General features: G+C 34.0%; 1 protein-coding gene and 3 long non-coding RNA genes across 6 annotated transcripts; 2 read left to right on the forward strand and 2 right to left on the reverse strand.

Annotated features, from left to right (window-relative positions):
• Window positions 1-12,267: 12,267 nt before the first annotated feature.
• Window positions 12,268-13,912, forward strand: LOC111878232 (uncharacterized). Of its 2 annotated transcripts, XR_006186256.2 has the most exons (3): window positions 12,268-12,989; window positions 13,349-13,482; window positions 13,560-13,912. It is a non-coding gene; the product is annotated as an uncharacterized LOC111878232 (long non-coding RNA). The 2 variants fall into 2 exon arrangements; XR_006186255.1 differs by lacking the exon at window positions 13,349-13,482 and having other exon boundaries at window positions 12,301-12,989.
• A 7,603-nt stretch (window positions 13,913-21,515) lies between these two features.
• Window positions 21,516-23,572, reverse strand: LOC122195636 (uncharacterized). 2 transcript variants are annotated; one of them, XR_006186087.2, is made up of 4 exons: window positions 23,422-23,571; window positions 22,789-23,084; window positions 22,163-22,245; window positions 21,516-22,069 (listed from the first exon to the last, which is right to left on the reverse strand). It is a non-coding gene; the product is annotated as an uncharacterized LOC122195636 (long non-coding RNA). The 2 variants fall into 2 exon arrangements; XR_008225564.1 differs by having other exon boundaries at window positions 22,789-23,572.
• Window positions 23,573-32,521: 8,949 nt separating this feature from the next.
• Window positions 32,522-33,274, forward strand: LOC111878236 (uncharacterized). Its single transcript, XM_023874739.1, has one exon. The coding sequence runs from the start codon at window positions 32,522-32,524 to the stop codon at window positions 33,272-33,274; it is 753 nt and encodes a 250-aa protein (XP_023730507.1).
• Window positions 33,275-42,888: 9,614 nt separating this feature from the next.
• LOC128128041 (uncharacterized) lies at window positions 42,889-43,574 on the reverse strand. The gene is made up of 2 exons (XR_008225599.1): window positions 43,457-43,574; window positions 42,889-43,030 (listed from the first exon to the last, which is right to left on the reverse strand). It is a non-coding gene; the product is annotated as an uncharacterized LOC128128041 (long non-coding RNA).
• Between the last annotated feature and the right edge of the window lie 28,515 nt (window positions 43,575-72,089).

The following is a 72,089-nucleotide window of genomic DNA, read 5'->3' on the forward strand; positions in this document are numbered from 1 at the left end:
CTGCTTTTGTTTGAAACTTCGAAAGATTATCCTTGAGATTCATTATGAAACACCTGCATCCAAAAACATGGAAAAATTTGACATTAGGTTTTCGATTATTGATGATTTCATAAGGAGTAACATTAAACCGTATATGAATAAATGATCGATTTTGAGTAAAACACGCAGTTGAAACAGCTTCAGCCCAAAGATATTAAGGTAAATTCGAAAATGCCAACATTGTTCTTGCAGCTTCACATAATGATCGATTTCTTCTCTCAACTACACCATTTTGTTGTGGTGTATAAGGAGATGAAAAATTATGTGAAATTCTTTTTTCCACCAGAAATGTATCGAAGACATGATTTTTGAATTCAGTTCCATGATCACTTTTAATTTTTCGAAGTGTCTTCTTCAATGAAACTTCCATCTTTTTGATAAAATCAATCATCATTTGTGGAACTTCGGATTTTAACCTGAGAAAATAAACCCACGTGAATCTTGAAAAATCATCTACTATTACCAAAATGTACCTTTTGTTGTTAAGAGTAGCAACCGTTGAAGGACCACATAAATCTATATGCAGGAGTTCAAGAGGTTCAACAATCTTCGAATCTATTGTGATTGGATGACCTTGTTTGTGTTGTTTCCCTACTTTGCAAGCTGCACAGAAACTGTCATTATCATATTTAAGAATGGGTAAACCTCTTACCAGATCTTGTATGACAAGTTTGTTGATGTTTCGAAAATTGAGATGTGATAATCTCCTGTGCCATAACCAGCTAACATCAGCAGCAGCCTTTGAAAGTAGACACACAGCAGGTTTGCCTACAATAGGAATAATATCCAATGTAAACATATCACCTTTTCTTTTTGACTTAAGTAAAACTTCCTTAGTCTTGACATTCGAAATGACACTTCCTTCTTCATTAAAAAGAACTTGATTTCCAGTGCCCACAACAAGTTGTGAAACACTTATCAAGTTGTGTTGCAAACCTTCAACAAATGCAACTCTGTTGATAGTGAAATTTCCATTCGTTATCTTCCCATAACCCTTGACTTTGCATTTGTGATTATTACCAAACTTAACCACTCCTCAATTTTCTAGGCTTCGAAAATCATGCAAGTTTTCCTTCTTCCCAGTCATGTGACGTGAGCAACCGCTATCAATATACCACTTGTTATCATATTGCTCGTCACAAAGTACCTGCAATCATTGGAAAAATTTAGGTACCCAAGCTTTGTTGGGTCCATTCAAATTAGGTTTGAGATTCAAGTGTAAAGTATAACCATTAACCCAATCATATACTTTGGTTTTGAAACTGTCTATAAATCTAACATTTTCATTCGAAGGGTCAGATATATGAGTTTTTATTCTATTCAAATTTTCACTAATTTCACCCTTCACATCTTGAGTTTGTGATTTTTCCCTTTTTGCTCTTGTGACCGACTGCCAAACTTTAACTGATATATTTGACTCTTTCGATGATAAACTACCATTCGTTGAAGGATTAGCATATTTGTCATACGCCTCATGTATCTATTCTTTCGAAAACTTACTTGATTGGTATATCTTTCCTTTTCCTTCCAACCAATGATCAATATTTCTCTTTGTTGTTATTCCTTTTGCATATGAGATTTTGTCAGCTTGTTTCTTCAAAGGATTATAACATTTTGCTGTATTTGGAACATAATCAACTTTTGGTTTTGAAAGATATGATTCATGATAAGATGTCTTGTTTTGAAACTTTGAAGTTTGATTTCCAACCTTTTTCTGAAAAGATTTTCTTGGTATTGTAGATTTTATTTCATTTGAAACTTTTGAATTTTTATTTTAAAACAAAGCACTTTTCTCTTCAAAAATTTGAGATTTTGATTTTTCTTTAAAAACTTTTCTTCTTTTTGAAAAATTTGTTGATCTCATTTTTGATGGTTCAACAGTTTGCCAAAAAATTGTTTTCCTTGCTTGACGTTTCGAAATATTATTTTCCTTTGAAAAAATTTCAACTTGAACTTTAAATTCTTTTGAATTTAATTTTATCACTTTGTTAATTGTTTTAACATCAGTTTTAACATCTTCGTGCTTTGAAAACATATTTGCAGTTGGGACAACTTCCTTCTTTTCAACTTTTGACTTTTCAATCCATACTCTTTTTGGTTTATGATGTTGAAATTTATATGAACTCTTTGTAAGATTATTTTCAACTGTACTTTGATTTGAAAAGAATCCTTCATTTGATGTTTTCATATTGTCTTCCACAACCATCTTTTTGAATTCAGGTTTTATATTTTCAACATTACCTGTTGTTACGAAGACTTGATTTGGGAACACAATATCATCAATGCATTTGAAGATTGGATAAACAACAGTATTCGATTCAAGATAATGAGCACCTTTTTCACTAAGAATTTTCTCAAATTCTTGTGTATCCAAATAGACTTGATCAACAACCACTCGAGGAATTTCAATTTCTTCCAACCTTTGACTTTGCTTTGAATTTGTATTTTCTTCTTCATTGTCACTATCATCCATTTGACTCTCATGTATTTCCACATATTCCATATCACAAACTTTCGAAGTTGAGGGTTTATTAGTTTCAATTTTCATTAATAAATCGTCACATTTTTCTTTCCCTTTAAATGAATTTGCAACATTTATGACAGACAACTGTGAACAATCTACATCTTCTAAATCACTAATTTCACTAATATTATCAGAATTTTCTTCAATATTAGCATTATTAGTTTCACTATTAGATGTAGAATTCTCAGTCTTTTTCAAAATTCGAAGTTGTTCTGATTTAGTTAAGGTTTCATTTACAATTTTTACTAAATCATTAGCATCAAGATAATCTTCGACTTTTGCAATTCCATATCTAAACCTATCATCTGGAACTTTGTGGAAATCAGAAATTTCTTTTTCACAATCATATGAAATACTATCAACCTTAGCTCTATCATAAGCTAAAAATGGTAGTAATTTTCTATGTTGTTCCTTACTTATTTCACACGAATGATGTAACTCAGTTAATTTTCCATACAATCTTTTTGCTGAATTACAAAAAACATTTCTCTGAGCTAACAACAAGTTTATTTCTTTTCCTAATTTTTCTCTATCCTCCATGATATTTGAAACTTGCAATTCTAAGTAATGAATCCTAGTGACTTTTGAATCCAACATTTTTCTCGTCTCTAGTAATTGATCACTTAACTTTTTAGCTTCATTGCTAGCAGATACAATGATTGAATCAAAGTAAGTAACTGTTTCATCAAAAGATACTAACTCAGAATTATATGCAGAAACTGGAATGTTAAAAGATTCAAGAATGTTACGTACCTTGGTAGTCATGGGTGACTTGTCAGTAGACTTCGAAACGAAGCATTGCCCACACACTTCGTCAGTCTGTTCATCATCTGAATCCTCTACCATCTTTGCATACATCGCTCCATGAGTTAGATTTTTCATCTCTTCATCATCTGAACCCGAAGACCATATTTGATATGTGCCATCCGATTCAGTTTCACCATGAGCCACCAATGACAAATTCTTCGCTTTCTTCTTTACTTCCTCCAGTTTCTCAGTGTAGTAAGCTTCATCCTTTGTTTTACTTTTCTTTTCTTCCTTCTTCCTCAACAGGCAATCTACTGCCAAATGATTTGCTCCATGGAAATAATGACAATTGATCCCTATATCACCTTTCAATAGCATCTTCATTTGCTCCATCTCATTCTTCGAATTTGTCTTCATTTCTATTTTCTTTTCATCCAGTTTGTTTTTGTTCTCAAAACTACCCTTCGAATCTGATGACTTCTTTGGATTAAAAGGTTTCTTAAAAAATTTCTTTACTCTATTGTTTGAGTAAAAAGCAACAGCCTCATCATCAGAATTCATCAAAAAACCTTCTTCTTCATCAGACTTCAATTTTTCACTTTCTCTTTTTGAAACCTTCGAAACTAGAGCCAAAGGACCACCAAGACTTGCTACAGCTTCTTCAACTATTTCATTAACTTCATTTTCATGAGATTTTAATTGATTGTACAAGTCATTCAAAGTCGAAGTATCAAAACTTTGTTGATTTTTCACCATCATGCTCACACTTCTCCACTCCTTTCGAAGTCCCATTACAAATATCAAATTGTACTCCATTGGTGACCTTATTATACTATAACGATTACAACGATAGATTAACTCGTTGAACCTATCATAGTATGCTTCAATAGACTCATTTTCTTTCTGTCTGAAATCTTTGAGTTCTATCAGGCATTGTTTCACAGATGTGATCTTCGTCTTTTCACTCCCTTGAAATTTGTCTTTGAGATTGTTCCAGATTTCTTTAGCTATTTTGCATGTTCTGACATAATTGTACACAATAGGAGGCAAAGCACCTCTTAATTCCCTCATGCATTTCTTCTCCAGACGTTTTAAACGATCGGTTTGATTATCAACTTCTGAACTGCTTGAAGACATGCCGATTGGCTGAACTTGTGCAGGTTGATTGATTTCTCCTGAGATGCATTTCCATAATTCTTCATCCAATCCATTCAAGTAATCTTCCATATGATCTGCCCACTGATCATAATATTCTGGAATAAGCATTGGAATTTTTGTGGATGATCCAAGCAAATGAGAAAATGATGTCATCGAATTCAGATTGAATGACGCCATTGTTGTACGGACAAAAACTTCAAGATGATACTAAACTTTTGAGAATTTTGAAAATCAAATTGTATAATTCAATTTAGAATTACACACCGAACACTCGATTAACAAATATTTTTGCAGAATCAAATCCTAGATTGAGATCTAGATGAAATTTTCAAATTCAAAAAGGACGGAAACTTTTTGAATCAAACAGTAGATTCAAAAACCTTTTTGATCGAATGAAAATCAGATCACAGAAAGGATTCCTGCTCTGATACCAATTGATGAGATTTGAAATCGAGTTTAAAGATCAATTCATGTAAGAATTAAGAAAGAAGAAATACGATGAACACGAGAGTAAATATAATCTTTGATCAGCTCATATTATGCTTTTGATTTTACAGAGTACAAATGAATTCTCTGTAAAGAATATGTGAAAGTTAAGTACTCACTCAGTACAGTCTCCTATTTATAGGAGTACAAAAGCATAACAAAATACTAAGGACTAGACATTCAGACTATTCATTAAAATGCCTTAGTAAATATAACATTACATCCGAAGACTCTACTTACGAAGATTAGAGATCCTTTGTAACCATACAACTAACACTTCGACTTATTACAACATTTATACCCTAACACAAACAACGGATCCCTACATTCTTAACCTATCAATGTGTGACTTCATCCCTAGGACGTGTGCACACATCGGCTTTCCTTCTTTATGCTTACTTGCCAAAAGGGCTTGAGTGATCTTGAACTTTTCAAGCCTTTGAACTTGTGGGTTAGGGAGAATAATTGGAGGAGGAGGAGGAAGTGAAGCATGATCTCTTGTTCCTCGATCGAATCGTGGAATATCATCTTCATGTGGAATGCTTGTTCCACAGGATTTGAGAAAACCATAGTTGTCGAACTTTAACATCTAGAATACGGGAGAAAACGAATTCAAGTTAGTTGATTGAATGAATCCTTAGTAAATCACCCAAATGAGATACTAAGGCTAGGACCCAACACAATATCCTACAACTCGGGAGAGGGATGCTGTAACCCTAATTGCAAAATATTTGAAGGTAAGTGAATGACGATTCACTAATTTCCACCACGAAAAACGAAAAAGAAATTTAAGTTTTAAATCTATGAAAACTCCTAGATTCTTTGAGATTCATTGAACTTTCAATGGCATGTTTAAATCTCGATATGCCCCTCTTGTTTGTGACTGGGATGCCGAAGATCACAAAGCAGGTGTGAATAACCATGCAAAATTACATGGTGCCCTCACATGTTACAGTCACCTATTCGATGTGCCGGTAAACCACGCACGCTCCACCGAACTATGACAAACATTGAGTCACCCTTTTGCTACCTTTGCTTAGACCCATTTAGTGTGCCGGTAAACCACACACGCTTCACTAACGTCTTCGCAAGGGCACAAAGTGTAATTTCATGGAATTGCATCAATTCACTTTTGCCTAAGTAACTAAGATTGGGAATTTTATGAAAACATTTAGTTACTTTTATACTTCATTATACTTATAATGGAAGGTTTCGTCCTATCCTACCCGTTCGGCTAACGACCCTCCACTAGTCAAGAGTGCGGTGGGTAAGAGTGGATACTCATTTAATCGCCATTTTATAGGCAATTTCCTTAAACGCCCCTTATAGACCAGCTTCGTGAATGAGGCTTACTAATGGTAAGACTGACTTTTACTCATACATATATATAATGTTAGACTTTTAATGTTATATATAGTATAGGGTGTATTTTATACTTTCAAAATACTAGGTGGTTTAATTTAACGATTATACTTTTAATTCAATTAAATTGTAAACCTAAACTTTTATGGATTTATTAAACCTCTTTTAATTATACACCTTAATTAATTAATAAAACCATAAGGGTGTGATATGAACTTTTTCAAAACTATACTAGAGTTTTAGAATTTAACATTCCTAATTAAACTTTTAATCAACTTTTAAATTCCAAAACTTGAGGGCAAGTTTTGAAACATTTCAACACATTAGGGTTTCAACTTATTTAAATTTCAAAACTACAAAACTTTTGGGTTCAAATTTAAACTATAAAACCTAAAGGGAAAAATATAAAACTTTTCACAACAACAAGGATCAAATAACAAATAATTCAAATTAACATTTAATCACAAAATTATCCATATTTGATTTATTTAATGATTTCTTGCAAAACAATTTATCAATTTACTCAAAATAATTAATCAATTATCTTATAAGGAAACAATTATCTTATTAATTGATAAATATCTTCAATTAGATCAAAAATATTGTCAAATATATCATATAATCGGATTAATATTGATCTAACATGATAAGGTAACTATCCCAATGCAAAAACAACAAGAAATCCCGAGATAAGCTCTATCTGACGAGTTGACTCGTCGAGTCAAGCCTGGACTCGTCGAGTCACCTTGGACTCGGCGAGTTCAGCTATGGACTCGGCGAGTCCAGCCTCCAAAATACCAAAAATTGAATTTTTCAGATATACAATGCATCAATACAATTGAAACCAATCAAGGCTCTGATACCACTGATGGGTTTTGGTCATAAGACATCCTATGTGCTCATACAAACCCTAATGCTTGGATCTAGGTTTCTCTATTGTACATGCTTTGAATCCAAGACTATAAACCCTAATTCTAGCATATGGAAATCAATATTAACATATAATTAGGTTTATGATATTACCTTGATTGTTATGTAGTAATAACAATCCCAATTCCTCCTTGAATTGACTTTGGAAGGCTTAGAGTCACAAGTGTCACTCCTCTAATGGCTTACAAACACCATAAGCAAGTGGAGAAGGTATAAAGAGAGAGGAGAGAGGTAGGAATTCGTCCTTAGGACTTCTTGGGAAGGCTTAGACGAATTCATGAGCCTTAGGGGGTTTATATAGGTGTAAAGATTAGGGTTTTAGTCCTTATCCTTATCTAGTTGCTTGCCCACCAAGCAACCATAAGATAAGTCTTAGAAACCCTTATCCTAGTCGAATTCTAAGGCATTATCACCTTAAATTCGTTCACCCTATATTTAAGATAATCCTTATCTTATTTTGTAACTATCACATAATTACAATTCAGCCCCTCTAGTTTAATTAATTACACTTGATCACAAAATTAATTCTTAATTAATTATTGACCAATATTAATTAAACAAATATGATTTCTCCTTTAATATATTATTCTTATAACATATTGATAAATCATAATAACCTCTCTCTCTATTTATTTCTCCAATCAAGTTGCTTTGGTGAAGGCAACCCAAAAGGACCATGCACCATCGGGTCAAGTACATACCAAAATAGTTATGGATTTAGACACTAATCCAACAGTTTTCACATTGTTCTGATTTGTAGGGGCTAAAAGAAAGTGAGGAGGTGGAGCATGTGAGGATGAATCTGATCATGGGAAATATGCGATCTTCTCCTGTTACCAAGATTGGGACTTATCAGGTTGTGCTTAGTAGTGATGTTAGGATTAGTTTAATTGATTGTTGATATTTGTTAGAAATGACACAAAACATTATTTTATTTCATGAATTGTTTAGACAAAGTTTTCACTACTCTTTTAATCATTTAAATGGTTTAATTCTAGTTTATTAAAATGGTGTTTATATTTGAAACTTTACCTTGTAATGGTGTATATAAATATGTGACTTGTGTTCATAGCTTAGACAATAGTGTATTTCACATTGATTCGTCTAATGGTTTAAACAAGGCATGCTTGTGGCATTGTCGTTTTGGGCATATTAACAAGAAATGCATCTCCCAACTCCAAAAGTATGGAGTCTTGGAATCATTTGACCTAAGGGCAAGTGATGAATGCAAATCTTGTCTTTTGGGCAAGATGACAAAATTGTTGGATTTAGTGTCTAAACTCATAACTATAATTGGTATGTATTTGACCCGAGAGTAGCATGGTTCATTTGGGTTGCATGACACCGGAACAATTTGTAAGAATGAACTTTTGAGAAGAGGATATTCATGATTTATTAATATATTATAAGTTCTAATATATTTTATGATGGTTACCATAAAATATACTCTTAAAATAAATAATTTATTTTAATTAATAACTCTGATTTTGTTTTTTTCTAGATGATCAATTTCAATAACATCCTAAAAATTGTAAATAATAAATTCTTAAGCATCAAGACTTCGGGCTTCGGCCCATTCGATGTGGCTACAAAAGTTTGTCGAAAAACGTTTTATTTAACTTGGTTTTAGGCCATTTGTCGAGATTCCTATGCACTATTCATCAAATAAAAGTACAATATTTTGAGTAAATCACATCGTAACTTATTAATTGTGATTTGATGCGATCTACACTAAATTTGGGATCAAGTCACACTTGACATTTATGATAAATTGATGGGCCATATTTACATATTCATGGTCTAACATACATCACGGTAATGCATAAATTTTTTTTTAGGTAACTGCGTGCCTTTTCTCAACATCAATTTTTTTTTTTTTTTTTTTTTTTCGAAACGAAAATCTAACATACTCTTAAAATACACATGTCTCCTAATGATATTTAAATCCATCGGGCCTTGTTTTTAAGAATTTGTAGTTAATTAGGTTGAAAATGGTGCGCTTCATACACAAAATTTGGAAACATAGTTGGTTAGCCGCATTTAGGTTTTCTCCAATTTTAAAAAGGTTTAATACTATAACAAGTTATTTAGTTCTATTTTATTGTTTTTTATAACAACATTGCCATTATAAGTGTTTTTAGGTGTTTCTTATAGTAATATATAATTTAAAACTTTATTTTACTTTTAACAATTATATTGTAAGTTAGTTTAATGCTAATTATTTAAAGTTGGTTTTTATATATTTTTTAGTTAATTTGATATATTATATTGGTTATATACCTATATATCATCTATATAACATTACAAGTTGTGTGATACTTTGCATGTCCTGTCATCTTGTTTTTTTAGTATAACTAGTGTAGGTGCCCATGCTTTGCATGGGTTGGATGTGAATTACACAACAAAAACATACAATCCAATAGGATTAACATGCAAAAGCAAAAGAATTGGTCTCGGAGATTGCTGGAACAAATACATCAGTTGCGAACATATGTAGAAATCAATCACCTTCTCATACTCTAATTCAAGAAACTTGTTCCAGTCCATTTGTATTATTCAAATTATATTAATAAATTCAAACATCTTGATTAAGCCAAATAAATACCAGCATCCTTATCAAAATCAAGTTTTCTTAAAAACAATGTAACCTTTTGTGGACTATAATATTTATTTGACCAAACACTGTATCATTATTGACAACCCCTTGTGGTCTAACATGTCAATCCTCAAGTCCCATATCAAAACCAACTCCAACACAAACAAATTAAATCTCATGACATACAAGTTTGATTGTTAAAAATGTTTTTCTGAATTTTAGTTATTCAAATACTTACCACTCTTGTTGTCCAATACGATCCTCCAAAATCAAATGTGTGAGTAAGAAGCCTGTTCAATCGATTACAAAAACCCCAAAGTCCAAGAAATATAAGAAATTAAAAAGTGGAAGCAAACCTGTAAAAAATATGTAAATTTTGTGTAAAAGATGTAAAAATATAATTTCAGAAAAACAAATATGTGACTATAAAACTAAAGTTAAAAAAAAGTTGGGAAAAAATTGTAAAAAAGGTTTACACCAAACTTAGTAAAAAAAAACTTGGATCAAAAGAAATTTGTAAAAATAAGTTCTTTTTTTTTCTTCCTTACCAAAACAACGTAATTATATAAGCGGGTTTTAGATTTGCAAAAAAAAAAGGGAATAAGGTTGCATTAGTGGTGAAAATAAAAACATATATTTTCAATTTTTAGTTGAATAAAAAATGAGGAAATGATTTATTACGTCATGTGCAGAAGTTTTTACAATATCTGCTTTCTTGATGTTAATGTGCAAATCTTTGATGGCTGCAAAGAGAAGAAGTAGTTCAACATCCATGTAAGCATAATAATTTGTTAAGGGGCATTGGACATTTGACAGAGTAATTTACCAATTAGTCAATTACCATCCTATATTTGTATCAACAATTATTTCACAATTACAAATAAGACACAAACCTTATTCTACTTCTTGTACTCTTGCCTTTTCTCCACTCATTTGTATACCCATGTGATGATAGTGTATATGTTTTTAGCCATTCACTATAACAATTAACTAAATTTTGTATTGATAACGTGATTTGATATGCATGCAATGTTAAACAATTATTGATTGTTGCTTGTTCGTTGAACGTTCGTTCGTTTGGTTTTACCTCTTTGGTGCCTTCGCATGTGTAGCTTTTTGAATAATTTATTTCTGAATTGTGTGTTAGTATATGAATTGAAGCAACGAAGGAATCCAATTTGCTATTGACCTGTTTAGGAGCTGGTTAGATGGAGAAAGTGATGACATTGAATTTAGCAATGAATATAAATGAAGCCACCAAGAACATATATGAGAAAAAGTAGCTCAGAAGAGGTAGAAGATACAGGAAAAGAAATGGTTCCACCTGTTGCAAATTCAATTCACGGATCAACTTCAAGGCCAAAGCTTATTCAAGGGGATTTTGAAGAAAGAGATCCCACCATTCTTTTGCTTAATCGATCTGATGATATGTCACAATTGGCTTTAGACATTGGAGGTAAATTTTCTTCTTTTAGTTTAATTTAGTTGTAATTTTACAAGATTGCTCTTTTGTGTTTCTTGAATGCCTTTGTAGTTGTAAATATGATCTAATTTCAACGATTTGTATCAGGGTCTCTCATAAGGTTAGTTTATTTTACAAGACGTGAGGATAGATTATTCAATGACAAAAGAAAGAAGTCCATGAAGGAGAGATTTGGAGGAGCTTTCCTATCCTTGGAGGGAGGCTGCATTTTGTGAAATTTGAAACAACTAAAATTAATGAATGTTTAATGAATGTTTGACATTCATCCACTCAAAACAACTTCAACAGTTAACAAAAAAAAACCATAATTATTCTGACCCATGCGGAGCATGGGGACTACACTAGTTAACATTAAATAATTAAAATGTTTGTTGAGTTATTTATGATTATGAAAAACATAACATCAATAAAAGTTAAAAGAAGGAATACACATACATCTTTAAAAGGTAATTATTAAAAATGTTTTAATTTATTTTTCATGAATACATCTTTAAAAGGTAATTATTAAAAATGTTTTAATTTATTTTTCATGAACGTATCAAACTATAGTAAATGATACGATACATAGTAATAGTATGCATAGCACACATGGATAATTAGAAGAATATTTGCAAACAAAATTGTAGAAAAACATGCAAACACAATGTTGAAATAAAACAGTAATACATAACCAAATTTTAAGAAAATTTTGTTAAAAACAGAATATATATATTAGAAAATAAAACAAATTTTGTAAAAAAGTTGGGGCAATTAGTACAATAATCTTGGGACCACATTATGGACACAAACTTGAAAGTCAAATGGGTCTCCAAAAGAAAAAAAGTTTAGGGACCAAATGAGTACATGGTAAATAGTTGAAGGGTAATTTCGACCGAAACCCTTATACTAAAGGTGAGATGCAGCAGATAACTTCAATAGATTAAAAAACACATAAAAGGTGAAATAGCTTATTAGTTACCAATAAGTCGAGTGCTAATTCCCCCAAAGCAATCAGAACCGGATGATACATCTTTTGTAGGGGAAGCTTCCAACACAGAAGGGGGCAAACGACTGCAATGACGGACAATAAAGGTCTACATCTGCGTCATTGGCATCTAGGGTTCGATTTCTTTGATGTATTTTCAATGTCGTCTAAGCCTATGAACAAAATAGAAAAAAACATGGAGTTTTCTTTAAAGGAAAGAAGCGACCAGGTCGAATAAAAATCAACCAATGACAGCATCGTTGCCATGGACCTTCTGCTAGCTTCTTCGAGTCCCCAGAGAAAAAAGATAGTGATTCCTTTAGCCATATTAGCAAGCAGTCAAATTTAGGGTTTCCTATTCGTTGAAATCCGAACATCAAGCCGATGAACAACTAGGGTTTTTGTTGGGCACCACCAGCTAGCGAACATCGGTGTATTTGTGCTAGGAGAAAAGACGTGTAGACGAAACAATGGGGGTGACATTCATCTGGTGGTTGCCGACATTCACAGCGATTGGAGTGAAGGTGACATTCGTCTGGTGGTTGCCAACATTCACAGCCATTGGAGAGAGAAGGTGGAGGAGGAAGCAAGCGGTGGAGGTACCGATTAGGGGTTGGAAGGATCAGGAAGTAAAAATGTTAACTATACAAGGTAACCCGATGAAGATGAAGGTAACCCGATGAAGGGTACCTGGGGTCAGGTACTGTTCATAAGAATGTTGTGATTTAATTAGTATATACTATTATAATATAATTTATAATATTATTTAAGTAATCCCTATAGAATTTGCAAAGTTACATAAATGGGCCTTATTTTTTTTTTAAGGAAATGCGTAGACAAAATGATTCCTAAAATAAATAAATATTTAATAATGACCGATTTATTTTCCAAAAGTGGTACTTATATGAGATATTGTTAGGTTGATTTTTATGCATCATTTTAACGTAAATTTTTTAATCATTTTTGTGAAATTATTTATATTTAGCATGTATTTCATACGTTACATTACATTGTTTGCTTGCGATAATTTTAATTGTTTAAGTTTATTTTTTTTTGCAGATTTATGTAAGCATATAATGACATTTTTGAGTATAAGTCACATGCGAGGCCTTGCAAATGTGATTGAAGTCCTGAAACAACATCCATGATAAAACAATAAAAATAAAACGATTTGAAGATTTTTTGGAAATTTGGTAGCAATGCACGATATTTGTATAGTGATTGAATTTTGCTTGAGCTGAAATTTTACCAGTTTCTTCATAATTTGCAGATGTTGAATCTGAATGGTGGAGATTAGATTTTGACATCGGTCAATACACCTTTGAACCTCGTGAACAGCAGAAGAAAAACCTGTCCAGCAAACATTAACATGGCAGTCCGCTTTTTGATTTAATTCCAGCCCAACTGAAAGTGCTAAGGCAGCCCAATATCATTTATATTTTGAGAGCCTATTTGTCATATGTTATATTATTAAGCTGTGAAATGTGTCCATGTTGGGAGCCCATTTACATGATTTTCAGCCGAAGGAAAAATGAAACACAATTAAATCAAACCAACTTTCATATATGCCGACAGCTTTATTCATTAATAAAAATAAAATAAAGGGGTGGTTATTTATTATCATTTTTATGTTTGTGTGTGTGGTGTCTTTGTTGGGGGGAGGGGGAGGGAGAGGAGTATATTCAGCTCATGATTAGTCTAATGGTCTCTACGAAAGACAAAGTTACACAAGAGTTTTTCAATCAGAGAAGATGGTCCCTAAACTAAATACATATTACAAAAAATGATTCCTGTTTAAAAGTAACATTAATTAAATGACCAATTTACTTACTAGATTAATAAATATTCGGAATGCCGTAGAAATCTCAACTAGTTTATAACATGCGACTTTTTTTTTTTAACTATTCTAAAAATAGTATATTTTTAAATTTATTTATACCCTCCCTCCCAACATTAAAGTTATCACTCCATCGTTCCTTTTTGGTTTGTCTTAAAATAAGAGTCTACTTATAAAAATAAATACTCAATCCATCCCAAAATTTTAGTTCATTTTTTTTGGTTTGTCCAAAAATAATAGTTTACTTCTAAAAATAAATAACATTTTTACCAAAATACCCCTTCATTATTACTTAACCAACTAAACATTTAATGAAACATTAAATGCAAAGTAAGGATAAAACTGTCATTTTATTATAAAAGTTAGTGGTAATTAATACTTTTTCTAATCTTTGTGTTTTTTGTCTATGGATAATAATATTGGGACGGAGGGCGTAACATTTTTACCAAAATATCACCTCATTATTACTTAACGAGCTAAACACTTAATAAAACATTAAATGCAAAGTAAAGACAAAATTGCCTTTTTATTGTATAAAGTGAGTGGTAATTGATGTTTTCTTAATTCGTGTGTTTTTTGTCTGTGGACAATAATTTTGGGACGGAATGAATATTTAATTTAAGTTTTGCATTTATGAATTTAATTAATTAAGTTTATTGTATTGATAATCCAATTTTTGTTTTTTTATCATTAACATGATACTTTTTTATTTATTTATTAACATATTTAAATTTTATCATTATCATTAATATGATACTATTTTATATTTGATACAAATAAACTAATTACAATCCTTAGATCAAAAATATCAAGGACCAAAAAAGGATTTTAGATTTTTTACTTGGATGTATGCATATCGGATTATAGCAAAAAGTTCACGTCGTTTATTTGTTTTTATGTTTATTTTTTATAAGAAAAACTCGAATATATCAAAATTCATAACTTTTTATCGTATACAAATAGCTTGTGTTCAAATAGTTTTGATAATTTGGCTTTTTGATTAATGTTTTATATCTAAATATTCTAAATATTACTATTTTTAATGAATAGATAGATATTTTTAAGAACATATCATCAATGACATTTATCCGTAGCTTGTATGTGAATTAAATTAAATTAATTTTATTTGTTTTTATTTATTGTTGCGGTTAACTAATTTAAAATTAACAAGGCGACCATTCTTTTTTTATCAAGATTATTATTTCAAATATCACTTATTATTTTCAAGATCACTTGAAGTATTTTTTAATTTATGTTATTTATAAATGCTATTGTTTTAAATTAATTAAAAAGCTATTTTTTGGAAAATATTCATTATTTTCAAATTGTTTTTTATAAAAGAAATATATTGAGATTCGATTTATGTTTACATTTAGCATTATATTAATAATTATAAAGTAATAATATTAAACATGATAATGTGTTTCATCCTATCAAAATTAATATAATGAGCATATTATGTTAAAAATGAAGGGTAATAATCAAAACTAGAATATAAACAATTTAATATAGTAGTTTAAAATGAATTTGAAAAGTTATGAAATTTTCAAATAAGTAAAAGGGTTTTCGTTTAATAATATATTAGGTGAATATCCATGCATTGGGTATAATACAATCTCTCTACCTAATAAAATACTCTACTAAATGCCAATTGTCCAACTATTAGCACAACATAATGCCACGTGTCATTACTCCATTATTCTACATCTTCTTTTCCCGCCCATATAATCACATCAGAATTCTTTCATATTCAAAACCCTACATATCAGCATAATCAGCATAATTAAGAAAAAAAATTGCTGGAGTTTACATGCATAAAAATAGGAACAAAATATGCAGAAATTAAAAATGCAGAATTCGTTATTTTATCTGATTTATATCCTAAAATATATATCCTAAATATCTTAAACATCCAAAATTACCGGAATTTGAATCAATTCAAAATATTTTTCGGCATATATTCACTAAAATCTGATTTATATCCTAAAATATATATCTTAAATATCTTAAACATCCAAAATTACCGGAATTTGAATCAATTCAAAATATTTCTCGGCATATAATCACTAAATATCAATATCAATATCAATATCAATCAATATAAAACTAAATTTGATATTGATTCCTGATTTATAGGCTAAATTTTATACTTTTATACATCAAGTATCGTCAATATCATCATCTTAATATTAACCTTTTCCACAGAATTCTACAGAACTTCACTTTCATTCACAGAACTTTCTGTTACAGAATACCAAAATCATCAGGTTAGCGTATCATCATCAATTATCAGTGTTCATTCTTTTGATTTTTTAATTTGAATTCCTTCTTCTTTTACTTCTTCTTCAATCCGATTCTTACATGTATGAATAGAACTCATCAGTTGCCTATTTATACTTATTCGATTTGATATTTCAAAAATCTCTCTACCTAATAAAATACTCTACTAAATGCCACTTGTCCAACTATTAGCACAACATAATGTCATGTGTCATTACTCCATTATTCTACATCTTCTTTTCCCGCCCATATAATCACAACAGAATTCTTTCACATTCAAAACCCTACATATCAGCATAATTATCAGCATAATCAGCATAATTAAGAAAAAAAATCGCTGAAGTTTACATGCATAAAAATAGGAACAATATATGCAGAAATTAAAAATGTAGAATTCGTTATTTTATTTGATTTATATCCTAAATATATATCCTAAATATCATAAACATCCAAAATTACCAGAATTTGAATCAATTCAAAATATTTCTCGACATATAATCACTAAAATCTGATTTATATCCTAAATATCTTAAACATCCAAAATTACCGGAATTTGAATCAATTCAAAATATTTCTTGGTATATAATCACTAAATATCAATATCAATATCAATCAATATAAAACTAAATTTGATATTGATTCCTGATTTATAGGCTAAATTTTATACTTTTATACATCAAGTATCGTCAATATCATCATCTAACTCTTTCCACAGAATTATACAGAACTTCACTTTCATTCACAAAAGTTTCTGTCACAGAATATCAAAATCATCAGGTTAGCGTAACATCATCAATTATCAGTGTTCATTCTTTTGATTTTTTAATTTGAATTCCTTCTTCTTCTACTTCTTCTTCAATCCGATTCTTACATGTATGAATAGAACCCATCAGTTTCCTATTTATACTTATTCGATTTGATATTTCAAAAACAAAAGAAAAAAGGATGAACAAGTTCAACCATCGTCATTTAACAGTTTTCATTTTGTTTTTTTATTTTATTTCTTTCTTCTTCTCCTTCTTTTGTAATCTGATTTTTACATGTATGAATAAAACTCATCACTTGACTTTTTATATTCTTTCAATTTTTACATCATGAAATACACTACTATTATGAATTTCCTTATAAGAAAAACGTCCAGAAGTTATTACCAGTCCAGTGATGAAATACACTACTATCATGTATAATATTTTAAATCCGGCCAACTATCCCTGTTTGAAATATTCTTAATGTGAACCCCATATCCATTGTCCAATTTATCATTTATCATTACTTATATTCATGCATCCATTTATTTTCATGCATCTGTACCATGTCTACATCATACTTCATGTTCAATAGGATTATACAAAAAATATAAAGTGATCCTACTTGATCAAAATTCTACTCTATTGAAGGCCCTACAACCTATGTATATTGACTCAAATACAAATGAAAAAAAGGATGAACATTTTTAATCAACATCTGTTAAGTTTTCATTCTATTTTTTTTATTTTTTTTTATTTCTTCTTCTCCTTTTTATACAATCCGATTCTTATAATATTTATTTCTTCTTCTCCTTTTTATAGAATCTGATTCTTATAATATTTTTTCATTCTTTTACTCGAATAGCAATGTAATATTATCTATTGTCTTATTGTCTTATTATCATATTCTATCATCATATTATTCTTTTCTAACGGTTTTATAACAAAAACTTTATTTTTCTAACAGTTTTATTTTTTGCAGATAAATGGCAGCATCAAATCTCACCTTCATACCTGATTTGGATGTAACCAGAGATGACTTGACTTTCAAGCTTCATGTCATAAACCTATTGCATCAAATGTGTTTCTACAAAAAAAAAAATGAAATTTGATCAATTAAAATGATATTAATGGATGAAAAAGTACCTTCCAAAAATTAATTTTACATATTTCTTACACATATTTCGTTATTTTTAATTACTTTTAAAGTTTTTATTGTTGTATTAAATATTTTTAGGGGAACAAAATTCAAGCAACGGTCTCCAAAAGAAACATATATCGATTCAAAAATATAGTAAAGGAAGGCATGGCATTTTACATCAAAGGTCCAGAGTTTGCATGCAGCACTGAAGATAGATACTTTTAAGTTAACTCCTCAAGATCAGAAACTCACATTCATCCCACAAACTGTTGTTACAGAGTGTAACGATTTTTCTGGACATGAGTTTGGGTTTTCATTTGTTGATTATCAAAACATTTTATCGTTTGCCCATCCTCAAGATAAATCTATTGGTTAGTACATATCATTATATCTTTAAATATAATAAAATGATTTCCAAATCCTAAAACAAGTTTCATTTTCCTTTTTTTTATAGATGTTATGGGTTTAATTGTCGCAGTTACTGAGATACAACGAGATAATCCAGATAAATCAAAACATAAGCTCAACATCAACATCGAAGATGCAAAGTTGTTTTTTTTTTTTTTTTTTTTTATATTTTTAAATTTTTTTAAAATTTTAAATTATATTATGTTAATATATCATTTTTTGATAAATAATTTACTTTTTAGAGGCTTGCAACTTCATGTCTATTTGTGGGGCGATTATGCGTACAAGATGCAAGAGTACATACATAACAATCCACATAATCGTCGTATCGTTGTTAATCTTCAATTTGGCCAGATTAATGTTTTCAGAGGTATATTGATTATGTTATTAATGTTATTAATATTTATGTTGTCATGATCAAATTAATCTTTATATATTTTCTTTATAGATCGTCCAAGTGTAAACACATACTTTACCTCTTCAAAGTTGTTCATTAACTCTCACATAGATGAAATTATTCGTTTCAACAAAAGGTAATTTATGCATAATTGTGTTTATTGTACATTTATACTTTACGTGACTAATATATTTTTTTGTATACATAACAGTTTGGATGGAGATGATGGTCCATATTCATCTACAAATACATTTTCAGTTATTCCATCCAATCAACATTCTGAATATGATGATTTCATGATAAAAAATAAGTTGAATGCTATCTCTGAGGTTTGGGAACCTGTTGAGATATTTGATGTCTTATTGTTTCTTTCAATCTAAATTGTTGGTTTTAAATTTCTTGATTGTGTGCTTGTGCTTTTTTTTTATGTTTGTGTTATGTATGTATGTTTAAAGTACATACCTTTTATTTGTAGAAATGTAGTTTCGTAATAGTGGGCACTATAAAGGGAATTTTATAGAAAAAAAATGGTATTATAAAGCATGTACCAACTATTTTGGGAAAGCAGTTCCATCAGATGGAAGTGATGATCAACAAACCAAATCTTATGTATGTCATAATGGAGATTGCACAAAAGATACTACTTTCGTTGTTCCAAGGTTGTTAGTTTACAATTCAATTATAATTAACTATGTAATAATCCATGTTTATCATAAATTTAATATTGATTTTGAATTTATTTTTTATAGGTTCATGATTCCTATACGTGTGCAAGATAATACTGGAACTCTAACCCTAACCATGTTTGAGAGAGATGGAAAGTATCTGTTGAAGCAATCAGCAAAAGAGTTAGGTTAAAAAAAACTATTGAGGTTACTTTCCTTTTTTTAATCATACTCAAAATAATATTCTTATATACAATCACTTTAAACATTTTTTTTATTATTTTTAATTACAGTGTGGAGACAGTCTTGATTCCTATCCGGGTGAGATAAATGCATTGAAAGGTTTGAAATTGACCTTTAAAATTTTTGTTAAAAATTTCAATGTGACAAAAAAAACAACCAGTATGGTATTTCTAGTTGCTAGAATCAGTGAGGATGCGAGTATAATAGAACAACTTCAAAATAAGTTGAACGATTCACAGGTTATTAAATTACTAATTTTTTATTGTTTTTTATTTATATATTCTTTTACTTTTTAGTACATTATTTTATTGACAATTTTTTGTAACATACAGCCTTCTAACGAACAATCGTTAGATTTTGGTTCAGCCGATTTGCAATCTCAAGATATCAAAAATGCAAAGGTTAATTACATATTAACATTTTCACATATTCCCTAATAAACTATTCCATTTTTACAATTATTATATTATATGATTAAATTTTATTAGGATGCAATTTCTGGAACGGACGATAACATTACTCCTTCCGCTCTCGACAAAAACGAGACAACAAGCCCGATGAAGACTTTAACGACAACACCAATCTTAAAGAGAAATCTGAAAGAAGTTTTTGATTTGGAGTCTAATGATCACTTATCATCAACAAAAACTCCAAAAATAACTCCAGATGGTCCAGGAAAATAGTTGTTGAAGGTGAAGTTGGAGAAAAATGATTGATTTATCTTTTGGTGGGGAATTGAATTGGTATTCCATTTTGCATTTACATTAACAATTACTTCTTTTAATTTTCTCATTCTGTTTTTTTCACATTGTGGTTTTTCATTGTTCAAACATTTGTTTCCTTTGAATTCTTATTATTTTTAAAATGGTTGTTTCATGCTACATTCATAATATTATCCCTAAAATGGATAGTTATTGATAACATTAATCTTGGATTCGCACATGATGAGAATTAATATAAAATAAATAAACATACATGTATATGATCGTTTATAATTTGATTATGTGTTTTATCCATAGTGTAAAGATTCTCCCAGTTCGTATATTCATCACCAAGTTTAGTGATTAGAGGAAGTAATGAGTAGGCATTGATTAATGTCTCTTCAAATGGAGGTGTCAGTAAGATAAAGAAGGAAAATAAATACAATATTAATGATACATAGTAACATAAAAAGAAAAACATGTATAATAAATTGAATTTTAATTTAAAAAAATATATAAACAAAAAAATAATGTAAAAACTCTAAAAACTGATATGAAAACTAAGTTTTCAATATTTGTATGCATTGGTATCTCTTTAAAAGTGAAAACCAATGAACATTACTGTTTTTTATATAGAAAATGAATGACCATAAAAATATTCACTTTTTAATGAATTGTTCATGCATGGGATAAGTTTTTATATGTTTTTTCTAAATATTGGATAAGTTAGTAATCTTCAACTCACACACCATATAAAAATTAAAATTAAAATTTAGCAATGTATAGATGGAAGACACATTCAATTTCAGACAATTAAGCATTCGTTCACTACTAAGAATAGTATGCATTAGAGTGTCAATTTTTGTGCAAATTCGTAGAAATAAGCGAAATTGGGTAAATATTTCAAGGGGTAATGACATAATCGGGTTACAAACTTTTTTTTTTTTCACAATAAAACTCAAAAGTGAACTGAATTGATGATTACGTAAATTGTAAACCAACAATATGGATGGTGGTGGAAGAATAAGGAACTACTTATCATGGTTGTTGGTTCCAAGTATACCAGTTGTTTGAAACCTTGTCAAAACCTGAAAGATTAAACATATCTAAAAAAAATAGGTTAAACCAGATATATGCATCCAAATTATGAAAGAAATAAATTAAAAATACAATTGAATAAAAATATGAATCGTGATGTTTCAATTGGAGTCAATGTAGAAGTAGGAGAATCTATTTTCTCATTTGCAGTGTTTTGAGATTCATCCACAATAATACTTTGATTAATCAAAGATGGTGTTGGAGGTTGTTGGTTTTGCTCTGAAGTGTTCTAAGGTTATGAAATTTGGTTGCTTTTTGAAGCACCTATTCAGAACGCCCAAATAAAAGTTGACCTAAATTAGCAAATGGATTGCAAAGATTTTGTAAAAAATGAAACTAACTTAAGTAAAATATTACCTGAATCATCCCATGAAACACTCACCAAGAATGGAACCAATCTTCTATGACTAAAGGATTTTGGAGTTTGCAGCATCTTCATCCTGGAACATGATTTGAGTAGTTAATAAAAAAAACTCACATCAGATTTCTTGATACTGATAGTGGAAGTTGTCGTCTACCCTAATAAATAAAAATGTTATTGCCACTTGTCATTCTCTTATTTATTTGGCCACGTGTCATTTTGTCATAATTTTGAAATATATTTATTTTCCACTTGTCAATTACTTCATTATTCATTTCCACTATATCATTAATTTAGTTTCCATAAATTAAACATACTATAATAACTATTAATTTCAAATTTCAAATTTGAAATTTCAATTTCAAATAAATTTACACTTTAAACATTTGTATTTAACATTTTATAATAATAAATCGTTTAGTACACAGGTCTAACAATTAAACACATAATTTTAATTAATTTATTTTTTGCATGTTTTTTTTTCATAATTTTCACTTATTTCATATTTCAAATTTAAATAAACTTTTCATTTAATCGCTTTTGTTTAACATTATGTTTTAATTAGCCCGTATAATATACGTGTTTCACAACTAGTATTAGAACAAAGAATGGTGAAGATTACCTGATTAGAAGATGAGATAGCATCATTGTTTTCATTGCTGAAACTTTACACAGTCTCAACATCTGTTGTATTTAGAAGCACTTCTAGAGTTTTATTAAGATTGGGTTTATTATAGATGTCTGAATCCGGTGATGTCATCTGTAGACACTCCTCCATTTTTTCATTAAAACCGTCTTCATGACTTATCTGAATCGCATCAGAAAATCTTGGTTTGTTATTAGTGGGTGCAGTATCAACCTCCTGGTCTTTATTGGTAATCATGTTACTTAATTTCTGAACTTTAGGTAATGTCGCCTCTACAACATCCATATTTTTAAACACAAAGAATTTAAAATTTAATAATAATTATTAATTAATCAAAAATATATAACATATCCTCCTCTTTCAGGGTATGATGAAATACGAAATTCGAATTACACTAGCGGTATCTTAAGATTTTCAGAGAGATATTCGGGATCTTAAATTTTTTCACATACATAAAGAGGTCTTATGACCTCATGATTGAATAAGGAGAAATTTTTCCTATTGTCTTCAAGCAGATTTCATCTTCATAAAAAAAGCCCTAATTTTTTTTACCTATTCAATACGTGTATTAAGAAGCCAATCATCGGTTCAATATTAGCCCAAACTTACCGGCTTTCGTTCTGTAACCGCATCAACTTGATCCTCTTTCCACAATTTTCCGTTTGATTCTGCACAAGGGCCTCCATCGTTGTCGCAGGTATGTTCCATTCTCAGTTTTCACTTTTACATCGTGTTCCCAAAAAGACATATATGAAGTTGTTATAGTAAGTGCTTAAAAAATCAGGGTAAACATTCTTTTTGTGATTAAATTAATTAAGTAGACTTAAATGATAAATCCATTGATTTTATTGGTTTTGAAAGGGAAATAATTTCAATCTAAATTTTTAATAATGCATACATATTAACTGTGATATGCAAAGTAAATTGATTTTTAAAAACCTAATATTTAACGATTTGTATAAAGTATGTGTGCATTTCGATATTGATTATTTAATTACACTAGGTGTGAAACCCATGTATTACACAGGTTGATTTAAAAAAAAATAAACATTAAAGTGTAAATAGAAAATATTTTTTAATATACAACTTTAAAATAAGGAAGATACATATTTATTGCAATTTAATATCATATATATAATATTTAGTACTTTACATAAATAAGTATATGATTTTAATTTTAAAAATTGAAACAAACCAAAAATTAACAAGTGGATAATATTTATTTCAAAAATACCACAAAATGATAAGTATCAAAATTAATGAGAGATTGACATGTGGCAAAAAAACCTTTATTTATTAAGAATGATTTAGATGATTAATACTTATTACGATTTATTAATCTAACCCCTTATTTTGTTTTTTTTTAAATTATACATTTTTTTTGGCAAAATGACCATTTGGTCCTGAATGATCATTTTTTACCAGAATTAATGTTCAGTAAACGGGTACCTAATTCCAAACTGTTATTATGATTATCCTATAAATATCCTTTAACCTGTTCAACCCCCAAATTATTTTCTATTTCATTATTACTCAATTTTATACATATTACATGAGCTACTAATCGTCTCTAACTGTAAGTCTGTAATAGTTATTTTTAAATTATTAATTTTATTTTTAACTATATTCTATTATTGTCATTACATACCAAACAAGGACATGAACGGAACGGATGCTAGAGAGAGAAGAAAAATCAGAAAGTTATATTTGGATAACAAAAAATCCAAAAAAACAATATACCACATCATTGTCTCATCGTACACCTATTGCACATGTTATTCATTATACCCAATACGGTATTTTTCTTAATTTATTTTTCACTAATTATATGTTTTAATAATTTATTTTGAATATGTTATTTATTATTATTTTAAAAATACAGTTAACTTTAAATAAAAATATATTTAACTTTGCAGGTTCAAATAAATTGTTTTCTACTATTTTACATGTTCAAATAACACCACAGAATCTACAAACGCTAAAGAGAGGAGAAAACTTAGAAAATTATATTTGGATAATAAAAAATCCAAAATATTACATACATCATCAACCCCTCAAAATTCATATTTTACACATGCTTCTTACATGTCGAATAACGGTAAGTATATTCGTTTTGATTTAAATTTATTTTTAATATAAAAATTTTAAGACTCTTTAATTTATTCTTTTTTAATAATTAATATTATTTCTTTTATTACTAACTATTTTTTCTTATTATATAACAGACAATCGTCGTCAAAGATTAATATCTACAGATAGCTATACAAATGTTACCTTAGACAAGGAAAATATAAACCCAGTCAAATCATTTGTATACCAACATACAATTATTAATCATCCTTCAACAAATTCAAATGGTATGTATTTCTATATACACAAATATAAAAATATATGCTTCACATTTATATAACTCATATCAATTCCTAACTTTCTAATTTGTATTTTAATTTTGTCAGACAATTATATTTTCAATAATAAATTTCAAACACCACTATCTACTAACAAATATAATTTTTGTTTGGTACCGCCACGGTCTCGACTAATCATTCCATAATAATTCAGAATTTTTCCTCAACAAATATAAATGTTAGAAGTTAGAACACCATTTCTAACATTTCAAAAGGTACGTATTTCTAAATACACCTATTTAAAAATATATGCTTCAATTTTTATATAAATCATGCCTATTGCTAACCTTGTGATCTGTATTTTTTTTTCAGGCAGTTATATATTCAATAATAACTTTCAAAAACCACTCTTTATTAACAAAAATAATTTAGTGTTTGGTAATGTCACAACCTCCAACAATCGGTCGACAATAATCCAAAATTCTTCATCAATCAAGTTACCAAAAGTAAAACATCATTTAAAAAGGAAGACTCAATCTATATCCACTATACCTATGTTTGACTTGACATTAGATGAAGAAAAAATTGTTGATCATATTATTGAAGATATTTTCCACGGTATATCCAAAGGTGATCATAATTCAAAATTTTTAATTTTATTAATTTTTTTTCTAATTTTTTTCTATTTGATTTATTAATTTTTACATTTTTTACATACAACAAATTACTTTGATCATGGAGATCAGATTGTTATATGTCAGATTTGTCATCCAAAATTATGGAAAGATGAATCGGTTGGAGGGCAAAAAAAAGGCAATACGTCTTATTCCCTATGTTGTGGTTACGGCAAAGATGAACTACCATCTTTAAAAGAAGCATCGTCATCCTACCGAAATCTATATAGATTGGTAAATTCAAAAAGCAAAAACTTCATGAAGAACATTCGACGTTACAATTCAATGCTTTCGTTTACATCGATGGGAGACAAAGTTGATTCATCCATCAACAGAGGCAACACACCGTACATATTCAAACTTAATGGTCAAAATTATCATAGTATAGGAAGTCTTTTACCTACACATGGTTCAAGACCGAAATTTTGTCAGTTATACATATACGATATGGAGAACGAGATTTCAAATAGATCGACAACTTTTGGGTATATTTTTGCAATTATCTTTTAATAACGCACTTCAATTCATTAATTTTTTTTTACTAATATTAAATAATTGTTCATAATATTTTCAGTGGTCCGACGAGCGATTCTACATTAACTTCAACATCATATGATCTCCAAATTATAGAATTTTTGAAGGTTATGTTAGATTCGAACAATATGTTGGTCAAGTCTTATAGGATGGTAAGAGACACTCTTCATGAAAATTCTTGTGCTAATTTGAAGTTAAGATTAATTGGAAAAAGAAAACAAGATGGAAGGACGTATAACTTACCAACTTCTTCTGAGGTTGCAGCTTTAACATCATATGATCTCCAAATTATAGAATTTTTGAAGGTTATGTTAGATTCGAACAATGCATTGGTCAAGTCTTATAGGATGGTAAGAGACACTCTTCATGAAAATTCTTGTGCTAATTTGAAGTTAAGATTAATTGGAAAAAGAAAACAAGATGGAAGGACGTATAACTTACCAACTTCTTCTGAGGTTGCAGCTTTAGTTGTCGGTGATTTTTGTGATTCAATTGAAAAAAGAGATATTGTTTTTCAAACTTCATCAGGATTATTACAATGTATCAGTGAATTATATCCTTCTTACCTTGCTTTTCAGTATCCATTACTATTTGCATATGGCGATGATGGTTACAGAGTTGATATCCTTCATAGAGGTATTACATCTTCAAGTAATAGCAAATGTCCAACCTGTACAATGAGAGAATTTTTTGCTTATAGAATTCAAGACATGGATCAATCGTTCTCACTGATTCTTAATGCAAAAAGGTTGTTCCAACAATTTTTGGTTGATGGATATGATTGAAAGTGAGAGACTATTTTTCATACGTAACCAACAAAAAATTCTTAGATGTGAGTCTTATGAGAATTTGCGTAATCAGCAAGCACTTGGGAGTACATATATTTCCAACGGCGGGCAACGTGTGATCTTACCTTCTTCATTTACCGGTGGTGCACACTATATGATGCAAAACTATTTGGATGCCATGTCGCTCTGTAAATGGTTTGAATATCCTGATTTTTTCATAACATTTACTTGTAATCCAAAATGGCCGGAACTTCAAAGGTTCCTTAAGGACACTCCACTTCATCCAGAAGATAGACCAGATTATGTAGGTTATTTAAGATCAAGTTGGATGCATTTATTAAAGATTTAAGGGAAAATGAAATTTTGGGCAAGGTTCAAGCAAGTTTTTAAATTTATAGTTTAACATATATATATATATATATATATATATATATATATATATATATATATATATATATATATATATATATATATATATACATACATACAAATTTTTGTTGCTAACTTGTATCTTATTTGTATATTTTGCATGCAATGGTTTATACAATTGAATTTCAAAAAAGAGGTTTACCTCATAGTCATGTATGTCTGTTTATGCATGCTAAATGCAAGCTTCCAACAGTTGAAGATATCGATCCCATTATTTCGGCCGAGATTCCAAATATCGATGATGATCCAGAATTGTAGTCACTTGTCAAGGAGTTCATGATTCATGGTCCATGTGGAGTTGAAAATTTGAATTGCCCATGCATGGTCGACAGAAAGTGTTCTAAAAACTTTCCAAAGCAATTTTGTGATCATACTTCAGTTGATTCAAATGGGTTTCCCTTATATCGTGTCACACCCCAAAACCGATAACGGCGGAATACGTTTCGGGGTGGAGGACGTCATGTACATTATCATCACAATTGCATAATAGTAAAAACAAGAAACATACAACCATTGCATTACATAGTGAGTTTAATTACAAGCGTGTTTTGTAATGTTTAACAAGTACCAAAAGTATTACAAAAATAAGAGATGGATCTTGTATGCTCCACCTTCTCCAAAATGCCGCACCTGTACCTGTCTATCTTTGACCTGAGGATACAAGTTATTTTGAAAACGAATATCAGCATAAAGCTGGTGAGTTCATAAGAATTTAGTGTGAGTTTTTGTATAAAAGCATTAGAACCGATAGTATGAAAAGCTGCAACTTTACAATCATAAGTGGTAGAAAATCCTAGAAAATCCTATATTTTCTAGAAATACGTTGTAAGTGAAAACCTTTAAGAAACATATCATTTTCATCTTTGAAAACCATTTATTGTAAAAGTATAATAGTGAGTTTCCAATAAGTAATGCAATACGGTAGATTATGCCTGAAGTCCATAATAGTGGTGCAAACTTTCTTTAGTATTAAATACTTGTTTACTTCGGGATATTAACTTTAACTTTTTGTTTAGTATTTTAGTGTGGTTATAGTGTATTTCTTATATGTTACCGATAGTGTGAGTAATAGAGGACCCCATGACCTTCCCGATCATGCACAGTGTAGTGAAGTAGTGGCATCCCTGGACCTGTACGGCTCGGACTGAAGTTAACAGTCGGGATGTAATAGCGTCTGCCCTGTATAGATCTATACATATAGCGTCGTCTTCCTGCCAGAAGACTCTGGGCGTAGTGCGTAGCGAATAGAGTATCTCGTAGTGGGTTAGTGTGTTATCTCTTGATTAGTGATTTCTCTGGTATTATAGTGTAGTAGTCTCTTGTATACTCGCAGTATGTTCTCGTATTAGTAGATAGTATCATTATAGAGTGTATTATAGTGTGTAGAGTAGTAGCTATAGAGAGTAATAGTGGCCTTAACTATACCTATTATAGTTAACTTAGTGCGTATGATTCTTGTCAGTTTAGTGGTTTAAACATCGAATGAAATGAAAATACTCATATCCAACACTAATATATATGATATATAACTAAGAAATCAACGACAGTCAGACGGATAACAACTACCCTAAGCCCACAATCAAACAAGAACAGGAAATAAGGCAAGCTATCGGTCCTAAGTCCTTCAAGCCTTATTTATATAAATATATTAGTGAGGATACATTTTATAAGGAATTTATTTAATAAAAATCTTGTCGAAAGGGAACATTTAGAAGATTGATCTTTTATCCGAAATGGTTTTGAAAATGAAAATCCTTTTTATAAAACATAGTGGTAAATCGCATGTGATTTGAACTACGGATAGTGAATCACATGTGATTAATTTCCGTAACATGAATAAATGACTTGTATGAATTTCCTTAAACATGTATAATTGACTTGTATCCCCCCCTAAAACATATAAAACATTTGAAAGGTTCATTAAAGGGGTATGAACTCAACCTGAAATCGCGTAAATCGAGTAAAAGTGTCGACTGAGCGTTTTGTACCAAATAACGACTTGTGCACCTTTTAGGCCCCTAATATCATATGAAATATGTATTTTGCAATAAATTAATCATTTTATGCTTTTCATTAAAGTATTTGGGCATTCTAGCATTGATTCAGGGTTTTAGGGCCTAGAAGGGGTTCCCGGGAGTGGTACAAGGCCAAGAGGGGTTTGCGGAGGAGTCCATGAGTTCACTCCCTTGGAGTTTACGGCCCAAAGGCCACTCCTTGGGAGTTTACGGCCGTAAGCCCCCTAGGCTTGGCCGTAAACTCATGTGTTCCTCAAAAATTGCAAGTTAAGGCCTTATTTCACTTCCCTAATTTACTAGCAAGTGTCTTGGACTAATTTGGAGGGTTAAAACCCTCATTTTGTGACATTTTGGGGAGTTTACAGTCCAGGCTTGTGCTTGGGCCGTAAAATCCATTTAATCCCTCAAAATGGATGTTTAAATGGTCCAAAACACTTCCCTTCACCTTAGATAAATTTTTGAAGACCTTAGGTGGAGTTTTGGGGACATTTTGGCATAATTATTGGGTGTTTACGGCCCAAGCTTAGACTTGGCCGTAAACTCCTCTTTTTGTCTCTAAATGGTGTTGTTTAATGGTCTTAAACATTTCCTAGGGTCATAGCTAAATTCCTACATGCCCTAGATGAGTTTTTGGGACATTTATCAAGGGTTTTTGGGTGTTTACGGCCTAAGCATAAGCTTGGGCCGTAAACTCCTTTTTAGGCTTCAAAATATTAAGTTTTCATGTCCAAACTCACTTAGGTAATTCCCTTAATTAGTACACAAGCTTAAAGGAAGGAAAAATGGGGTTTTTGGCAAGGTTTTAGGTGTTTACGGCCTAAGGGGCTTCCTAGGCCGTAAACTCCCTTTAATCCCCTAAATTATATGATTTTTGGCCTCTAAATACAATGAAGTATGTTTAGAATAAGATAGGGAATAAATTCTTACGTTTGGAAGCCGAAATTCGTGGTTTTGGAGTCGGGTTCGGGTCTAGAGAGAGAAAGTAGTGAGAGAGAGTGAATGAGTGGTAAAAGAGTGTTCAAATGGTGTTTACTCTCATTTCATATGCCTCGGGTATTGCACCCGATACACGGCTACCCGATGCTAAAGTTTAACGGGGTTAAAACTTTTTTACCCGGGTGAAGTGGTTGAAAAGTAATATAACTCTATTTAGTTAAACGGGGTTAACACTTACAAGTTATAATTACCTATGATAATGTCAGGACATATAAATAACTAGATATTTGTTTATTGACGACTCCAAACATCACGGGAAACATTAAATATAATGACGAATTCCGTTAGTGCAGACGAGATTTGTAACGGCAATAAATTTGGGTTGTCACATATCGGAGAAGAAATGATAGACATTTTGTATAAAAATCTGGTGTTCAGTTAGATAACAGAAATGTTGTTCCATATAACAAATATCTGTTGAAAAGATATCAAACACACATTAATGTTGAATGGTGCAATCAGGGATCTTCCAGAAAGTATTTGTTTAAATATATAAACAAGGGTCCTGATAGAGCTACTGTATCTATGGTCCCAGGAAATAATGATTCCGATAACAATGATGCAGTGGATGAAATTAAAGAATACTATGATTGTAGATATATTTCTGCATGTGAAGGATCATGGTGGATTTTTAAATACGGTGTTCATTATAGATATCCTGCTGTGATTAGACTACCTTTTCATCTTCCCAATCAACAACAAGTTGTATATGAGGCAGATGATGACATTGCAGATGTTCTTGACCGAACTTCTGTTGCTTCTTCAATGTTCACATCTTGGATGAAGTGTAATGAAATTAGTCAAGAAGCACGAAAACTGACATATGTTGAATTTCCTACAAAGTTTGTTTGGCATCGTAAAGATCTTATTTGGAAGCTAAGGAAAGTTGGATATGCAGTTGGTAGAATTCACTATGTTTCACCTAAACTTGGAGAATCATATTTCTTAAGAATTCTTTTAAATGAAGTGAAAGGTTCTAATCATTTGAAGAAATTCGCACAGTCAATGGTGAACTATGTTCTTCTTTTAAAGATGCATGTTATACTCTTGGCTTTTAGACGATGACAAAGAATTCATCGATGTAATTAAGGAAGCAAGTCTTTCTGGATCTAGTTTTTATCTACGGTTCTTATTTGCTACGATGCTATTCTCCAACAGTTTGTGTAAACCAGAGATAGTTTGGCAAAACACTTGGGAATATCTATCAGATGGAATTCTTTACAATCAACAACATAGATTAAAGTCTCCAGGTAATATAACTTTATCTCATTATTATTAAAAGATTATCATATACAATTTAAGTATAAATCCAATTATATTTTACGTCATATTAACTTATTTATTTTATATGTTCTAATTAATAAATTATTTTCCGTATAGGTTTATCACTAAACGAAGATCAACTTAAAAACTTGACTTTGTTTGAGATAGAACAAACTTTACTCCGTAACAATTCCAGTCTTAAACAATATGGAAAGATTCCTTACCCAGATGCTGATTCTGTTTCATCTTCAAACAATCGTCTTATTACTGAGGAGCTAGATTATGATATACCAAATTTAAAGAACGAGTTTGATCGGTTGTTTGTTGCATTAACAAATGAGAAACAAGACATTTTTCTTGATATCATGGATGCAGTTAAACACAATAAGGGAGATGTATTCTTTGTTTATGGTTATGGTGGAACTGGTAAGATATTTCTTTGGAAAACAATTTCTGTAGCAATTAGAGGTCAAGGTGAGATTGTTTTAAATGTTGCTTCAAGTGGGATAGCTTCATTATTATTGACTGGAGGCAAGACAACACACTCTTAGTTTATAATTCCCATAAATCTTACCGAGGATTCTTTTTGTAGAATAAATCCAAAGAGTGATCTTGCCAGTTTAGTAAGAAAAACCTCATTGATCATTTGGGATGAAACACCTATGGTTCACAAACATGCATCCCAAGCTTTAGATCGAACTCTGAAGGATTTATTAAAGTGTGTCAATCCTACGAATTCAAATATTCCATTTAGAGGGAAAGTGATTGTCTTTAGAGGTGATTTCAGACAAATTCTACCTGTTGTTCCAGGTGGCAGTAGACAAAACATTGTTAATGCGTCTTTAAGTTCTTCTTATTTATGGCAACAATGCAAAGTTCATAAATTAACCAAAAACATGAGGTTAACAGTTGGAAGCGATCCATTTTCTATTAAACAAATAAGGGATTTTGCAACCTGGCTTTTAGACATAGGAGAAGGTAATCTTGGTGGTCCGAATGACGGTGAAGCAATTGTTGATATTCCAGAAGATATTCTCATTACTAATCCACATGATCCTATAGGTTCATTAATTAGTTTTGTATATCCTTCTATACTGGAAAACTTCAACATTCCTGATTATTTTCAAGAAATAGCAATAATTGCTCCCAAGAATGAAGTTGTCCAAGAAATAAACGATCGTTTGTTGTCATTGTTTCCAGGAGAACCAATAGAATACTTAAGTTCAGATAGCCTATGCCAATCCGAGTTTCTTCATGATAAGTTTGATACAAATTTATACTCACCTGATGTTTTAACTGGTCTTAAAGTCTCAGGTCTGCCAAACCATAAGCTCATTTTAAAAATCGGTGTTCCAGTTATGTTATTGAGAAACATTGATCAGAAAAATGGCTTATGTAATGGGACTAGACTATAGGTTATATCTTTGGGCAAACGTGTTATCGAGGCAATTATCTTAACTGGAAGTAATATTGGAAACTGAACTTTTATTCCAAGAATGTCTTTAACTCCTTCTAAAGACAAGATCCCTTTCAAATTCCAAATAAGACAATTTCCATTAGCTGTGTGTTTTGCAATGACACTTAATAAGAGTCAAGGACAGTCTTTATCAAAAGTTGGTTTGTTTCTAAAGGATCCTGTTTTTACACATGGTCAATTGTACGTTGTTTTATCCAGAGTTCAAAGTAGACAAGGATTAAAATTGTTGATTTTAGATAAAGATGGTAGACTAACAAATAAAAATCAAATGTTGTGTATAAAGAAGTTTTTAGAAATTTATGAAAAAGTTTGTATAATTTTATTTTTTATATAAATTTCAGTATTTGTTTTAGTTATAATTATATTTCATTTTATAAAATTATAAATTTTTTGCATATCTACAAATACAAAATACCAATTGCATATTCAAATCACAAAGGCTTGTAATTTCAACCAATAGTTATGTCATTATCATATTACCGCAAAACATATACACTTTAATTAGTAAAGATTTTATTATCTATTATCAATATAAATTTCAAATAAATAAGTTATAATTTAATTAAAAAATATATTTTAATTTCTAACCTGTGGTACCCACGGGTTATAACCTAGTAATATAATAAAATGTTGAAGAATATATGTCATCAACATAAATTACGTCATTGTCATTAATTTGAAAATAATGGCCGTTACACCAAGGGGTTATGATACATTTCTAATTACATATGAAAATAGTTTGTTTTGATCTTATGGCTCATTTAAATATTGTTATGGTTAATCTATACTAATAAAAGAGTAGCTCTTTTGCCATGTGTCACCATATTAGACATTTTAATTAATATGTTGCCACTTGTCAATTTATTAGTTTTCCATTTTAAATTTATTAGACCTCCTCATTAGTGTGATTCTATTTTAAATTTTAAATTTAAAATTATTGTTTTCATTAATTCACAAATAAAAAATATCTAATATATATTAAAAATTAATTTTATATATTTATTTGAATCAATGATTATAGTTTCACATAACTAATAAAAAATATCTCTTAAATTAATAATTTATTTAAAATAACTTATTAATAATTTTGAATTTTTACTATAAAAGTTTGATTAATTTTATAACCGTGGTTCCCACGGGTTATAAACTAGTAAGTTTATACATATATCTTAGAACATCGTCCAAATGGTATTAACTTGTTTGTTACATTATGAAATTAGTTATATTATTTGATTTATTATTATTTTTAACTGCTGTTATAGTTAAATAATTTAAAAATAAATGAGATATATACACTAAAGTCCAAATATTTTAATCAATTTGACAAGAAAGTCCTAAACTTTATTTTTTTGACAGTAAAGTCCAAATTACCGGCAGTTTTTGACATTTTTACCATTTTTTTCCGGTTAGCCGGTAATTAGGATTTTTTTTTCAAAAAAAAAAATAAAGTTTAAGACTTTCTTGTTAAATCGTCAATCAGGACTTTACTGTCAAAAATATAGTTTATGACATTCTTGTAAAATCGTTGAAAATATTAGGACTTTAGTGTATTTTCGTAACCCAAGAACTTTTAATTGTGATTTTTGTTGTAGCACCACAGTTTTTCTTACCATCATTATCTTTACCCTGACACAATCACGATCAGGAGAAACATATGCAAAAGAGAGAGCGAGAAATGGTGAAAAGACTTGCTTCGCCGCCAAATCTTGAACTAAAAAGTGGGGACAAATTATAAAAACACAAACAACACATGCCTAGTAAAAAAGGTGTGAATGTGGAGAAGGGAAAGAAAGACAATTTCATTTTTTTTTTTGGTTTCTTATTTCTCCATTTTGGGACTGCAAAAAGACAACACAACCCTGGTTCTTTCTTTCTTTTTTTTTCTTGATTATCTCCAATCTTTTCAATGTCGATTTGTTGAAATTATAAAAACGATTTAACAAGAAGCAAACATTAAGGATTTCAATAGGATCTAGCTGACCAGAGAATATGTCAATAACTCTTATGCTTAAAGAGTATCATACCATTAAATTTCTAACAAAAAAAGGATATATACACTAAAGTCCCAATGTTTTCAACAATTTGATAAGAAAGTCCTAAACTTTATTTTTTTTGGAAAGTAAAGTCCTAATTGACGATTTGACAAGAAAGTCCTAAACTTTATTTTTTTGAAAAGAAAAATCCTAATTACCGGCTAACCGGAAAAAAGGGTAAAAGTATCAAAAACTGTCGGTAATTTGGATTTTACTGTCAAAAAAATAAAGTTTAGAAATTTCTTGTCAAATCGATGAAAATATTGAGACTTTAGTGTATATATCCCAAAATTAATTATTTGTAAGTTATTTAATTTTTATCAATATTATTTTTCAAGAATCAATAATTTTTAAAATTAATGTACTATTTTTAAAATCCACGTTGACTTGAAAATTTATTTAATATTCAAGCAAAATATTCTATCAGAATATTAGTCATATAGATATGTATAAATATATTATTCTAATAGTATATTATAATTTATTATTTTTTTAGAAATTTTAGAATATTCTAATAAAATATTCCATGTGTTATTTATAGTCCAATCTATTAAAAAAATTTCTTTGATGATGTGGATTTTTTTATTATTTTAAAAAGATTTAAAATGCAAAAAAGTGCAAAAAATAGATTTTTTTGTTATTTTTTCATTTTTTATTTCCTAAATAAATTTTGAAATAATAAGAATAATAATAAAGTATAGAAAATCCATATGAGCTTGGAAATTCATCTAATATTTGTAACAAAATATTCTATAAGAATATTACTCATATAGATATAGGTATGTTTATGTGTATTATTCTACTAGAATTGTAATTTATAATTATTTTTTCAAAATTTTAGAATATTATAATAAATATTATATGTATTATTCTAATCTCATATGTTTAGAATTTTTGTCTTGGTGATGTGGGTTTATTTTATTGGAAAATGACATTGTAGTACAACAAAATTTTTGGTTTTTCTCGATTTCGTTACTATTGTTTATTTTTTTTTTAAAACAATAAGTCTTTAAATTTCAAATTTACATGTTAAATTGGGGGTGCAACCTCAATAGTTACCGGCTTCCTAGGTAAAGTAGAGTTGGCTTGTCCACCTGTATAATCACTTATTTAAAAAAAAATAAGTTTTGTTAAAAAACAAAAGGTTTAATTAACCATAAATATTGTAATGGGCGCCTTTCATTATCTTGCAACATTATCATATCTCCCCAACACCATCAATTTTAAAACTTGTAACATCCCAAAACCATAGTAAAAAATTTCCATTTTAAATAAATAAATAAATTTTTCATAAAACATAAGTCACCAAAAACATTGTTCCAAAATCATGTCATAATATCAGAGTATTACAATCATAGTATCTCTCAAAAGACAACAACAATCAGGTGATGCGCACAACCACGCCTTCACCTTAACCTATCCTCAGAAGTACCTAAAACATTTAAATCCACAACTGTAAGCCAAAGCTTGGTGAGTTCTCTAAAACTCCCCACACAACAATAAACATACGGTGCATACACACCAGACCTACATACAGGCTGGACAGCCTCCTGAGCCTACGACATATGGTTGGACCGCTCTCCTAAACCTACAACATGTAGTTAGACCGCTCTCCTTGGGCCTACAATATTAACTGGACTGCCGGAGTATCTTGGCCTACAACACAAAGCAAGACTGCCTTAACCCAACCACAATATGTCGACATATGCATAACAAGAAAACACAGGTAATCAAAACAGATCTACTAGTCTAACAGATCACTACAACATACCAACATCCTAACACAAAAGGATACATATTATCACTACAAGAAAAATAGGTATCAGAGACTGACATAATCGGTCTCTGATGGTCAGTAATCAGTCTCTGATGAAAACCTATGACTGATTTAGCTAGTCCCCAGCTAGTCCCCAAAATCTAGTCCTAGATAGTCGATTTTTTACATATCTAGGACTGAAAATTAGTCCCTAATACATCTAAGAATCAAAGATAGAAAATCAGTCTTTGATAATATATCATTTAGTCTGTAATTTATTTTCTTCAAATTCCTGATTTAATGTTATACTAGTCCTTGATACTATCTTTTAGGGACCGAGTATCAAACCTTTATAATATATCATTTAACCCCCAATATATTTCATTGATATCTCTATTTTGTGTTGTATTGGTCCCTGATACTAGGGGTGAGCAAAAACCGAACCGACTAAAGAAAAACCGACAAAACCGCAATAAACCGCAACCGAAAAACTGAAACCGATGCAAAAACCAACGGTGCGGATTTAATTTTTGCAAAAATCGAAGGTCAACGGTGCGGTGTGGTTTCTATCCTAAAAACCGGTCTACCAAAACCGAACCGCACCGCAAGCGTGTATAGTAATAAATCAATCAATGTCGATTATATACATGCTATTTAAAATAGTTATAAACGATAATATATTTATTATATGTTTATTTTGTGTTTGTATAAGACTATATGAGGTGCAAAAGAAATGTTCTATTGTTAGTCAAACGTACTAATCGATTACATGTAATAAGCTTGTAACAAATTACGTCAAAATCAACCAACCTTCAATTATTAATTAGTTTGTGAGAGTGGTCACAAGTGGTATTTTAAGCGACTTACAATTTTTGATTATGTAATTTTGTTTTGAGCTGAAAATGAATGCATTAAAAAAAACTGCACAATACAAGCTTATATGCACATGGTTTTCAGTTCTTACAGTTTTATAAAACCGCACCAAAAAACATAAAAAAAAAACTGCACCAAATTCTTAACACGGTTTAAAAACCGAAACCGCACCGATACAAACCGAAACCGCATTTAAAAACCGAAAAACCGAACCATTGCAAAACCACATCCAACGGTTTTAAGAATGCAAAAACCACACCATGCTCACCCCTACATGATACTCTCTTGCAAGGACTAAATATTAGTCTTTGATACTATCATGTTTAGTCTTTAATATTTTTCCTTCAAGGTCCCCACTTATATCATTTTATCCCTTGATTATATGATTTTGTGACTGAATATCAGTCTACTAAACTTCTAAACCCATTTTTTCATTTAATTAAATTTTATAAATAATATACCAATGTCATTTAATTAAAATTCAAAAAAAATTATCAGAGTTTTACAAATGAAATTATTTTAAAAACACAAGGAAAAACAAAATACCCTAGACTTATAGAAATCTATACACCAAAAGAAAATATGAATCACTAAGAGAATGCTGCCTGCATTCATACCAGTTTCTTTCTTTTATCTATTTTATCTGTACCAAAAGATCCTAAAAAATGTTAAATAACAACTTATAAGCATAAATCTTAGTGAACATATACATGACTCACCAATTACATTGATCTTTCATGTAAAATTAACACATACTTTCACATAGCATTCACATAACACATCAATTTCCTAACACATATGGTCGATATCAACTCTACACCAGGAGGTGGAATCCTCTAAAGGGTCTATCTCATAAATTGGCATACTGGGACTGACCACTTCACCCGATGGGTCAGTCATGATCATCTCAACCTAAACCACTTCCCCTGAAGAATCTATCATGGTAAAAAACCTATTCTTGTCCACTCTACCGAAGATCAAGGGTATCCGTGAACAACATTAACATTACACATACACATGCAATGTCAAATAATAAGTATGTTAGTGTAACTCACCTGAAATGAAAGTGAATCACTGTGCGTAGTAGTGTTGTGAGGTAGACAGACACCCACCTTTCTTAGAACCTAGATGACATATAACAACCTCTATTTAAATTAATTTAATGCTATACTTAATAATACTTATTTATCCTTTATTTTTACTTTTTCTTTAGTTACACCTTCCTATTCGAGGTCTGATTTACTGCCTTTAGACACATTCTTTATGTGTTATTATTACATATTCATATAGTTCTCTCTTGTACCTTTCCATGTATATAAGGGACTCACTCTAACAACTTTTTGTTGATTTTATACACATTTTACAAGTTAACCTTTCAAAGCTGTCAACTTCGTGACCAATTGTAAATATTACAACATAAGTCCTTCCCGGGGATAGAATTAGGTCAAGTGGTCCAAAGTTCACGGAAACTAGACACACTAACCTTTCTCAAAAATTAGGTTTCACGATATTTCGCCACTCTTATGGTCATATATGGATTATGTAAGAAGAACTAAGATTGCAGCAGAATGCCAAACAACCTTGTGACAACACCGAACAAAATGAAATGAACGACCCATTTTGGATCAGAATCAGATTAAGAATCTACAGGCGAAAGATAGTAGACATTTATACCTTTCCAAAAATATGTCACACCTCCTAATGATTCTTACAGAGCATTACATGAATTTAGAAGTCCTGGTAAGATTTGAGGGCTTAAAAGCATTAAGCAGTTAAGTTAAGTTTTAACCACCCATTAAGTTCTTAATAATTAAACTTCAACTCTATAACTCTCAGTAGATTAAAAGGTCATATAAAACGATATTAAAATTTGTGAACTAAAGTGACTTAATGGCTTAATGGATTAATATCTTGGCTTGTCAAGGCTTAAATTAGTGGCTTAATCACATAATATTATAAATTTATAACATTAGAGTTTGAGGTTAAGCTTTCAACTTAACCCCTTAATACTTGGTGTCTGATATGTAGCTGGAATATAAAGTCATTTATTCAGCCAACATCAGGTGGTGGCTTATGGTGGTCAAACGACCAACAAGTACAATGCTACCAAAAACAATAAGCTAAAAAGAAAAAGAGCACCAATGCTTGATCATTAGAACCAAGGTTGCAACAAGGCTCAACCCACAACCACCTTTAGAATGGTGGCCTGTGGCAGTGCTGGGAGGAACCACAATGACAGGAGGCTGCCAATGTGTTGGCATGGAGGCTAGAGATGGTGATGACATTGAATAAACACATACACACACATATACACACACACACACAACCCATAAGAGTTAGTTTACTATAAGGATCAGGAGGTTAGAGTACAAGCAACACACAACCACCCTTGATTTGTAGATTTGTTACGTTTTCACAACAGCTAGCTGACAGTGCGAGACTGCCGGTGGTGGTTTATGGCGGCAATCCAAAACCCGACGACAAAAGGACATACTAGCTAGGAAGGAAAAAGAATAAAAGAAAGAGTTACCCTTAAATAAGCTTCAATCTGAACCTTCCCATACACTCCCCTCTCTTCTCATGCAATCGATTCCGACAGCAAAAACCCAATAATTTCCACCAACCTCCTTCTCTCCTGCCTCTTTCTTTCTCCCTTGCTCCCCTGATGCGTCGTAAGCATTTGCGATTGTCGGTTGGGGGTATTAGGGTTCGGTTAAGGGTATTAGACACATGCTATATAAGTCATGGGTAACAAGGAAAAGAAGCCTAAAACTCATTCGACCATTTTCTACTGGATTTCATGCCTTCTAATTTCGGATTTTCGTTTTTGACCTTCATATTTTCCATAATGACGGCTTCTACTCCCAAAACAAAAATCTATGTGTCGTCAAGTTTTTGATTTTATCACTTTTAGTCCTTGACACAAATGTGGTTTTCATATTAGGTTAACTCTTTATAACCAAGTTATTAGTAATACTATTTATTATTATTTGTATATTTTCTTGGGTTAATACCATAAAAGCCATAAATTTTACACCCCGATTCTAAATTAGCCCTAAATCGATTTTTTGTATCTAATTAGCCTAAATAATTACGATCCCGTTTCAAAATCGTTTTATCAGGCGGTTAACAACAGGTCAAGGTACGCAGCCAGTCACCACTCTCCTATACGACTTGATCGTTTGTACACCACCAAATATCACCTTTCACAGAAACGTCTTGCATCAAAAAAGGGTTTCATGTAGTTGGTCTTAGGAAGAAGAAGGGGTTGAAAAGGGTTTCTTACACCATTGTTGCATGCAAAAAGCTTCTATTTTAAGTTGAAAGTCACTAAAGTAGAAAGGTACGTGGGGTGCCAATAAGAAATTGATGTGTATGTGTGTTCTTATCTTACATAATCGAGTTCCATAGTGTCACTTACAATATTAATTTTTCATCTTGAACATATGGCTTCATCATCTGGAACTAAAAAGGTGAAAGGGCCTGAAAAGGTTTATGTAAGGGACGAGGACTCTGATGATGATCTCATAGATTTATCTTTCCTGGATTTTGAGCCAGAGACCTTCAAACCAACCTCAAATCTGTCTGATGACCCATTCCTTAACATATTATGTGATGAAAATATGCTAAGGAGGACTCTTGATGGAATGGGAGATGATGATCAGGAAGCTGGTGTTATGGATCTAGAACATGGTCATATTGATGATTAAAATGATGGTGAAGTGGGTGTAGAGTACAGGGTTCATGATCCAGACATCCATTGGAAACAAATGAAGCCTATAGTGGGAGAGTGTTACAAGTCCCCTTCTTAACTCAGGTTTGCATTAACTAACTATGCAGTAGCTGATGGATATCAGTTGTAGTTTATGAAGAGTGACATGCATAGACTGATTGCTAGGTGCGGGAAAATATATAACAAAGACCCATGGCCCTTTAGAGTTTATGTGGCTTGGAAGTATAATGAATGCACATTTCACATTAAATCGATATGTGACATACATCTATGTGCTAAAAATTATAATTTTGGAACTTTGGTTAGTTGCAACTAGTTAGCCAAACATTACCTGAAGGATAATATTATGAAACCAAAGATGACATTAATTGAGATGAAGGAAGATGTACTTAGGATGTTTTTAGTAAATGTATCTAAGGAGCAATGTCACGGGGCTAGGACAAAGGCAAGGGAGATGATAGAAGGTAAGTTAGAAGAACATTATGCAAAGTTATGGGACTATGCTGCAGAAATCCTCAGGTCTAACCCATGGAGCACTTGTAAGGTGGGAGTAGATTCTAATGTAAGTGGCATGAACTATTTCAAAAGGTTTAATTTGTGATTAAGGCTTTTAAGGATGGTTGGAATAGGGGTTGCAAACAGGGCCGATCTATTGTTTTTTACTACCCGGGGCAAAACAAAAAATTTATGCCCTTATATATATATATATATAAAATATATATATATATATATATATATATATATATATATATATATATATATAACAGTAAATTTATAATCAAACAGATGATACAAACAAAAACCTAAAAACTCACCTAAAAAGATGTACCCATGCATTTTTGAAGCAAAAACATCTATTCTTTCATAATAGTCAATATTTTTAAAAAAAATCATTTTCAATACTTAAAATTGTTAATACATTCGATATTTCTTGCATCGTATACATCCTGATAAGAAACGATCTTTAGGCAGCCTCTAGAAATCAGAAATTTGATAAGAACGGTTCTTTAGGCAGCAAAGTCAGAACTAAAAAATATAGCTCCTGGTTCACAATAATGAAATTAGTAGCCAAACCACCCAAATCCGATTTCAGTAACAATAGAGAAATCAGAAACAAAAAAACCAATAACCATAAGTCTCAGAGATGAAATAAGATATATAAGAAACAAATAAGATTTCTAAAAAACTAAATAAACACTGATTTCGATAACAAAACTTAACCATAAGTCAAACAGATGAATAAGAAGTCAAACAGATTTCAGATGAACGATTGATCTTTCAGACTATGATTAACTTTTCCTGTATAGAAGTAGAGAAGAAATAAGATGAATAAGAAATCAAAGAGATTTCTGAAACAAACCTAAATAAACATAGATTTCAAATAATAAGCAGTGGAAATCAGATAGAGAATACATCAAATAGATAAGAAATAAATAGATTTCGAGACTAAATTTACCCAAAATGATTTTGAAACTGCAATATCCAGAATAAATAGAGTTAGAGGATAAATCTGAAACACTAAAACAACCAGCGACCAACAACATACAATCACGCCAACATCACTAAATCAAAAATTAAGAATTGATAAATCAGTGTCACTTTTCAGAATCCCTATATCTCTAACAATGAAGAACCGATTAAACAACAATATCAACATCCGTTCTTACTTTCTATTTATTAGAGAAAGAGACAGAGACATATTACAGGTTAATAGGAATTGATTACCTCGTGGACAACAATTTCTAGGCGCCATGGGACGTTTCGTTTCTCTATGTCGCTTTGTCTGGCTTTGGCGCCTCTCTTTTTCCCTAATCTCTTTCCATCAGTAAACACAAAGATATGGGCTATGTTTATTGGGCCATCCTTATATATAATATAGATACAGCTGGAACTATTTGATGCCCCAAAAACTTTGATGCCCTGGGCCTAAGCCCAAGCCGCCCATGTATTGGGCCGGCCCTGGTTGCAGACGTGTGATAGGTTTGGATGGTTGTTTCCTAAAGGGTCAGATCAAGGGAGAACTTTTAACTGCTGTTGGAAGAGATGAAGACAATCATGTATATCCAATAGCATGGGCAGTGATTGATGTAGAGAACAAAGATAATTGGACTTGGTTTATTGAGCTGTTAGTTGCTGATCTTGACCTTGATTGTGGTAGGGTTCTTGTGGTTATTTCCGATTAGCCCAAGGTAAATTATATTGTAAATTTGTTTAATTATTATACATTTATAATAATTTTGTTTATTCAATGTCAGGGTCTACTACAAGCTGTTACAGAACTACTTCCATATGTTGAACATAGACAATGTGCCAGACACATCTATGTAAACTTCAGGAAGAAATACACTGGGTTAGAGCTCAAGAACCTGTTTTGGGAAGCTGCCAAAAGTTCCATGGAGGGGGACTTTATAGCAACAATGAAGAAAATAAAACACATAACTTCCAGTGGCTATGAATGGATGATGTCAAACAAACCACATTCTTGGTGTAGGGCATTTTTCTCTCATGGATATGCTTGTGAGGCTATAGAGAATGGCATATCAGAGTGTTTTAATTCGATGATCATTCACATGAGAGAAAAACCAATTCTAACAATGCTTGAGGAAATCAGGATTTATTTGATGAATAGGTTTTATCATCAAGCTGCTATAGTTTCTCAATGGAAAGGTGATTATGGCCCAAACACCTTAGAGAAGATTAAGGAGTTTGGAAAGCATATGAGGTATGCTTATTTAATTTTAATTTTGATCATAAGTCTATACATGTACATTACTAATTACTTATAATTTTAGGTTCTGGATAGTAATACCAAGTGGAGGGGCATTATTTGAGACAAGGCATGGATATTCAGCTTACAAGGTGGATTTAGATGCTCATTCTTTTTGATGCAGATTATGGGAGATATCAGGGTTACCATGTGTCCATACTCAAGCTGCAATCAATTTCACACATAAAGATCCAGCGGATTTTATTTCCTTTTGGTTCCATAAGGCCAAGTTCATAGAGACATACAGGGACAACATCTTACCTATTAATGGTAGTAATATGTGGCCCTATACTGAATATTTGAAGCCCTTACCACCCCTTGTCAGGAGAATGCTTGGAAGGCCAAAAACAAAGAGAAGAAGACATGCCTTAGATTGTCAGGATTCTAAGTTCCCAAATCAAAAGGAAAAGGTTTGCAGGACTGTTAGGTGTGGGAAATGTAGGGAACTTGGTCATAATAAGCTGTCTTGTAAGAATGGAGAAGGTCCAAGTGACCCTATCTCTAAAAGGAAAAATGGTTGACCAAAGGGAGATGGGGGAGGGAATTCAGCTGTGAACATTACAAAGGCACCAATGAAAGTAAGTGAGGGTAAGAAGAAAGTTGTTGAAGGCACATCAAAAGAAGCACATGAGGGACATAAGAAATATGTCAATGACACATCAAAAGAAGCAAGTGAGGTAAAGGTGAAAGTTGTTGAGGGCACATCAAAAGAAGCAGGTAATATGATAGATGTTGATCAATCAATTTCTCCTTTGAAGAGAATGGAGATGATGGCAAGGAGGGGAGGTAAGATCAAATATGTAAGGAGAATAGGGGTTGTGCATGGTAGTTTAAGTCAAACTGTGGCAGGTGTTGATAAAGTTGTAGTTACCTGCCATGAAAAGCTTGACCATGAAGATTTTGAAACCATTAAAGATCTGCAGGCATCTGGATATGATCATGGGGAAATTGTTGAAGCTTTTAATAAGGTGTGTAGTTATAAATTTAATTATTAACATAATTTTCTTGAACATTATGTGATAATATGTCAATTTCTTATTCACAGTTGACAAAAGAGAGGAAGGAGATGTTGGTTGAGAGTATACTTGATGAAGAGACCAATCAAGAAACACAAGATCTGTTGGTAAGAAAAAGGAAGCCCTCAGAAAGAATTATCAAGATTAAGTTGAAAAAAGCAGTTCATGACCCAGATGCAGGTGGTTCAACAACTGAAAAAACACTTATATTGGACTAATGTTGTTATGGATGGAGGGTTAATTGGGCATAAATCTTTTGATAGCCCTTTTTTGTGAAAGCATCTTTTGGTAACAAGCTTCCAATTTATTGACAACATGTTATCTTTTGACTGTAAATTGTAGTAAGTACATTGTCATTTTGGGAAATCATCTTTTGGCTTGTAAACATTGTTGTAAAATTGGAAGTTTGGTTCTGATTCTTACCCTCCATGTATGTATTTGGCTATTATGTTTATAAAGATTGTGGTTTGTAGTAAGTTCAAAGTTCAATTTCAGTTTGTAATGGATAGTACATTGTCAATTTCTGGTTAATGTTTTTCATATTAATTGTCCCGTAGGACTATATATTACAAGGGTACCATATTACAACCTTGAAAATATTTTCAGATGCTATTACAACTGTGCCAAAATAAGCATCTAATACAATTCCACCTAACCAACAACTTCACAAAAGACTAAACTTAACTTCCTAACTTCCTACAATTTCACCAACAATACAATAATAGCATGACCATGATGAACATAAGCTTCATCATCAACATTAACCTCCTATTTTTATCCACATTCACCTATTACAACTGAGCATTGCCATCAACCATACCAACCAGAGCTAAATGCATTTGCTACATCAAGTTTTTGTAATCTTCATTAGGAAAAAGTGGGTCTAGCCACATAAAGAACTTACAATACCTGGAAGGATCCTGCACATTTTATTTTGGTTTTTAATAATTAGTCAAACAATAGTTGTAATCTCTTTCTTCACTAGTCAAAGGTGGGTCCAGCCACAAGCCGTATATGTTATTGATCAATCAAATATAGTATTTGTATACTCTTTCTTTATATGGTATCCAATATATAATACCCGAAAGGATCTTGCACATTTTTATGACATATTTGCCCTTAGTCCCATAACAAAACTATATACTGGATCAAGCCGTATATGTTATTGATCAATCAAATAATCTATAGTCTAAAAGCCACACATTGACCAAAAAGTCAACTTGGTCAAAAAGTTAATGGTTGAGTCACCATGTCATGGCCAACACCATGACCACGTCGTGGTAGCTGTACGCCAGAATAGTCGTGGTGAAACTGGCCACCACGTCATGGAAAGCAACTCATCAAGTCGTGGGAACTGGTTCTACTAGCTTAATGGATTCAACTCTTAACCCTTAATCTCATGAACTTAAAATCTCGGATTTGATCCTTCCAAAGGTCTTGATGGATAAAGTTTCCGACTTTTTCCATTAAGTTAAGATCTCTAAAACTAAGTTCTTAATGGATGCATCAAAAGCATGCACACCAAGCTAAGTCATGGAAGCCATCTTTCTAACTTCCACCATGGTCCAGAAGCCATAAAATGCACTCAAGGGTTCTAGAGTTCACTTAAACTCCAAGAACAAAAATACTTTGGACTAAAAAGCTCAGAAAATGACATAACAATTAATCTAGAGAAATAATGAGCAAGATAGCAACTTTATGCCTCCAAATGGTCAGAAATGTGATGAAGATGATAGATCTAAGCTCAAACCAAGCACACATGATTTTAATACAAGTGAGTGCATAGTCTCTTTGATAAACATGATTTTAATACAAGTATTGTTTGGATGTATTTAGTATTCATTTTGAGAGAGTGTATAATCCCTTTCTTCTAACACCTAGGTATGAAGTATCTTCTATAGAATACGTGCTATGTGTATATATATATATATATATATATATATATATATATATATATATATATATATATATATTATCTATGTATTTGGTTGATGAGATTAATATAATTATTTATTGTGGGTTGAAAACCCTATGTGCTCACCAGGCTCCCAAGCCTGACCCACTCAGTTTTCCTTGTATTACAGGTAGTGGTGCGAGAGCATAAGTTGGATGACTTATCAAAGATATTTTGATTATAGGCCTGTTGTGTAAATATCTGTTGTAAGGCTTATAATGTGCCGTTTATGCTTTTGTTTGTATCAGAACATGACATCCCGAGTTTTTTATATAGTGAAAATACATTTCTTTAAGAAATGCTTTGGTAAATCTTATCTTATCATATTTCATTTTGGGAACAAATTCCACAACTCTTTTAATCAAAGGATTGCTTTGAAATTATTTTAAAAACATAAATTAAACCGGTCTTTTCTGGCCATGAATTTGGGGATGTCACAGATCCTCTCAAAGTTATCGACACTAAATCAATAGAGTATCTCTCACTAAACAGATTCAGGGCACACTTGCGTTGGACCCTCAAAGCACTCACGGTACAATCATCTGCAATCTCAACCTCCAGTGGAAAATCCAGAGTCCCAAGAGCATCATAAAACTTCTTGCTAAGCGCAAGAGATACAAAGGATTGTGTAGCACCCGTATCAAACAGAACATGAGCAATCATACCATTGACCAAAAAGGTCCCTGTGCAAGATCAAATATAATCATAAGCATAAATAAGGAAAGCAATAGAATATAGAAATAAGTCACATAGCCGTACCACATATGGTGCTGCACGAGCCTCATTGGTGGTCAGCTGAAATGCGCTGATCTTCACCACAAGTGCCTCCGCTTTACCCAGGCGTCCATCAGTAATCCTCAAGGTGGCAGGCGCAGGTACCGCCATTGCTCCTATTGACAGTCACGAATAGTCGGCCTTTTTATGGCTGATGTGATTGCAATGGAAGAAAATCAGAGTAGCCTTGGGGCAGTACCTACTCATGTGGCCTGGCTGACCACAACTGAAACATCCTGAACTCGTCGCTCGACAAGTCCCACTATGTGGCTTGCCGCACTTGCAACAACGACCCCGACCCTGCTGGCCTCTGGTGTGGGAACTAGAGGTCTTGGGCCTCTTAGCCTAGCCCACTGCTGTCTACTGCTATTTGGGCTGCCATGTTTGTTGAGGATATGATCAAGGGGAGAACCGCCAGCAAGGTTAAAGTTGGCGAAATGAGAAAGTTTGAAGGAAATTCAGGTTCCAACAAGAAAAGCAAATTTTCAAAGTCTAATTCGAAGAAGTTTGGAGGAGGCCGAAAAGGCAAAGGGAAATGGTGTGAAAAGTGCAAGAAAAAGCACTCTGGGAAATGTAGTGAGGAGGTGACCTGCTACAAATGTGGAAAAGATGGGCATTATGCCAAGGAGTGTCCGTCCAACAAGAGGATGTACTTTAGATGTAACAAGGAAGGGCACATTTTGAAAGACTGTCCGAAAAAGAAGGAGGCATTAAAACCCAATATTCCACCAAAGTCAAAGGCGTGAGCCTTTCAGATGACACTTGAAGCTGCAAAAGATGAGCTGATGTCACTTCAGGTACCTTTCTTGTAAACGAATTGTCTGCCTAAATTTTATTTGATTCTGGAGCCAACTACTCCTTTATTTCGCATGAATTTGGTAGAAAACTAGCTTTGCCCGTCGATAGACTAGATAATGCTCTATTAGTTGAAGTTGCTAGTGGCAAATTTGTACTTGTCGGCCATCTTATGAAAAACATCTTCATCGACGTGAATGGTAATAAGTTCGACGAGGAATTATTTCCTATGAAACTAAACGGTTTCAACATCGTGCTGGGAATGGATTGGCTTAGCGCCAATGATGCCGAAATATTGTGCAGGAAGAAGATAGTCAAAGTAAACCCACCAGGGAAGGAGTCATTTATGGTGTATGGGGACAAACGCAGAGTAAATTCTGGAATCATTTCTCTAATGAAAGCTAGAAAGTGTTTGGTCAAAGGATGTGTACATCATATTTGGCATTCATGATTGATGCAAAGAAGGAGAAAAAGGAGATGCAGAGCATTCCTGTGATGTGTGATTATCCGGAGTATTTCCTAAAGATCTTCCGTGATTAGCTCCTGATCGACAAGTAGAATTCCGTATCGACTTGTTTCCAGGAACCACGCCAATAGCAAAAGCACCGTACTGATTAACACCAACAGAGATGAAGGAGCTGATGATGCAGCTTCAGGTTTTATTAGACAAAGGTTTCATTAGACCTAGTTCATCACCCTGGGGAGCTCCAGTGTTATTCATATAGAAAAAGGATGGGAGTATGAGGATGTGCATTGATTACAGAGAGCTGAATAAGGCAACGATAAAGAACATATATCCATTGCCAAGGATTGATGACCTGTTCGATCAACTACAAGGTTCAAGTTATTTTTTAAAAGATCGACCTAAGGTCAGGATATCATCAGCTGAAGGTGAGACAGCAAGATATCGAGAAGACTGCATTCAGAACACGATATGGACACTAAGAGTTTTTGGTTATGTCGTTTGGACTAACCAATGCTCCAGCAGCATTCATGGATTTAATGAACATGGTTTGTAAACCGTTCCTTGATAAATCTGTGATAGTGTTCATAGATGGCATTCTGATTTACTCGAAAAGCCAAGAGGATCATGGCAGACACTTACGAGAAGTGTTGGAAGTCTTGAGGAAGGAGAAGCTGTTGGCCAAGTTCTCCAAATGTGATTTTTGGATTCGATAAGTCCAATTCTGGGGTAACTTGGTCAATCAAGAAGGTATACTGGTTGATCCAGTGAATATTGAAGCTGTGATGAAGTGGGAACAACCGAAAAGTCCCACGGAGATCCGAAGCTTTCTGGGATTAGCCAGATATTACCGAAGGTTTATCCAAGGTTTTTCTTCAATCGCTACTCCATTGAAAACTTTGACCCACAAATGAGCTACTTATGCATGGAGTGATAAGCACACAGAAGCATTCGAGTTGCTAAAGAAGAAGCTATATGAAGCACCGATTCTTTCTCTAACCGATGGCGATGAGGACTTCGTTGTCTATAGCGATGCGTATGGGGTTGGGTTGGGTTGTGTTTTGACCCAAAGAGAAAAGGTGATAGCATATGCGTCTCGACAGCTGAAAGAGCATGAAAAGAACTACAAAACTCATGATCTAGAGTTGGCAGCGGTAGTATTTGCTCTAAAGATGTGGAGGCATTACCTCTATGGCACGAACTGCAAACTTTTCACTGATCATAAGAGTCTCCAATATCTTTTTAATCATAAAGAATTGAATATGAGGCAAAGACGCTGGCTAGAGTTACTTAAGGAATACGACTATGAGATACTTTACCACCCCGGTAAAGCAAATGTTGTCGCTGATGCTCTCAGTTAGAAAATCAATCTTGAGAGAAAAAGGCCAAGAGCGTTGAGAATAGAAGTTGTCTCGACAATTGTGAAGAGTATAAAGAAAGCTCAAGAAGAAGCTTCTGAGAGGAATGACCGAAAGGAAGAATGTTTGGGCAAAACGTTAGTGTTAGGTATAAACAGTCACAAACTGAAGGTATTCCAATATCAAATTTGGGTGCCTAAGTTAGGAGGAATAAGAGATCTTCTGATGGAAGAAGCTCACAAAACCATGTACTCGGTTTATCCTGGTAGCACTAAAATGTATAGGGACCTAAAACCCTACTACTGGTGGCCGATGATGAAGCTTGATATCGCAAAGTATGTGGCCGAGTGTGTGACATGTGCTAGAGTTAAGGCACCACATCAGAAACCATATGGGAGTTTAGAAGCTTTAGCTGTACCGATGGGTAAGTGGGAATACATTGCCATGGATTTTGTCACTAAACTGCCCAGAACAAAGAACGGTCACGATATGATTTGGGTAGTCGTGGATCGCTTCACTAAGAGCGCGCACTTCATAAAAGCCAATGAGAAATGGTCTATGGATAAGCTTGTGAATTCTTACATGAAGATTATGAGGCTTCACGGTGTTCCCATAATGATTGTATTGGATTGTGACAGCCGTTTCACCTCAAGGTTTTGGAAAAGTCTACAAGAGGAATTGGGTACGAAGTTGTGTTTGAGTATAGCTTACCATCCATAGACTGATGGTCAGAGTGAACGGATGATACAAAAACTTGAAGATATGCTGAGAGGATGTACCCTGGAATTCCAAGGCAACTGGGATGAACATTTGCCTTTGGTAGAATTTTCCTATAATAATAGTTTCCACTCGAGCATTAAGATGGCACCTTATCAAGCTTTGTATGGACAGAAGTGTCGTACGCCGTCTTGTTGGCTTGAGGCTGGGGAAAAGCAGTTTATAGGACCTGAGATAGTCCATCAAAATGCTAAAAAGTTGAAAATGATTAGGGAGAGAATGTTAGCAGCTCAGGATGGTCAAAAGAGCTATGCTGACAAGAAAAGACGACCGATTACTTTTGAAGTTGGAGATTCGGTTTTGCTTAAAGTCTCGCCGTGGAAGGAACTTATAAGATTTGGTAAAAGAGGAAAGTTAAGTCCAAGGTTTATTGGACAATTTAAAGTTCTTCAAAGGATTGGGAACCAAGCTTACAAGCTCGAATTACCCGAAGAACTGAATGGAATTCATAACACTTTCCATGTGTGTCATTTGAGGAAGTTCACGGGAGAAGTTCCCGACATAATTCCAATTTTTGACTTAAGAATTGATGAAAATAAGAGGTTAATTGAAGAACCAGAGGCAATCATTCACCTTAAGACTAAGAAGTTGCGACGCAAGATGGTCGAATTAGTGCTTGTCCGTTGGAAACATACGAATTGGCCAAATCTCACCTGGGAGACAGAGAGTGACATGATGAGTTGCTATCCACATTTGTTTTTTGATATGTGATTCCGGGGACGAAATCATCCTAAGGGGGAGAGAATTGTAATGTATGTGTTTCTAGGCTAGGCATTAATGATGATGTAATAGTCTAGGTTAACCTTTGTAACTCGTTTTGAAATAATAAAAATGTATTATTTGAGTATTATATATGTGTTTATTGCTTCATTGTGTGATTTAAATGGATTAAGGATAAAAATAAGCGACAAAGTAAAATATTAGATAAGCCCGATATCTATGAAGGAAGTTATAGTGGTCGTGGCAAGGTTTCCGAATATATAAAGAATGCCGAAATCTGATTTATAACGAAGAAGTTATGACCCGTCGAAGTTTCGCGACAGAACCAGTATGACACAGTGCAACGTAAATAGTGAATTTATAGTAGAGAGATATTTTAGCCTTAATGATCTAAACGAAGGCCGTAGAATACGTTAAACCGAGAGTGTGCATAAAAAGAACGTCTAAATCTTACTTCGTATGAGGAAGTTATGATTTTTCGAAGCTTCAACTTAGCAGTATGCAGCCCAAAGTTCGAATATGAGATTGAGTGATTTCTAGCCGAAACTACCTAAACGAGAATCGAAGATCTCGTCGATAGTAGTCCAACAATAAAAAGCCAGACGAAAACGGACGTCAGAGGAAGGAGTTGTGAATTTCTAACGGAGTTTTCCTATCCCGGCCAACTAAAAATAATATAATAAAAAATAAATTCAAAATTAGCCGACTGAGTCTCAACGAGAGTTGTAGAGCATAGTCTCACCTATTCGTGTATATAAAGAATTTCAAACACGAAGCTTGTAAGCGAAAGATATGAATTTATGAAGTTCAAGGCGCGAACCCTAATACTATGTCAGAGTTCACGACGTGAACATAGTGTTCACGACATGAAATAAGTATTAATGTCTTCGGGAGCCTAACAGACCCAAGCTGCGATGACGCACCTAATGACTATTGAACTCTGTAACGCCTGTGTTTCCGGGCTTGCCATATATAGCAATATAATAGTCTAGGTTAACCTTTGTAACCCGTTTTGAAATAATAAGAATGTATTATTTGAGTATTATGTGTTTTGTGCTTAATTGCTTAATTATGTGGTCTGATTAATTAAGAATAAAAAAATAAGCGTCAAAATTTAAGTGTAAAATAAACTTAATATCTTTGGTTAATGTTGTAGTAGCTGAAACGAGGTTTTCGAATATATATAGAACGCCCAAATCTGACTTCGTATGAGGAAGTTATGATTTATCGAAGTTCCGGCTTAGCGGTATACAGCCTGTTATACTCGAATTGAGATCGAGCGGTTGTTAGCCGAAGCAATCTAAATGAGAATCGAAGATCTCATTGTTGGTATCGAAGCGATAAAAAGTTAGGCGAGAACGGACGTCAAACGAAGAAGTTATGAATTTATAACGAAAGTTTCTGTCGCGGCCTATTAAAAATAATTAATAAAAATAAAGTCAAAATTAGCCGACGGAGTCTAAACGAAAGTCGTAGAGCGTAGTCTCACCTTCGCGTGGATATAAAGAACGTCGAAAACGGAGTTCGTATGAAGAAGTTATGAATTTCCGAAGTTTATTAATCATTTTGTATTTATTTTTAATTCAAAATTCGGAAGTATTATCCGAACGAGTCATTGATCTGATCCGAGGTACGCGCCGCGTACTCGAGTACGCCCCGCGTACTCCGAGGGTGTCGACATCGCAGCAAGTGGCTTTGGATGACGCATGCGCTTACGAACATTGGAGCAGTACGCGCTGCGTACAGGCGTACGCCCCGCGTAATTGAGGCTTCCAGCCTCTATATAAAGGATCCGAAGGTAGCCTCATTTCTTGTTCATTTTCTTCTCTTCTCTCTAGTCTTTTGCATCGTTTTTCGTCCCGAAGCTACCCCGAAGCCCCGATATCATACTCTAGCCCCGAGGCAAGTCCCGAGATCCCGAGAAGCGCGGTTCCCGAGTCGAAGCTCTGCCCGCAAGAAGTTCGATTTTCGAGGAGATCTTCCAGATCTGCTGTGGATTACTACTTCTATAAGCCGTAGTGCTGTCGGATCGTCTTCTGATTATGTGAGTGTGTAGTTATTTCTTCTAACACAATAATACGAAATATTTTATATAAAAATACGTGCTATGTGTATATATTTGGTTGTGTTATGTGTGAATGAGTATTCACTCTCTTCTATCTTATAGATCTGCTTATTTCTTTATGAGATATGTGTTATGTGTGTGTGTGCCTCATCTGTTATGTGATATATGTGTTGATTAAAGCATGCTATACAGGTTTTCTTTAAACTACGTATGAAAATATATATTTTATCTACTAATATGTTGGGTAGAACATGGGTAGATAGTTGGTGTGTAATAAACAGATGAGAGGCCTCGATGTTGTTGTTGTTGTTGATCTAGTTATTCAGCGGAGTATGGATAACGACCACGGACTCTTTCTAGACAGTCCAGTGGAACGCTAGCAGGTTCATAACCTGTAGGTGTTGTGAACGATGTGTTCACCGGTGTACTCTATCCCCCTCATGATTGCCTTTAGGATATCTATTGTTGAGGAAACCCCTTCACAGTAATGTCCGTCCCGATGAAAATCCTAGATTAGGTCCCTTGAGATAGTTGTTTTAGGGACGTAAAGTGAGGATAACGGGAATGGGTAATCGGGATAGTGATTGGTTGGTGAAATTAAATATAACTTATTTATTGTGGGTTGAAAACCCTATATGCTCACCAGGCTCCCAAGCCTGACCCACTCAGTTTTATTTGTATTACAGGAAGTGGCACAAGGGCGTAAGATGGATGGATCATCTTGTTGTTTTGTTTACAAGTCTGTATATGTATATATTTGTTGAATGACTTGTAATGTTTATCGTTTATGCTTTATGGTCTGTATCGGAACATGACATCCCGAGTTTTGATTATATAATGAAATGCATCTCTTGATGAAATGCTTTGATAAATATTATTTTATCATGTTTTGTTTTGGGAACAAATTCCGCAACTCTTTCAAATCAAAAGGATTTACTCTAAAAATATTTAAAAGCATAAATGAAAATCGGTCTTTTTTGGCCGAGATTTTGGGGATGTCACAGTTGGTATCAGAGCATTAGTTTAAGCGAACTAGGAATTTGTAGGATTTCTAGACTTAAACTTAGAATGCTAAATGGAATGATGAGATGTGTGTCTGTTGGATTTTAGACACGAGCACTAGTTTATTTTAGGAAAGTTGCCTAAAATGCTTTATGTGCTAAATGTTATATGTTGCCATATATGATATTATTTGTTCGGATCTACGTTATGTTGCCGACCGGATCTGGAAACCTTATGTGTGTAGGATTCTAAGCGTATGCCTACGTTATTAGAACTAGCATGTAAACGTTTCGGAGTGATAAGGATGATTTGAATATCTATCGTGAATGAGGATCTAATTTCACCTTATTCGGTGTGTAGATCAAAATGGTGAGAACAAGGAGTGGCGTTGGAAACGCGGATGAAAACAGGAATCAACCGCCAGTGATTGAGCAGATACCTGTTGTAGCAGCAGCACCAGAACAAATAACAATGGATGCGGTGCAAGCCATGATTCGGGCTATGCTAGCCGAACAAAGGGAGGAGATGCGACAAATGTTGCATAATAATAAGGATGAACCTATCATACCTATTGAGGAACCGGAATTGATTCCCGAGCAATCGGAGGAAGGGAACAATAGTCGCATGGTGAGTCAAGTTGGGACTCAAGAGGAACGAAGGAACGATCCAGAAAGGAGAAACAACAAGGATGGGCGTATGTACAAGAACTTCTTGGGCGCCAAACCGCCAAGTCTTTCTGGGAGCCCAAAGCCTGTTGAGATAATGGATTGGATCTCCGAAATGGAGATGGTATTTGAAAGTTGCGACTGTAGAAACAAACAGAAAACCGTCTTTGCGGTTAGACAACTGAAGACTGGGGTCTTGAGTTGGTGGAAGTTGTTGGCAGATACTATGCCACGAGGAGAGGCCCTGAAAATGTCATGGGAGGAGTTCTTGGAACAGTTAAGGGTGCAGTATTGTTCGGAGATAGATCTGATTGATCTGAACAATGAGTTCCAAAACTTGAAGAAAGGGAAGATGAGCATAGATGACTATGCTACTGCATTTACTGAGAAGATGAAGTTGTTTCCGTACCTAGTGCCGACGGAACTCTCCAAGATTGAGAGGTTTGCTAATGGACTGCCTGCCGACTTTGGTCCGACAGTCAAGATGGCAACCACTCTGAAAACGGCTGTTCGTGCAGCTAAGAATGTGGAGGCCCAGCAGAAGGAAAAGGGTCTGGAAAGAATAGATGTTGGTGAGAAGAGGAAGTTCGATGGAACTTCAGGGTCCAACAAGAAAAACAAGTTCTCGAAGTCTGGTTCGAGGGGAGGTGGAGGTGAAGCGAAATGGTGCGACAAATGTAAGAAGAAGCATCATGGAAGATGTGAGGTGGCGAACACATGCTACAAGTGTGGAAAGCCAGGGCACTATGCCAATGAGTGTAACCTCACAAAGAAAGTTTGCTATGGTTGTGGTGAGGAGGGTCATATGTCGAGGGACTGCCCGAAGAAGAAGGAGGCAGCTAGACCCAACATTCCGCCAAAGCCAAAGGCGAGAGCATTCCAGATGACACTGGAAGCTGCTAAAGATGAAGCTGATGTCGCTTCAGGTACCTTTCTCATTAACGAATTGCCTGCCCAAATTTTATTTGATTCTGGAGCCAACTACTCCTTTATATCGCATGAATTTGGTAGAAAGCTAGCTTTGCCTGTTGTTAGACTAGATAATGCTTTATTAGTCGAAGTTGCTAGTGGCAAGTTTGTACCTGTTAGCTATCGCATGAAAAACATCTTAATTGATCTGAATGGGAATAAGTTCCACGAGGAATTATTGCCTATCGAACTTAATGGTTTCGACATCGTATTGGGAATGGATTGGCTTAGCGCCAACGACGCCGAAATTTTATGCAAGAAGAAAATAGTCAAAGTAAACCCGCCTGGGAAAGATTCGTTTATGGTGTATGGAGATAAACGCAGAGTGAATTCTGGAATCATTTCATTGATGAAAGCCAGAAAATGTTTGACCAAGGGGTGTACATCGTATTTAGCATTCGTGATTGATGCTAAGAAGGAAAAGAAGGTGATGCAGAATATTCCAGTTGTGTGTGATTATCCGGAAGTATTTCCCGAAGATCTTCCTGGATTACCGCCTGATCGACAAGTGGAATTCCGTATTGACTTGTTGCCAGGAACGACGCCAATTGCAAAAGCACCTTATCGATTAGCACCGACGGAGATGAAGGAGCTAATGATGCAACTTCAGGAGTTATTGGACAACGGTTTCATTAGACCAAGTTCATCGCCCTGGGGAGCTCCGGTGTTATTTGTAAAGAAGAAAGATGGAAGTATGAGAATGTGCATCGATTACAGAGAGCTGAACAAGGCAACAATAAAGAATAGATATCCGTTGCCGAGGATTGATGACCTGTTTGATCAATTGCAAGGTTCGAGCTATTTCTCGAAGATCGATCTTAGGTCAGGATATCATCAGCTGAAAGTAAGAGAGCAAGATATCGAGAAGACTGCATTCAGAACAAGATATGGACACTACGAGTTCTTGGTTATGTCGTTTGGACTAACCAATGCTCCAGCAGCGTTCATGGATTTGATGAATAGGGTTTGTAACCCGTTCCTTGATAAATCCGTGATAGTGTTCATAGACGACATCCTGATTTACTCGAAAAGCCAGGAGGAGCATGGCAGACACTTGCGAGAAGTGTTAGAAGTCTTGAAGAAGGAGAAGCTGTATGCTAAGTTCTCCAAATGTGATTTTTGGATTCGTGAAGTCCAATTCTTGGGTCATGTGGTCAACCAAGAAGGATAATGGTTGATCCAGCGAAGATCGAAGCTGTGATGAAGTGGGAACAACCGAAAAGTCCCACGGAGATTCGAAGCTTTTTAGGATTAGCCGGATATTACCGAAGGTTTATCCAAGGCTTTTCTTCGATCGCTAGTCCATTGTCAGCTTTGACCCACAAAGGAGCTACTTATGCTTGGGGTGATTAGCATAAGGAAGCATTTGAGAAGCTAAAGAAGAAGCTATGCGAGGCACCGATACTTTCTCTACCCGATGGAGTTGAAGACTTCGCTGTCTATAGCGATGCGTCTGGGGTTGGATTGGGTTGTGTTTTGACCCAAAGAGAAAATGTGATAGCATATGCGTCTCGACAACTGAAAGAGCATGAAAAGAATTACCCGACTCATGATTTGGAGTTGGCAGCGGTAGTTTTCGCTCTGAAAATATGGAGGCATTACCTCTATGGCACGAAGTGCAAACTTTTCACTGATCATAAGAGTCTCCAATACCTATTTAATCAGAAGGAATTGAATATGAGGCAACGACGCTGACTAGAATTACTTAAAGACTATGACTGCGAGATACTTTACCACCCCGGTAAAGCTAATGTTGTTGCTGATGCTCTCAGTCGGAAAGTCAATCCTGAAAGGAAAAGGCCAAGAGCGTTGATAATTGAAGTTGTCTCAACTATTTTGGAAAGTATAAAGAAAGCTCAGAGCGAAGCTTCTGAGAAGAATGACAGAAAGGAGGAACGTTTGGGCAAAACGTTGGTGTTCGGTGTAAACAGTCATGGACTGAAGGTGTTCCAAGATCGGATTTGGATACCTAAGACAGGAGGAGTCAGAGATCTTCTGATGGAAGAAGCTCACAAGACCATGTACTCGATTCATCCGGGTAGCACTAAAATGTATAGGGACCTGAAACCCTACTACTGGTGGCCGACGATGAAGCTTGATGTTGCAAAGTATGTGGCCGAGTGTGTGACTTGTGCGAGAGTCAAGACACAACATCAGAAACCGTACGGGAGTTTAGAACCTTTGCCTGTGCCTATGGGTAAGTGGGAAGACATTGCTATGGATTTTGTCACTAAACTGCCCAGAACAAAGAATGGTCACGACATGATTTGGGTGGTCGTTGATCGATTCACTAAGAGTGCGCATTTCATAGCGGCCAGGGAGAAATGGTCTATGGAGAAGCTTGCGAATTCTTACGTGAAGGAAATTGTGAGGCTTCACGGTGTTCCGTTAACGATTGTGTCGGATCGTGATAGCCGTTTCACATCGAGGTTTTGGAAAAGTCTACAAGAGGAATTGGGTACCAAGTTGTGTTTAAGTACAGCTTACCATCTGCAGACTGATGCTCAGAGCGAACGAACGATACAAACACTTGAAGATATGCTGAGAGCATGTACTCTGGAATTCCTAGGTAATTGGGATGAACATTTACCGTTGGTAGAATTTTCCTATAATAATAGTTTCCACTTAAGCATTAAGATGGCACCTTACCAAGCTTTGTATGGACAGAAGTGTCGTACGCCGTCTTGTTGGCTTGAGGCTGGGGAAAAGCAGTTTATGGGACCGGAGTTGGTTCATCAAACTGCTGAAAAGTTGAAAATAATTAGGGAAAGAATGTTAGCGGCTCAGGATCGTCAAAAGAGCTATGCTGACAAGAAGCGGAGACCGATAACTTTTGAGGTTGGGGATTCGGTTTTGCTTAAAGTCTCGCCGTGGAAGGGACTTATAAGATTTGGTAAAAGGGGAAAGTTGAGTCCAAGGTTTATTGGACCGTTTAAAGTTCTTCAGAGGATTGGGAACCAAGCATACAAGCTCGAATTACCCGAAGAACTGAATGGAATTCACAACACTTTTCATGTGTGTTATTTGAGGAAGTTCACGGGAGAAGTTCCCGACATAATTCCAATTTCTGAATTGAGAATTGATGAGAACAAAAGGTTGATTGAAGAACCAGAGGCAATTGTTGACCGAAAGACTAAGAAATTGCGACTCAAGATGGTTGGGTTAGTGCTTGTCCGATGGAAACACACGAATGGGCCGAATCTCACCTGGGAGACGGAGAGTGACATGATGGGTCGTTATCCGCATTTGTTTGTTGATGTGTGATTCCGGGGACGGAATCATTCTAAGGTGGAGAGAATTGTAACGCCTGTGTTTCCGGGCTTGCCATATATAGCAATATAATAGTCTAGGTTAACCTTTGTAACCCGTTTTGAAATAATAAGAATGTATTATTTGAGTATTATGTGTTTTGTGCTTAATTGCTTAATTATGTGGTCTGATTAATTAAGAATAAAAAAATAAGCGTCAAAATTTAAGTGTAAAATAAACTTAATATCTTTGGTTAATGTTGTAGTAGTTGAAACGAGGTTTCCGAATATATATAGAACACCCAAATCTGACTTTGTATGAGGAAGTTATGATTTATCGAAGTTCCGGCTTAGCGGTATACAGCCTGTTATACTCGAATTGAGATCGAGCGGTTGTTAGCCGAAGCAATCTAAATGAGAATCGAAGATCTCATTGTTGGTATCGAAGCGATAAAAAGTTAGGCGAGAACGGACGTCAAACGAAGAAGTTATGAATTTATAACGAAAGTTTCTGTCGCGGCCTATTAAAAATAATTAATAAAAATAAAGTCAAAATTAGCCGACGGAGTCTAAACGAAAGTCGTAGAGCGTAGTCTCACCTTCGCGTGGATATAAAGAACGTCGAAAACGGAGTTCGTATGAAGAAGTTATGAATTTCCGAAGTTTATTAATCATTTTGTATTTATTTTTAATTCAAAATTCGGAAGTATTATCCGAACGAGTCATTGATCTGATCCGAGGTACGCGCCGCATACTCGAGTACGCCCCGCGTACTCCGAGGGTGTCGACATCGCAGCAAGTGGCTTCGGATGACGCATGCGCTTACGAACATTGGAGTAGTACGCGCTGCGTACAGGCGTACGCCCCGCGTAATTGAGGCTTCCAGCCTCTAAATAAAGGATCCAAAGGCAGCCTCATTTCTTGTTCATTTTCTTCTCTTCTCTCTAGTCTTTTGCATCGTTTTTCGTGCCGAAGCTACCCCGAAGCCCCGGTATCATACTCTAGCCCCGAGGCAAGTCCCGAGATCCCGAAGATCCCGAGAAGCGCGGTTCCCGAGTCGAAGCTCTGCCCGCAAGAAGTTCGATTTTCGAGGAGATCTTCCAGATCTGCTGTGGATTACTACTTTTATAAGCCGTAGTGCTGTCGGATCGTCTTCTGATTACGTGAGTGTGTAGTTATTTCTTCTAACACAATAATACGAAGTATTTTATATAAAAATACGTGCTATGTGTATATATTTGGTTGTGTTATGTGTGAATGAGTATTCACTCTCTTCTATCTTATAGATCTGCTTATTTCTTTATGAGATATGTGTTATGTGTGTGTGTGCCTCATCTGTTATGTGATATATGTGTTGATTAAAGCATGCTATACAGGTTTTCTTTAAACTACGTATGAAAATATATAGTTTATCTACTAATATGTTGGGTAGAATATGGGTAGATAGTTGGTGTGTAATAAACAGATGAGAGGCCTCGATGTTGTTGTTGTTGTTGATCTAGTTATTCAGCGGAGTATGGATAACGACCACGGACTCTTTCTAGACAGTCCAGTGGAGCGCTAGCAGGTTCATAACCTGTAGGTGTTGTGAACGATGTGTTCACCGGTGTACTCTATCCCTCTCATGGTTGCCTTTAGGATATCTATTGTTGAGGAAACCCCTTCGCAGTAATGTCCGTCCCGATGAAAATCCTAGATTAGGTCCCTTGAGATAGTTGTTTTAGGGACGTAAAGTGAGGATAACGGGAATGGGTAATCGGGATAGTGATTGGTTGGTGAAATTAAATATAACTTATTTATTGTGGGTTGAAAACCCTATATGCTCACCAGGCTCCCAAGCCTGACCCACTCAGTTTTATTTGTATTACAGGAAGTGGCACAAGGGCGTAAGATGGATGGATCATCTTGTTGTTTTGTTTACAAGTCTGTATATGTATATATTTGTTGAATGACTTGTAATGTTTATCGTTTATGCTTTATAGTCTGTATCGGAACATGACATCCCGAGTTTTGATTATATAATGAAATGCATCTCTTGATGAAATGCTTTGATAAATATTATTTTATCATGTTTTGTTTTGGGAACAAATTCCGCAACTCTTTCAAATCAAAAGGATTTACTCTGAAAATATTTAAAAGCATAAATGAAAATCGGTCTTTTCTGGCCGAGATTTTGGGGATGTCACAAACTCACAACGTGAATTATGAGATTCACGATGTGAATCCAAAAAAATGGCCCTATAAATAGAAACCGAAGGGCAGCCGGCCATAGTTACTAATTCCTTCACTCTCTCACTCCCGATACCCTCTCTAGCCCTCTTAAAGTGCCCCCGAAGCCTCGGTATCATCCGGACACCCGAAGCAAGTCCCGACGATCCGAATATCCCGAGAAGAAAAGAGTTTTCGAGCCAAAGCTCTGCCCGTGAGAAGCTCGATGTGTGAAGATATCCCAGATTCATCGAAGAATACTACTTGAAGAGCCGTAGTGTTGTTCGAGCATCGTCTTATCAATTGAGTGCATAGTCTCTTTCATAAACACGATTTTAATACAAGTATTGTTTGAATGTATTAAGTATACGTTTTGAGAGAGTGTATAGTCCCTTTCTTCTAACACCTAGGTATGAAGTATCTTCTATAGAATACGTGCTATGTGTATATATACTATCTGTGTATTTGGAGTGAGCATTGAATGAATATTTTATACAGGTTTTAAGTTGTATATGAATGTATAAGTATATTGTTATCTACTAAAATGTTGGGTAAAACATGGGTAGATAGTTGACGTGTGATAAAATGATGAGAGCCCTCGATGTTATTGTGATCCAGTCATCTAGCGGATTTTAGATGACGACCACAAACTTTTCTAGACAGTATAGTGGAACATTGACAGGCTCGCCATCTTTAGGTGTTAATGAACTTGGGTGTTCATTTGTTGTACTCCATCCCCCACATGGTTTCCTTGTTTGAATTATATTGTTGAGGAAACCCCGAAGCATGTGTTGTCACCCCGATGAAAATCCTTAGGCTAGGTCCCTTGCGATAGTTGTTTTAAGGACGTAAAGTGAGGATAACGAGAATGGGTAATTGGGTTATTGTTGGTTGATGAAATTAATATAATTATTTATTGTGGGTTGAAAACCCTATGTGCTTACCAGGCTCCCAAGCCTGACCCACTCAGTTTTCCTTGTATTACAGGTAGTGGTGCGAGAGCATAAGTTGGATGACTTATCAAAGATATTTTGATTATAGGTCTGTTGTGTAAATATCTGTTGTAAGGCTTATAATGTGCCGTTTATGCTTTTGTTTGTATTAGAACATGACATCCCGAGTTTTTTTATATAATGAAAATGCATTTCTTTAAGAAATGCTTTGGTGAATCTTATTTTATCATATTTCATTTTGGGAACAAATTCCATAACTCTTTTAATCAAAGGATTGCTTTGAAATTATTTTAAAAACATAAATTAAACCGGTCTTTTCTGGCCATGAATTTGGGGATGTCACAGATCCTCTCAAAGTTATCGACACTAAATCAATAGAGTATCTCTCACTAAACAGATTCAGGGCACACTTGCGTTGGACCCTCAAAGCACTCACGGTACAATCATCTGCAATCTCAACCTCCAGTGGAAAATCCAGAGTCCCAAGAGCATCATAAAACTTCTTGCTAAGCACAAGAGATACAAAGGATTGTGTAGCACCCATATCAAACAGAACATGAGCAATCATACCATTGACCAAAAAGGTTCCTATGCAAGATCAAATATAATCATAAGCATAAATAAGGAAAGCAATAGAATATAGAAATAAGTCACATAGCCGTACCACATTTGGTGCTACACGGGCCTCATCGGTGGTCAGCTGTAACGCCTGTGTTTTTGAGCTTGTCATTAATGTTGATATAATAGTCTAGGTTAACCTTTGTTACCCGTTTTGAAATAATAGAAGTGTATTATTTGAGTATTATGTGTTTTGTGCTTAATTGTGTGTCTTGATTTAATTAAGAATGAAAATAAGCGTCAAAATGAAATATTAGATAAAACCGATATCTATAGATAATGTTGTAGTAGTTGAAACGAGGTTTCCGTATATTTAAAGAATGCCGAAATCCGAGTTATAGCGAATAAGTTATGACCTGTCGGAGTTTCGCGACAGAACCGGCAACGCTGAATGACATAAAAAGTGAAATTTACATTAGAGCGATATTTAGCCTTAGCGATCTAAACGAAAGTTATAGAGCGTAGTCTCATCTACGCGTGGATATAAAGAACGTCGAAAACGGAATACGTATGAAGAAGATATGAATTTCTGAAGTTTTTAAATAATTAATATTTATTATTTAATGTTTAATTCGATGGATATCCGAAGGAGTCACCGATCTGATCCGAACTACACCCAGCGTAGTTGAGTACGCCTAATGTACCCCGATGCATGCACAGCCTTGCACTCGAGTGCTCTGATGACGCATACAGTGACGTTTCGCACTACGCCCCGTGTAGAGCATTACGCCTAACGTAATGCGAGGCTTCAGCCTCTATAAAAGGAATGCTAAGGCAGCCAATCCTTTTGCCCAAATTCTCTTCTCTCTCTCTCCCGTTTTGCATCATTTTGCGTGCCATAGATATCCCGAAGCCCCGGTTTTAATCCCGAGCCCCGAAGCAAGTCCCGAAGCCCCGAAGATCGAGAAGTGCAATTTCCGAGCCGAAGCTCTACCTGCGAGGAGCCTGGTTTTTGTGGAGATCTTCCAGATCTACCGAAGAGTACTACTTCTACAAGTCGTAGTGCTGTCTGATCATCTTCTGATCAAGTGAGTGTGTAGTTACCTTCTTCTAACGCATAATTATGAAGTATTTTATACGAAATACATGTTATGTGTATATTTTGTTGTTATATGTGTGAATGTATATTCACTTTCTTCTATCTCATAGATATGATTTATTCTCTATGAAATATGTGTTATGTGTATGTGTCTCATCTGTTGTTTGGAATATGTATTGAATAAGAATGCTATACATGTTTTAAACTATGTATATAAATATATATTTTTATCTACTAATATGTTGGGTAGAACATGGGTAGATAGTTGATGTGTAATAAACAGATGAGAGGCCTCGATGTTGTTGTTGTTGATCTAGTTATTCAGCGGAGTATGGATAACGACCACAAACTCTTTCTAGACAGTCCTATGGAACGCTAGCAGGCTCATAACCTGTAGGTGTTGTGAACGATGTGTTCACCGGTGTACTCTATCCCCCTCATGGTTGCCTTTAGGACATCTATTGTTGAGGAAACCCCTTAGCAATAATGTCAGTCCCGATGAAAATCCTAGATTAGGTCCCTTGAGATAGATGTTGTTTTAGGGACGTAAAGTGAGGATAACAGAAATGGGTAATCGGGTTATTGTTGGTTGGTAAAAGTAAATATATTTATTTATTGCGGGTTGAAAACCCTATATGCTCACCAGGCTCCCAAGCCTGACCCACTCAGTTATTTGTATTACAGGTAGTGGCGCGAGGGAATAAGATGGATGAATCATCACATTATTTTGTTTATTAGACCAATTGTTATATGTAACTGTTGTATGGTCTATCTTTTGTTGTTTATGCTTTTGTGTCTGTGTCGGAACATGACATCCCGAGTTATGATTTTATAATGAAAATACATTTCTTTATGAAATGCTTTGGTAAATATTATTTTTATCATATTTTGTTTTTGGGAACAAATTCCGTAACTCTTTTAAATCAAAAGGATTTACTATGAAATTATTTTAAAAGCATAAATGAAACCAATCTTTTCTGGCCGATATTTTGGGATGTCACATCAGCTGAAATGCGCTGATCTTCACCACAAATGCCTCCACTTTACCCAGGCGGCCATCAGTAATCCTCAAGGTGGCTGGCACAAGTACCGCCATTGCTCCAATTGACAGTTACGAATAGTCAGCCTTTTTATGGCTGATGTGATTGCAATGGACGAAAATTAGAGTAGCCTTGGGGCAGTACCTATTCATGTGGCCTGGCTGACTACAACTGAAACATCTTGAACCCGTTGCTTGACAAGCCCCACTATGTGGCTTGCCACACTTGCAGCAATGACCCCGACCCTGTTGGCCTCTGGTGTAGGAATCGAGGGTCTTGGGCCTCTTAGCCTAGCCCACCGTTGTCTGCACCTGCTCCGTCTTGTGCTTCGTCCAAAGCTCCAGCTCAATATCCCACTCATGGGCCCTCTCGATCATATCATTCTGGGTCTTGCACCTCGAGAAGCTCACAAAATCTTTGCTATCATCTCTCAGCATGTCATGACACATCGTATTCTTCATCTCCTCATCCACATCGTATTGCGGGACCAACAAATCCCTCTCCTTGAATTTGGCGGTAATCTCCACCATAATATCATTAGTCTGGAGAAGATCCTGGAACTCCTTGCCAACTTCCACACCTCAATAGTTGGTGCAAACTCCATCTGGAGCCTCGAAACAAAATCTTCCCAGGTTATGACTGCCACTTCCGCTGACCCTATAGCTCGGCTAACCTCCTCCCACCAGTCTCATGCTCGGTCCCTCATCAGGCAGGATGTAAATCCCACCTTTTCCCCTTAGGGAAAAAACTCGTCTGCTAACCATTCTCCATGACAGCGATCCATCGTCGGCTAGCGATGGGGTCCTTAGCCCCAAAAAACTCAGCAGCTTCACAAGCCTTAAACTCCCGGATTGATGGGGTTCGAGCTCTTATATGACCCACAACAATCTCAACTCGAAAAGACCTGAGCCGCTCATCCATCAACTCCATAATCCCCTCCTTGACGGTACCAAACATCACAGGAGTAGCATCCAAGATACCGCGGGTAACCTCAACCAAAATGAACTCGTGCAACATCTCTTCAATTGGTTCTGTGCCTGAGCAAGAACTTGAACCAAAACTAGATCCAGAACCTCCTCGATTAGTCATAACCATACTCAAACTGAAACACAAACATATAAATAATTAATATATAACTCTAGGAAATCCTCCTTATACATGCCTCTTTAGAGTTTCCATATCTACTCTTGTCTCAGGTACAAATCCTGTGCTTCCATTAGTATGAGCCCAATACTACATTTCAAATCTACCTGTACCTTCCTCAAGGGCAGTCCAAATTCCTGTAAGTCACCACACTAAAACCATTTACCAACCTTATGTAAACATCATATATATATATATATATATATATATATATATATATATATATATATATATATATATATCCTAGGCTCTCATAGGAAGTCTCAACTCCCACCTCCCGCATTACCAAGAACCTCAATCAACACTATTGGTTGTCATATACATGTAATTTATACACAAAATAAGATCACATAGACTGTCAAATGATGATTCTACCCTAAGTCCACAACCAAACAAGGAATAGGAAATGAGGCCAAATCAATCATTCTAAGGCTATATAATCCTAACCGTATACAAGTTTGAAAGTATACACTTAGCAATTAACTGAGCCGATATCAATTCCAAGTAATACATAACATCCAATCCTCCTAGGCTATAAGACATCAAACAAATCAGGAAATTTTATCATATGATTTGTGAAGGTATCCTTAGCCCTAATCTAGCATGCGATTCTCATATCAAGCATACTACTCATAATACATAGGTATGGGTAATCTTGGGAACCACTTACTTGAGCTCAGCTGATTGCACGCATCACACCCCTTTTCTTAGTAAAAATATTTTAGTAACTTCAATTTCATTTTTCTTTTAAAAATATTATCATTTCCTCAATATGAGTTCTGACACACCAAGAAAGTGTGCATGAATCCCTCAAACCAAGGCTCTGAAACCAACTTGTAATAACCCAAAAACAATAATAAAATTTTTCATTGTAAGTCTATCAAATCATACATCAATTGTTTCAAAATCCAAAACCAAATTATAATATTCAAAACATCATATTCCAAACATTAATTTGCAGAAATCATGAAGGGAGGATGTTGTGCCATCACGCCGGAACCTTCCCTTTCGAATTGGAAGTACCTAAAACCATAAACATAAACTGTAAGCACAAAGCTTAGTGAGTTCCCCAAAGTACCACATACCAAACATACGAATATGGGCCCCTCCATGGGGTATATTTCAACCCAATAAACAATTATGGGCCCCGCCCTCGGGTATATTTCTACCCGAACATGCCATAGTGGGCCCCGCCCTGGGGTATATTTTAACCCGACATACCACAATGGTCCCCTACTTGGGGTGTATTTCAACCCGATCATATAAACAAGTACACATCACATAGTAGATGGCATTCTATATAACCAAATAATGGCCTAACATTGGTGCCTTTGACCCATTGATATAGTGAGAAAACTCATCTCATAGACATATGAGAAAGAGAAAATAGCATGCTACTCCGAAATCAACACTACTAGTCACCATTACAAATACGGTGACCAAAACTTAGAATATAGATCAAAATACCCACAATACCCCTAGGTCAAACATTGGTCAAAGTCAACTGGGTCAACTCGGTGAGTACGCTAGGAATACTCAACATGTATGCAGGGCGTACTGGGTGTTTGAAAAATTACAAAGGGCTAAATACGTACGTGCAACGTACCCTTTGGTACACCCAACGTACACAGTTGCCACAAGCCCAACCTGTTGGGTCAATATTATGGTTTATACTTTGCTTTTCTAGGACATTGTACTTTTATGTAATATCTTATGTGTTTACGGTCAAGTTTACGGCCAGGGAGGTGTTTATGGCCGCAAACAGGTTTACGGTCGTAAACCCTGTTTACGGCCCATGTTTACTCGGCCCATATTCTCATGTATATATATATATATATATATATATATATATATATATATATATATATATATATATATATATATATATATATATATATATATATATATAGGGGTGAGGGGTGTGAGGAAAAGAGTGATGAACAGAAGAGAGTTTACGGCCTATAGAGAGAGAAACGTGTGTGTGTGAATCTTTTGTATCCGGATCTTCATTCTAATCAATTCATACATATATTCATCATATTCTTCTTCTTCTTCTGTTCTATTTGATCTGACATCATCCGTTTGATTGGGATTCCGCACCATCAAACGGATCTGATTGATACACGGGAGAATTTGGGGACTTACAATTAGTATCAGAGCTTGGTTGTATCAATCATTTTTTCAGATATGGAGCTTATTTGATCTTATTTTGAAGAGATTTTTGCGTTTTTGGATAGATCTCGCAAAAATAAGGGGGATTTGTTCTTCGCGTTTTTCGTAAAAACGAGTTTTTGATCGAGTTTTGGAGCAAAAAGGGTGAAAAAACGCTGTTTTTCGTCAAGAACAACGATTTCTGAAGAGTTTACAGTCGGAAACGTATTCACGGTCCGGAGTTTGCGGCCTCGTCCTCGCATCAGTAGCTTTTTAGTATAAAAGGATATCGGATTTAGAAGTGCTGAGGGTCGAACTTTAGACCTCCAACTCTTCAAACCACATGCCTTATCCAGTTGAGCTACAAGGAATTTTGTTAAACCATTTGATTGTTTAAACTCTATACATTTCTCAGCAGCAACAAGCCTCGAATCGCATGAGTAGCTTCGCAAGCCTTCTCGATCAGCAGCCTCGCACGTCCTCGCATTGCATCGCAGCAACCTCGCCTCGCCTCACCTCGCATCACATGACAGAAGCCTCGCCTCGCATCAAAAAAATAAGACGCGCTCTGGGTGATTCGAGGATTGAACCTGCGACCTCTGAATCAGCAACCCAAGCGCCTAACCATCTCGCCTAGCCAACCCCTTGTTCATTCACTTTGAAATGTTAAACTTACCCATTTCCTACCGCTTCCAACTTTCGCATTTTTGTCATTTTCAGCCCAAAATTGATTTTCCTTTAATTTTAAATTCTTTTTTCAACCAAAAATTTTAGTTTTTAAATTTTAAATTTTTATTTTTGACTTTTTACTTAAAATTTTGATTTTGACTTTTAAAGTTTGACCTTTGACTTTAAACTTTGACTTTTTCGTTTAACTTTTAAATTTTCAAATTTAGCTTTTCGGTTTGACTTTTCAAGTTTGACTTTTGAGTTTGATTTTTTAAATTTGACTTTTAAGGTTGACTTTTGAGGTTTATAGTCAAAGGGCATTTTTAAATTTAAGTTTGACTTCTAGTTGTGCTTTTAATAGTTTTTTGAAGTTTTACGAGGGAATTGAAAAACATGAAAGAGAGTCGTTAGGAGATGTTAAGACAAAATTTCAGCATGTTCGATTATATCCCTGGAGAAACCCTGGAAACTCAGTTGCAGCGATTTACTACACTCACTACTAAGATGAATATAGTTGGGCTCCTCTTGTCCAAATCTGAGATAAACAAAAAACTGCTGAATGCACTTCCGAAATCATGGGACTAGGGGTGAGCATGGTGCGGTTCGGTGCGGTTTTTGGTCAAAACCGAACCGAAAACCGCAACTTTGGTTTTTTGAAATTTAGAAACCGCACCGTTCGGTTTTATGCGGTTCGGTTTTTTTTTTGCGGTTTTTATTAGTTTTTTTTTTTCGTTTTGTCTTTTTACTAAAACTCAAGTAACTCAGCGAGTTACTTTGACTTAGATGAGAAGTGCTAATCTTTTATTGGATATAAACCGATACCACCACCTCTTGGTTCGAAATCAACATGTTTCTAATGCTTCAATATAGTACGAATTTAATATAATATTTGTTTCACAAGTACATAGGATAATATCAATTAATGTATTCTTAAAAATGATACTATATCACTAGTACTATTCATATTTAAATATTAAAAAAAATGTCATAAACATTATTTGTTATTGTAAATACCACTAAATGTATGCTTAAAAATATAAAGTCATCCTCCGATAGATAAGAAGATATTTACATTTATAGAAATTTTAATTGTCATAAGTTTTTGGCTCTTATAAATATCAACACTTAATATATATATATATATATATATATATATATATATATATATATATATATATATATATATATATATATATATATATATATATATATATATATGTAGTGCGGTTCGGTTTTTTGCGGTTTTTGCGAGACCAGAAACCGCACCGCACCGAGTATTTTCGGTTTTTGGAAAACTAAAAACCGCACCATCGGTTTTCATTTCGGTTTCGGTTTTTCGGTTTCGGTTTATGCAGTTTTTTCGGTTTTTTTGGTTTGCGGTTCGGTTTTTGCTCACCCCTATCATGGGATATGGACGTGGCTGACATCAAGAAGATAAAAGATCTCAATCGTCTTAGTCTGGCTGATATAATTGAAGAACTTGACGCTTTGAATTGTCGAAAAACAACGAGTTCCGCAAACCTTCCGGTCAATGAAGTTTCATGTTCTCAATCATGTGAAGATTTATGTACGCTATCTAGTGAAGATACAATTAAATTTCTTCGGAAACAAATTGATTTATTAAAAAGGGAAGTTGAGGACCTAAGATATAAAGGATATCAACTCAGGAAAGGACAGAAACCCCTGAAGGCTGAATTAGAAGCAAAAACCAAGGACTTTAGGAAGCTTCAGGAAGAGTATAACAACAAGTGTGAAAATTATAACTATATTAAGAGACAACTTGCTGTTGTAACTGAAGAACTTGACGCTTTAAAAATGAAGTGTGGAAAAACAGATGTTAGTTTTAAAAATTATACTACGTGAAGTCAGACAGTCGAGTCCTTATATGAAACCCAATTAAAATTCAAAGAAAATCAAAAAATATGTTGGTATTGAAATGTGCTTGAGGGAGATGTTTTGGGAAG

This window comes from Lactuca sativa, chromosome 8 (genome assembly GCF_002870075.4).
Source record: "Lactuca sativa cultivar Salinas chromosome 8, Lsat_Salinas_v11, whole genome shotgun sequence".
In the NCBI taxonomy this organism is placed as follows: Eukaryota; Viridiplantae; Streptophyta; class Magnoliopsida; order Asterales; family Asteraceae; genus Lactuca; species Lactuca sativa.

Bases quoted from the DNA above. Each gene is read 5' to 3' on its own strand.
- LOC111878236 (XM_023874739.1), top strand. From the start codon at position 32,522: ATGGTTCACAAACATGCATCCCAAGCTTTAGATCGAACTCTGAAGGAT.